The sequence below is a fragment of the Lepisosteus platostomus genome, chromosome 5 (assembly GCF_059453375.1).
Source record: "Lepisosteus platostomus isolate fLepPlt1 chromosome 5, fLepPlt1.hap1, whole genome shotgun sequence".
Taxonomy (NCBI): Eukaryota; Metazoa; Chordata; class Actinopteri; order Semionotiformes; family Lepisosteidae; genus Lepisosteus; species Lepisosteus platostomus.
This window is the reverse complement of record NC_142615.1, coordinates 19727487-19789208: the sequence shown is the minus strand read 5'-3', so window position 1 is coordinate 19789208 and position 61722 is coordinate 19727487. Positions and strand designations below refer to the sequence as shown.

The window sequence follows — 61722 nt, the reverse complement described above, 5'->3', positions numbered from 1 at the left end:
CCCTGTCGCAGTACATGGATATAATCATACCGTTATTAAATTCTTGAGATACGCGATTCCATATTATATTCCCTTTTAATCAAATTCTAAAAGTATGCTTGTTGACTCTGGTATCACGTTAGTTAAAGACTTCGAAGTTTACAATGTTTAGGGAGAAATGGAATACTGGTGTGTATTTTTTTCTTTAAAGTACCAAGACCAGCTATATACTGTATGTTTATGTTCCAAAATTAATATCGTTTATGGCCTTCACACGTGTTACAGTATGCTCCTATTCTTTTTATGCTCAGCTACTAAGATTTCCCTTCAGTGGTAAAATTCAATATCTACAACGGGCACAGTAAAGACGTTTACAGTAAGTCTTTCTACGACAGACCAACGGACCACGAGTGCCCCTGTCGGTCAACCAATCACGCACCGCGGTATTTTGCGTCATCGCGCGTCACGATGCACGACGCCGTAGCCAATTACCTCCGGTACGTGTCTGTACCGCGCACTTTGAATGGCTGCATCTGTAAGGAGATTGGAAAATATAAGAGCGTCTGAAACGTATAAGTACAGTACAGGTGGACGTAAAAGTAGTTAGATAAACAGTTTTTGTATTTTTATACAATTAGTTGCAATAGTGGAAACAATTTGGATTTTTTCGAATGTCTCGAAACCAGACATGCTGAAACGCTGTAGGTTTAGAATCGAGACTGGGGAGAATAACATCTTGTGAGAAGATCTGTTTACCTAACGATTAGATCCTGTAAATCCCTTGTAGCCTCCCTAAGTCTGTCCCAGTCCAGTGGATAAAAATGTATTGTTAATGGAGTGTTGGTTTCTCTGTTAGGGGATACTGGAGCACTACTGTCATGCTTGTTTCACTCCTCTGTTCAACAGTGTGCTATAGAGTAATGTATATGGGGAGACGGCAGGAAGCCACAGGAGTATTGGGGCAGCAAGTTTTACTTGCCGAGTACCAGATTTTAATGGGTGGTTTTATCCCAGATCTATTGGGTTGGAATATTATGCATTACAAAGAATGACTATCCAGAACAGGGTATCACGTGGCTTCAACTGACTGTGATCACTCAGTATGTTGATGGTATTCTGAGTGCTTCCCCTGACGAGGAAACCCACAAGTCTGAGTTGCTTCAGCTTTAGAGTGTCTAATATTAAGCAGTTATAATAAGGCCCTTTTGTGTCGAGCATTGTGGAATTTTAACAGGGCCAGGGTGCAATGTTTTTACGGGGTGAGCACAACTTTTAACAGATCTGCTTAAGGGGGGAGTGCAGTACAAGGACAAGATTGCCTTGGTTCCAGCAGCAAAAGCTGCCTGTAATAATTTGAAACAAGCTCTCTTACAGGTGCTGAGACTGGGGTTTCCTCAGATGGATCAACCATTCCTTTATATGTAAGTGTGGACAAAGGGTTACTGTATATGTATATAATGTATGTATTTGTTGCATGTAGGCCACTATTCTGGATGGCTATGGAGAAATAGGATTCTCTCACAACGGCAGGGACTCCAGTTAAGAATACTGGGCTTGTCTCTGAACTGATTTGTAGTTTTACAGCTGCCGACAGAAGCAGCTTGAGTAAGGTGTAAATAACACAATGAATAAAGAATTCCAGTAACTCAAGGTAACAACCATGCAGATGCAGATGCCAGACGAGCGGCACTGGGAGAGCGGGAGTCTGAGACCCCTGTGAAACCTCTATTGGGGAAAGGGGAGAATTCAGGTTGAGGGCTTTAATAGATGTTTAATAGTGGTTAGAACAAATGTGTAAAAATGTGGGGTTGTATAATGATGGGATGTGGGCTGGCACATACCCAAGTGTATGACAAAGATGATCCCGTGGTACGGACTGCCCTTCCCCTTGGATACTGATCTAGGGGCATACTACACTGGGAAGGTGTGCCAGGCTGTAATTGCCTCACTAGGGGTAAGTTAGAAGTCACATTGCCCCCATCACCCACAGTCTGAAAGACCAACTAAGGAAATATCAACTGAAGGAACACCGTGGGTAGATGCTCTACCTGCAGTCCTGTGCGGTTTGTGGGCTGGAGCAAACAGAACTGTGAGACTGAGCCCATTTGAGATCATCACGGGCAGCCAAAGAAACTTCCTGGAGGCCAAGTTTGGCTAACGCACTGATGAATTAACTAACTCTCTATTAAAGTATTTTAGGTTTGTTAACTGAAGCAGTGCACAGGGCTCGTGAACAGGTGCCGGACGCTTGGGGACCTCCAGTAGAGGGGAGACACGACCGGATACCTGGCGAGTGGGTGTAGGTGAACAAGAGATACCCTGCCAGATACCCTGCAATCCTGCTGGGAGGGACCATATCAAGTGCCACCAACTACTGACTGTGCCATCTGAGTGACAGGATGAGATCGCTGGATCCGCGTATCGCACTTTCACCGACCCACGGCACCAGAGACTGAGTGAACAGAAAGGAGGATGTTGTTACCGTTTCTGTGTCTGATGTTTCCCCGCATGGGCGAATGTGAAGAAGATCCTTAGTAAGTCATTGAAGAAAACCGAGAAGAGGTCGGAGTGGCCTCTGTCGTTCATGAACGATCAGTCAGGCAGTACTCCTCTGTAAAGCGCCGTTCGTTCACATCGATTGGCTTTTTTTTGCCTTCATTCGTGCGAGTAGTAAAAGCAGACGCCCCTAATCTGCCGTGACCCGGATTCGAACCGGGGTTGTTGCGGCCACAATGCAAAGTACTGACCACTATACGATCACACCGAGTTACCAAGACACACGCGGCAGGGTGGAAAGGGCTGTGCTCTCTTCGTGTGACATAATTCGGAAAAGTCCTGACGTTGCATTTCAACTGAGCCCCAGTATACATCGACCCTTCGACACTCTGAGTGACAACTCTCTTGCGTGTTTTCTCATATTTATGTAGTTTGCTTGCATGATGCCGGGAACAGCATGGTTGTTCGCTGCCATATAGTCTAGCGGTTAGGGTTCCTGGTTTTCACCCAGGCGGTTCGACTCGGTTTTGCCTCCTGCTTTCCAAAAGATCAGCACCGTGTACGAAAGAGCCGCATTAAAACTACTCGAACGTGCAAAACGTGCGAGAAGAGGGGGCGCTTGTTTCCAACCGAAACTTCTCGCGTGTGAGACGAGCTGATCATCGCTGTGGGAGGGTTACTCTGGTAGACAGGGCTGACCTTCGGCAATAGGATTTATAGTCTCCAAGATGATATTTGCACTTTCTGGAGAGGCGATTCTCTCCACTTCAGTAGCCCGATTTCGTCGATTGCGTGGAGAGGGCTGTAGAATGTGGCGCCGCCTTTCCTGCTCTGTCCATGACAGACGTGCTGGTCTCTGGAGAGAGAGCACGGTCCATCAGCGCACTCCAATAAAGGCACTGGAAGCAGCTGAATCGCATTGGCGAAGCTCAGCGCTGGGCCGCTGGGCACATCTTGCCACCGTTTCCGTAGTGTAGTGGTTATCACGTTCGCCTCACACGCGAAAGGTCCCCGGTTCAAAACTGGGTGGACGCAGACATCTTTTGTTGCCAGGCACAAAAGGGGATTGGGGATTCGTCTAGCGCTGTGATCGAACAGACCCACTCACCTCTTAGTGTGGCGGGATCTGCACAGTGCATGTCACAGCGCATCCTGCTTTCACTTCAATGCACGTCCTGATGTACCCCAGTCTCCCGCGTGACAGGTGGGGACAGGTGACAGGTCCTATACTAACGAGGAAGACATCGCTCTCTCCGACCCCTGGCATCGTGTCCCGACCCACCGTGCTGGAAGCCGACGCGTGCTGTGATTCCTTTACGGAGCAGAAATGACAACCGAGGAGCCGAGAGATCATTTCAGCATTTCGCGTCTGAACGGAAAACACAAACGACCAACTCGGAATGACTTGCCTTTGACGCTTCTCAAAGCGTTCTTTGTGCATCGAACAGACCCACTCACCTCTTAGTGTGGCGGGATCTGCACAGTGCATGTCGCAGCACTTCCTGCTTTCACTTCAATGTGCTTCCTGATGTCGAGTCGTGTGCCATGCGGAGGCTCTGAAAGCGAGAGCAATGAAAAGGTGCACGACGCTGTGAAAGAAAACAGAGAAGTGAAAGGCAGTCATTTCTCTAAGGAGGTGAAAGAAAAGCTACTCCCCGTCGGGGAATTGAACCCCGGTCTCCCGCGTGACAGGCAGGGATACTTGCCACTATACTAACGAGGAAGACATCGCTTTCTCCAACCTCCGGCATCGTGTCCCGACCCAGCATGCTGGAAGCCGACGCGTGTTGTGATCCCTTTACGGAGCAGAAATGACAACCGAGGAGCCGAGAGATCATTTCAGCATTTCGCGTCTGAACGGAAAACACAAACGACCAACTCGGAATGACTTGCCTTTGACGCTTTTCAAAGCGTTCTTTGTGCACGACGACTGCGCCGCCTAGCAGATACAAATGGGTTGTACAACTTTGAACTAGCAAATGGAAGAGGGCTAAGCCCCCTCTCTTTTAGCCCAGGTTCGATCTGTCTCCCAGAATCACCAGGGCGCACACACACACACACGTGCCGTTGAAGTGCTCTGCTTCATTTCTAAGGGCAACTCAACATTCACTCCTACCCCGAGTGCAGAAAAGACAGCATCCACAGCAACAACAGCTCAGGTCTCTGCACAGGAGCTAAGCTGCCCTCATCTCCTCTGCTCTGCGGCTCCTGCGGAGTGGAGTCCTGCCTGGAGCCGTGTTTGCAGGCGGCGGCTCCCCGCGCCCTGTCTGGGCGTCGTGACCAAGAGCTCCTGGGAGGAAGAGAGAGCCCTCCCACTCGGGGGCTTTTCCACGGTCTGTGTGAGGAGGGGCGGGTGTGTCCAGTAGCTTATCGAGCGGAAGCCTGGGGCGGCGGAGAGCTGTGATCGTGCAGACCTTGAGGTGTCACCTCTTTGTCTGCTTTCCCGCCCCCCCTCCGCCCAAGCTCTGCTCCAAAGTAGCCCGGCAACCCCTGACACCTGCACGTGTCACAACCTAAGGTGCAGTCATGAGACACCCATGGGGTGTCGTTCTGTTCTTGCTAATTGTTTCCTGCCCGTCGCAGGCAGGAGTCCATGCGAGAAAGATGCGCTGGACAGAGCTCAGAGGGCGCAGCTGGGTGGCTTTCCTTCTGAGTGACGTTCCTGCAACACTCTCCCGCTACTCTTGGTGCGCTCATGCCGCAACACAGGAAGGCTGGAGCAGGTGGCTGTGGGCTCTGCACACTGCCGAAATAGCTCAGTTGGGAGAGTGTTAGACTGAAGATCTAAAGGTCCCTGGTTCAATCCTGGTTTTCAGCATTTTGTTTCTTCGCGCCCTTTGTTCCTCTCTCCAGCGCCCCCTTCCTAAAGTGACGCGTCCCTTTCTCAGTCCCTGCAGGTTTCCGTAGTGTAGCGGTTATCACGTTCGCCTAACACGCGAAAGGTCCCCGGTTCGAGACTGGGTGGAAACAGCCCAGCCTCTTTTTGCACGCTCCTGTACTTCACAGAGGTATTGAGCGACCGGTCATTTGCTCCCAATGTATTTCCGGTACCTTTGTGTACTCTTGTACCAAACGCACGTTCCTTCTGTACGTGGAGCCGATCATTTGCAATTGGGCTGTGCCGACAGACCAGGACGAGCTCTGTCGGCTCAAAAGCAGTGCAGGACCTGCAAGAACAACAGAAAGATTAGCATCCAGCGGGGGCCTCTTAGTGAGCCCAAGATCTCATCAAGAATCGGCTGCAGCAACAGGGCTGGGCGCATTGTTCCATTCTCCGCCCACTCTCGGTGTAAACAAGTCCCTCCCGGTCTCTGCTTGAAATGCATTTTCCTGCGTTTGCTTTGGTGTAACTGGCTTCCCCTGCATGGGCGAATGTGAAGAAGATTCTTAGTAAGTCATTGAAGAAAACTGAGAAGAGGTCGGAGTGGCCTCTGTCGTTCATCAACGATCCAGTCAGGCAGTACTCCTCTGTAAAGCGCCGTTCGTTCACATCGATTGGCTTTTTTTTGCCTTCATTCGTGCAAGTAGTAAAAGCAGTCGCCCCTTTAGGGAGCCTGTCAGCACCCGGAGTTTTCCCCTTCCGTAAGCTCTCCATAGCCTGTCTCAGCTCTTCTACTGTCAAATTCCTCTCAAGTACTTCCCTACCTTCTTCACTCAAAACATTTTCTAGCTTTGAGGTACAAAAATGAATTTCTTCATCCTTTACCTCTGTAGAGCTGTACAGTCTTGAGTAGAAGGCCTCGGTGCAGGAGAGGATAGCACTCGGCTCTGTTGTCTCTCGTCCCTCCTCATCAACTACACTTTCCATGACAGACTTGGAGCCTACCACTTTCCTGAAAAAGAAGCGAGTACACTTCTCATTTTCTTCCAAGAACTGCACTCAGCTTCTTAACAGCACTCCTCGACTACTTTCTTCCGCTATGCTCCGGACGTCCTTTTTTAAAAGGGTGATATCCTCAAGCACATCGAAGCCACTGTCTTGTGTAGAGACGCTGCAACTGCCTCTGTTTCCTGGCTAGCACTCCTCTCCGTCTGGCAGCAGCCTTCCTTCCCTCAGGAATGAAAAAGGCCTTTGTCCTCACCTTCACCTCCTCCCACCACTCTCCTACTGACCTGTACAGACACTACAAGGATAGCCACTTTGATAGTTTCTCCTTGTAGCGGGATAGTACCCCCTCGTTCTCTAGCAGCTTTGTGTTGAGTTTCCAGAGGCCTGGGCCAAACACAGTCCCACCCTGGAGTTCCACTCTACACCCTAAAGCCTGATGATCTGAGAAGAAGACAGGCTGAAGAGTGACCCCAAAAACTTTCACTCTCTCTCTGAGACAAAGCAGTAGTCAATTCTGGAGCTGCTATTCCTCCCTGACCATGTATATCCTGCTGTTGTGGGATATATACATCTATATGTGTCTGAGAGTTTAAAGTCTTGAACTAAGTTTTGCAGGGCCAGTGAGCTGGAATCCAATTTTATTGGAGAGCTAGACTGCCTGTCTGTGTGCTCTAAGATAAAATTAAAATCCCCTCCCACTATCACATCTGTGCTACATAACAATAGGGGTGAGAGTGCTTTGAGTAGCTCCACCCTTCCTCCCACGTCAGTAGGACAATACACATTGATTAGACGCAGGTTAACGGTCCCCCATAACCCTCTGAATACTTTTCAATTTGAATGCCCATCCTTTGAAAGGAATGGCCACGCCAGAGGCTCTGTTGTTATTGTCCCCTGACCAAACAGAAGGCCCTTTATCCCACCTATCTTCAAAGCTTTTATACCTCTCTTGATAGGCTAAAGCACACTCCTGCAACATCAACACATCTCCCTCTCTCTGCTGGAGGTAATCAAAGACAGACTGGCATTTAACTCTGTCATTGATACCTCTGGTGTTAAGAGAAATTATGTTTAGAGCCATATTACATAAGAAAGTGGAACCAGTCTTTACAAAACACATTTCTCTTCTGTCTCACCTGTTACCTTCTTCTTTTTCTTTTTCTTCTTACCAATTTCCTGCCAGCCATCCTCTGAATGAGCCTTCATCAGGGTGGCAGCAGTAAAAGCTTTCACTGAGTCCATCTCAAGGAAGGGGGTAGAGGGAGGGGTGGATGGGCTCCAGCTGTCCCCATCGCCATGCTCTCCTTCCTCCTCGCTCGGGGAGAAAACAGAGTCATTTTTCCTTTTCCTCAAGTCCAGCTCCTGGGAGAACTGAGGGTAATAGGGTGCAGCCGATGCACCAGTCTCCTCTTCCCCCTCACCCACCAGCTGCTGCAGATCCTCCGTGATGGACTGGATGGAGGAGAGGAGGGCATCTGTAGCACTTGCAGGTTCTGAGAAAAGCAGCTCCGCTGAATCCTGGGTATCATCGCTGGGCCAGTTCCACTGGGGGACCCCACACTGGCCCTCACTGTTCTCGGGGGTTTTCAAACCCTCGTGCTTGTCTGGTGCAGTCTGCGTTGTGGGGTCGCAGTGGATTTCTCGTTCTGAGGAGCAGGAGTGGGGGAGGGGTCACTGTTCTCCTCGCTGTTCTCCTCCTTCTTGATCAAGGTATCTCCCCTGCCAGGTAAGTATGAGTTGTACAAGCCCCTGCAAGCGGCCCGCCTCCTGATGTGCCCACTCTTCCGCCACACTAACACTCAAAAGTGTGAGCAAAACGAGAAAACGAGCGCGCCGTTTCCTACACATCTGCAGTCACCATTTTGCATTCGCAGCATGCAATTCGGCATCATTTGCATAACACCAGACCGGCAGATCGCTACGCAAGCTAGCGACATGCGCCTGCCACACACCAAACAAACACTGGAGCCTTTTCAGCAATTTCCAAAAAACGAGCCTGGTTGCAGGTTGAGATTTAGTACTCATGCAAGAGACCGGGGGCAAAGCGCGAACACAGCCCCCCGCCCCCCTCAAAGTGTGCACTCCAGGTTCTCTCTTGGGGCTCTGCAAAACAGCATCCTTGTAGTATAGTGAGTAGACATCGCAAGGCAACAGAAAGAGAGAGTAGAAGGCGGGAATATATGGTATAAGGGCGTGATTTGTGTAGTTAATAAAATAGTCAAAATGATATAAGAACGGCTCTTTATTTACATTTATAGCGACAAGAGATGAGTGCTTGACGAACTCAATGCGAGCAGAATCCTGCTGACTTTAGTTCTCTTGCTGGTAGAAAAGAACATTTGATTTTTCGGACTGTTCGTTTAACTTGGGCCATGGAAGATATGGCCGCTGCGCCGAGAAGCTTTGCTTATGCCCAGCTTTCTCCACCGCTTCCACTGAATCTCGGAGCTCCGGATTTGTATACGGAATACAAGATATGGATGGAGTCGTACAGATTTTTTTAAATAGCCAGTGGATCTATAGACGCTCAAAATGCCGTGAGACGTGCTACATTACTGCACTGTATCAGGGCTCCCGTGCAGCGGATTGTCGTCAACCTCCCTGGAGAAAAAGGTACACATGAACAGATTTTAGCTGCCTTAGACGCTTACTTTACACCGCGGAGAAAAGTGGTTTTGGAACGGCATAAATTTAGGCAGAGAACTTAGTCTCAGGATGAATCTGTTGATGCTTTTGTGAATGCACTAAGAGAACTGGCTAAACTTGTGACTTTGGAGTATTGGAAACTGACATGTTAAGAGATCAACTTGTGGAAAAATGTCCACATAAGAGACTGCTTGATAAATTGTTGCAGGAGGAAGGGCTGACTTTAGAAAGAGCTCTTACAGTCGCTAGAATTCATGAAGCAGCTCAAGCAGAATCAAGAATGCTTTCTGACCACAGTGACAAAGTGACACTGAACGGGGCGCTCGCTCAAAATTTACAAACAAAAGCCGAGCAGCAGGACGCAGTCATGCAAGAGATATAGAACAGGGGAGGGCTGACATTACATGTTACAGGTGCGGACTAACAACGCACAAAGAGATGAATGCGGAGCGCGAACAGCAAAATGTCTACACTGTAAGAAAACAGGACATTATGCACTAGTGTGTAGAAAGAAAGACGGTTCCCATCATGAAAAGAAACTTAATACAAATAAGAAAGGGACAAAACTACGAACAATTCAAGAACCTTCTTCAGACTCAGATGAATTTGTTAATTCCATTGACCCTGAAGGTAAAGAAACTGTTCGAATAAATGGCCAAGAGATAAAAATGGTGATAGATACAGGAAGTCAAAGAAACTTCATTGGAGTAGAACTTTTCAAGAAAGTGTTTGCACACAGAACAGAACTTCAGCAGACTAAGAAGAAATTTTATGCCTATGCACAAATTAGTCCACTTAAGTGTGTTGGCTACTTTGAGGCACAGCTGAAATGGCAGAAAAATGTAATAAAGGACAAAGCCTATGGAATTGAAGGAAATGTAGAAGCATTGTTGGGAAGAAAAGCTTGTTTTGATCTGAAGATTCTGAATGTAGGAGACACTGTCAATGCAGTTGACCAGTCTTCAGAGAGGTTTAAGCGCTTAGCACAGGAATATGAGTCACTCTTTAAAGGTTTAGGACAGATCAAGGGTTACAGTCACAAGGTTACAGTAGATGAGAAAGTTTCGCCAGTAGCTCAAAGTCTGAGACGAGTACCCTATCCAATGATAGAAGCTGTTAATCAGGAGTTAGATAAAATGTTGGATGATGGAATTATTGAAGACGTGAATGAAGATGCAGAATGGATCTCAAATATTCTGATAATGCCTAAAAAAGACACCAAGGAAGTGAGACTGTGTGTGGATCTGCGAGAAGTGAATAAAGCAGTTATCAGAGAGAGATATCCAGTGCCAACGGCTGACAGCATATTGCAAGCAGTGCAAGGAGCCAAAGTTTTTGCAATGTTAGATGCTTGAAAAGGGTTCTGGCAAGTTGAGTTGGCCCCAGAATCAAGACACCTGACTACCTTCATCACACACAGGGGTTGTTACCTTTTCAGAAAAGTTCCTTTTGGCTTGTCTAGTGCCCCAGAGGCTAGTCAGAAGGCTATGGACTCAATGTTGTGTGCAATACCAGGTGTTGTATGGTATATGGATGATGTTGTAGTACATGCGGAAAATGAAGAACAACTAGAACAGAGGCTCAGGCAAGTATTCCAAAGATTCCAAGACAGAGGCTTAACTTTAAATAAAGATAAGTGTATATTTGGCCTGAAAGAGATCGAGATACTGGGACATTTGGTCACTGCAGAAGGAATAAAACCAGACCCAAAAAAGGTGACAGCTCTTTGCAGTGCACCGAGACCTGAGAATGTTGCACTTTTGCGCTCGTTCTTAGGCACTTGTGGATTTTTGATGAAATTCATTCCTAATTATGAGGATATATCAGAACCCCTTAGAAAACTAACGAGGAAAGGACAGAAGTGGGAATGGACAACGGAAACTGAGAAAGCCTTTGCCGAGTTGAAAAGAGCACTTGTAACTGAACAGTGTCTGGCATACTTCAAACTAGATGCGCCAACAGTAGTGATCAGTGACGCGAGTCCTGTAGGACTTGGAGCAGTATTGCTACAAAGACCAGAAGAAGCCAGTGGCATATGCAAGTCGCTCACTTACCCCAACAGAGAGGCATTACTCGCAAATAGAGCATGAAGCCTTGGGTTGTGTTTGGACAGTGGAACATTTTAGGACATATTTATGGGGAGGCAAGTTTACACTTCAAACAAATCATAAACCCCTCATTTACATGTTCAATCCCAAAAAGGCAACATTGTTACCACCCAGGATACAAAGACGTGGATTGAGATTACGGCCATATGATTACAAAATTGAACACATAGTAGGGAAAACCAGTGTCGCAGACTCATTAACACGTCTTCCTTTACCAGACACAGAAGACACTGGTTATGTAGACACCTATGTTGATAGAGTGCTTTCAATCAGCACTTATGAACTGCATGCACTGACATTTGAGGAACTTAAGCAAGCCACAAACGAAGATGACACATTGAAATTGTTGATGTCCATATTGGAAAAAGGACAATGGCCTAATCCAATTCCAGACGAACTGCAGCCATACCACAGGTGTAGGTTGGAGTTATCTATATATGATGGACTGCTTTTAAGAGGACAGAGGATTGTGTTACAGAAAACAAAAATCAGACAAGCATTGAAATTAGCACATGAGACACATCAGGGTGTGGTTCGTACAAAACAGTACCTGAGAAGCAAATTTTACTGGCCCAACATGGACAGTGATGTTGAAAGACTAGTCAGGAATTGTTCCACTTGTGTGTTGAATCAGCCATTGTAGGAGGATCAACTTCTCCAACCACTTGAATTACCACCAAGGCCTTGGACAAAATTGGGCATTGATCTGGTAGGTCCCATTCAGAATGAATACATATTGACTCTCATAGACTATTATACCTCTTACCCTGAGGTGGTTGTTGTATCAGACATATCTTCAGCCACAGTTATTAGAGAGCTGATGAACATCTTTGCATGATTTGGTTATCCACTAGAGGTAGTACCAGATAATGGCAGGCAATTCAGTTGTTTGAATAATTTCTGACTAACTGTGGAATTAAACACATCCGTGCATCACCTTACTATCCGAGCAGTAATGGCAAAATTTAAAGATTTCACAGATACCTGAAAAAGGCCTTGAGAGCAGCTGCGACAGAAGGAAAAAAATGGAGAGAGGAACTCCCTAAGATTCCGCTGGCTTATTCATCAACACCACACAGGGCATCTGGAGAAACCCCAGCTAATCGTATCTTTGGACGTGATATCCGGACTAAACTACCAAACGTGGAAAAGAAAGAAGAAAAGCCAAGGGACATTCAAAAGACAAAAGATTTCCCTAGACATCATGAGGAGTACGCACACAAAATGAAATTATATGCAGACGAGACACATCGATCAAAGGGATCACAACTTCAAGGTCGGTGATGTAGTGTTTGTGGCTGGCCTAGACAACGGTAAATTGGATGCCAAGTTCAAAGACACTCGCTATGTGTTATTGAGAAACAGCTCTTGTAAGTCTTTTGAGTTAGTGAATGTGGAAGATGGCTCAAAAATAATGAGAAATGTAAAACATCTTCGACACGCTCCTCCATTGGATCTTGATTTTGAATCTGCAGAAACAGAAAATGCTGAGAATACTGGACTTTCTGACGTGCAGGAAGTGCCAAGTTCTCAGACAGTGGAGAGTACATCCATAGGAGAGCAAGTAACTTTGCCCAGAAGTGAAGTAACAACCAGAAGTGGCAGGGTTATCAGGAAACCGGCTCGTTATAGAGACATTTAAAAATATAAGACTTGCATAGCTCTCCAAATGTTAAATTGCCCTTTTTTGTTTGTGTTATCTATGTACAGTAGATGTTGCTTAGACTGCTAGAAATGAGGTGATATTTAGAAGTGACTTAAGTAGAAATTGAACTAAAATTTGAGTTGGTACGCATAGAAATAGTTGAAAAAAAAGTTGTAGGTGTTGAATAGAAATGGAAGGTTTTACATACATTTTGTTGTAATAGTTAATAACCGTTTACTGCTTGTTGATATAGAATTGTTACAATTGTATGGTAAAGTTATGACTTTAAAAATAACAAAGGAAGGGATGTAGTTTAGTGAGTAGACATTGCGAGACAACAGAACGAGAGAGTAGAAGGCAGGAATATATGGTGTAAGGGCGTGATCTGTGTAGTTAATAAAATAGTTAAAATAATATAAGAACGGCTCTTTATTAAGATACACAACAGAGATATTTCAAAGTTGATGGGAAATTTATTTTTTGACATAGAATCAGATTGAAATAACACAGACGACCGGGATATGTAATATGACTTTAATCTCTGAAAGTCAAAATCAGCTTGACACAAAGTACATAAGGAGTCCTCTCTGCACTAGAGTTCAAAGACCAGTCGGGCAGGCTCATAGTTCCTATTAGCTGTAGACCTGAGAAGAGCTAACCTGCACTAATTAAGACTGTAGACCTGAGGAGTTACTCTGCACCAGTGAGTAAGAAAAATGTTTAAGGGCTTTTTCTGGTTTTGAGTCTCTGTAAGAGGCGAAGCAGACTTGGCTCTTGAGTGCGGGAGAGAAATCCAGAGGATTCCTACCCACCCCCCCATGCAGGAAGGCCAATGTACAGGGTGTGAATCCAGCTCTGTAGGGGAATGTTGGGCTCTGTGGACACTGTGGACAGAGAGTCAGCACCAGGAATGGCTACTGGTGGATATTTCCTCATTACTGAAAACTCTGCCAGATGCTGTAGCACCCCCTGGCGTTCACCCATCTGCACAGTGCACAGTGGTTCCCTTGTCTGCACTGGTGCACCCTGTAGCTGTGGCCATAGTCAAGACAGGACACCTGAAGATAAAGAGTGCAGTGCCTCTCTCACCAGCCATGGCTCAGTGTTTGAGAGGATAGGTATCACTGTTATGGCCTGTTCCTCTTGATCCGCTCGTAGACGGCTGACGCTGCTCTACCCACCCATACACTGGCCGTAGTGCCGACTATAGTTCCTGTGGCAATCCCAGCCTGCACAGTTATAGCGCCCCCGACCAAGAAGGCCCCAGCCACGCCTCCAGCCACACCCCCAGCCACGGTCAGCACAGGTATGGTCACCACACAGCCCACAGTCAGGCCAAACTTGATCTGATAGATCTGCAGGAACTTCTCACTCTTAGTGGCTGTGTACTCGCAGAGCTCCTCAAACTCCCGCTGGCTGACTTTGTCCTTTACATAGTCCAGCAGTTCTGTCTTCTTTACCTCCAACATCTCTCTCATCTTCTTTGGACGTTTCAGCATGTTATTGCTCTACAAAACATTGAAGGGTAAGTACAGTAAGTAAAGGATAGCTCCATATATATTTTGAACATTCCAGTACACCCCAGAAACAAGCAGAAGACTACTCCAGAACACCCTGGACACAAGAGCCTATGCTCTGGTGGCTCTGGGTGTCCTAACAGAATGCAAATGTACACAAAGAAACAAGGAGTGTCCATCAGGACACCCCAGAATGAAGCACGAGGTACCCCAATTAAGCCTGTGAACTCCCACACAGATCTATAAACTCAAAATATTCCCACACAATCATATATTTACCTGCTTATGCAGAAAGCCATCAAATTCCTGCTGCGCCTGCAGGAGAATGCAAATGTACACAAAGAAACAAGGAGTGTCCATCAGGACACCCCAGAATGAAGCACGAGGTACCCCAATTAAGCCTGTGAACTCCCACACACATCTATAAACTCAAAATATTCCCACACAATCATATATTTACCTGCTTATGCAGAAAGCCATCAAATTCCTGCTGCGCCTGCAGGAGAATGAATTCCTTCAGAAACCTCTGACGCTGAGAGCCCAGGATCTCTGAGAGCTCCTGGAAGTCCTGCTGACTGACTTCACCCTGCACATGGGACAGCAGCTCTACCTCCTTCTGTTCTACAGTCCTCCTCATCCCCTGTGTGGAGTCGGGCATGATACTTCTCTGAGGAAACAGAGTGCAAGGTCATTTTAGAGCAGAGGGAATCACACTATGGAGTGGATATTTGAAACCTGACACTGAAATCGGTAGCTGTCGCTTTAAGACATGCACGTATGAGTGACGTCAGTGCGCCAGTAATTGTGGAAGTGTACATCGTAAAGTTGAGCTTGGTGTGTGGTTCCGTGTGATGTGAATGCAGAGGTTAATGTTCAGAATTTAGTTGATGGTGTAGCTATCAAAAATGAAATGTATATTGTTGATATATGAGAGGAGGGTGATATATTAGTTAGACAAAATTGGTGGATGTTTAGGGATGAAGTGATCCCGACTCCCATGAGGTTCCAGTGCTGTGTGAGTGGGTTAGTGGGAATAATGTCCGTAACGGTAAATGGTCTTACATTTTTGTTAGTTTGCATTTCTTTAACCATCGTTTGTGGAGGAAATGATTTGTTTTGTTCTTTGAGTATGACCTTATTCTGTTTAAATTGTTCAGAGCGTGTTAAAAGAAGACTGTGATATTCTGTGCGTCTTGGATTAGACGAGATAAAAGGGTGAGTAGTCAAGTTTTTTTTTATATTTCTGTGATGTAATGGGACCAATGAAGAATGTGGCATTCAGACTAATGTGGAGTATTTCTTTCCTTAGGGAAATTGCCACTACCGTATTTTTTTCTTTTGTCTTTGTTATTTTAGTAGCACTTTGTGCATCCTGCTGTGTGTATATCTCCATGTATATCTATGTAAAGCTTTCGAGTTAAAGGTTATACTATATCCAATCTAAGTTCTGTAACAGAAAATAATACAACCACTAGTTTTTATGATTTCATGCAGATCCAGAATAAAAAGAATCCCCATTTAAGTTTATTGTAGTACGGTGTGTTCTTTCCCGGGCTACATACACACACTCTCTCACTTCCTCTCAGTTTCTCACTCTCACACTCTCTTTCATACACACGCACTCTCACATACACCCTCACCTGCTCATGCAGAAAGTTTGTGAATTCCTGCATCGCCCTCTTGATGATGAGGAGAGTGTATTCCTTCAGGAATGTCTCACGCTGAGAGTCCAGGATCTCTGAGAGCTCCTGGAAATCCTGCTGACTGACTTCATCCTGCACATGGGACAGCAGCTCGAACTCCTTCTGTTCTACAGTCCTCCTCATCCCCTGTGTGGGGTCGGGCATGAACCTTCTCTGAGGAAACAGAGTGCAAAGTCACTTTAGAGTGGAGGGCATCACACTACACCCTCTGCACTGCTCAGGACTCCCCAGAAACAAAATGGAGCCCACCCAAAAATACCCCAGAAACAAGCAGAAGACATCCCAGTGGCATCCAGTAAAATACACAGACAATGTGACTTACAAACACTCTCTCATACCCTCCTTGTTTGTCACACTTTCACAGCCTCCATGTTTCACACACTAACACACCCTCCTTGTTTCTCTTACACAAACACTCTCACACCCTCAATCACACAAACTAACTCCTCATTTCACACATACACCCTTCTTGTTTCTCTCACCCTCACATACCCTTCTTGTTTCTTTCACACTCTCACTCTCACACACCCTCCTTGTTTCACACACTCACACCCTCCTCATTTCTCATACACACTCCTTGTTTCACACTCATACCCTTCTTTATCACTCTCTCACCCTCCTTGTTTCTCACACTCTCACACCCTCCATGTTTCTCCCTCTTACACACCCTCAATGTTTCTCACTCTAACACACTCACACACCCTCCTTGCAAGACTTTAACATATCAAAGGATCCTCAGTTCCTCGCAATATTGTCTGCAAGGTGAACCATTGTAGGGATGTCCGAGAACATTTTTGGATAATGTTTCTTTCTTGAGGTTTGGGAGCGAGCCATAAACTCTACTGGAGCTTTCAGAGGAGTAAATGGTTTTCTGGAAGTCAGGTTGTCTCAGTATCTAAGACACATAGAGCGCAGAGACTAAGATCTGAGAGAAGTCAGAGAGTAAGATCTGACTTCAAGCAGAACCTTTTCAAATCTTAGGTCCTTTTAAAACCCTGTGTGGTTTTACGGATGGTACAGTACACGACACACATTATCCCACAAGTTACATGTGTTGTGCATCCACTTTCCTGTCAGTTAGCTAGCTCATGAGGGTGCATCCTCGTGGCTTGGCTGGCAGTTTCCCATTTCATACACGCAAAACATTACCAGAATTTATTTTAAAATCGGTTTCCTGTTATCTGTAGTAAATCAGACACAAACACAAACTCTGAAGGGCTAACATTATATTTTCTGTTTATTTGTACTTAGCTGTGTGAGAGAGCTGATAGGGCCTAAGTGTGTTGGGACTCCTGGTTTGTAATTATCAGAGGAAGGGTTTATTATTTTTTGTGTATATTTGTTTCATTTCTTTACTTTTCCACTATATATAATTGTTTGTTGGTTTGTGGGGAGCACTGTCCTAATAAATCATCACTTTTGCACCTAAGTGCTATTGTGGCCGAGCCATTGTTCTGTTTTAAAATAACTAACTTGGGCACCCCTCCTGCCTTCCCTGTGACACCCTGCTCCCTGATATTGTGACAGACAAGAAGTAGGATTGCTTTGTAGTAACAATAATGGAAAATAAAGAAATTCTTACTGATCATAACTGATAATTCTGTTGCTGTATGCTGTAGGTCAGAACCAGAAGGTTCTTGAAATACCTCTAGCAGTCACAGGACTTGAACTGTAATGAAAACATTAGGGGAAAGAGAAACACAGAGAGGACATTGCTGCACAACAGCTTGAAAGCAGGAGTGTGAAAATATCAAATCTTCAGAAAGATGAGGGGACCCATGGTTAGTATCGCTGTCTCGCGCCGCTGGTGCCTTCATATCAGTTCTGGTCCTGGGGCTCTATCTGGGTGGAGTTTGCATGTTCATGTGGGTTTTCTCTAGGTGCTCCTGTTTCCTCCCAAACTCCAAAGACATGCTGGTAGATAAACTGGCTTCCCATGCTGGGAGTACCCTGTCTTCTGCCTGCAATCTAAAAATGCTCTTGGAAAACTAGTTTACACAAATCTTGTTGCATGGAACCTAATTATTTTCTGTGACCCCTAATGTAACGTTTATAATGTGCTGGCTGTCTTTGCTGTTTAGTTAATACATTTGATGTTGTTTTGTAATATTTTGCAGAGTCTATATGTATTTGCCCTTCATTGTAGTATTTCGTCTCCGAATAATATACTTCAAAAAAAGAAAACAGAAGGATTATAAGTAGAACACACACACACTTCTTGTTTCATACTCACACCCTTCTTCATCAGTCCCACACCCTCCTTGTTTCTCTCGCACACAGCCTCTCAACCCTCCTTGTTTCACACACTCACATGCTCTCCTTGTTTCTCTCACATACTCTCGCACCTTCCTTGTTTCACACTCACACGCTCTCCTTGTTTCACACACTCACACGCTCTCCTTGTTTCTCTTACATAGTCTCACACCCTCCTTGTTTCACACACTCACATGCTCTCCTTGTTTCTCTCATACACTCTCACACCCCCCTTGTTTCTCTCACACACAATTCAATTAAATTCAAGGTGCTTTATTAGCATGACTGATGGGTACAATCAGTGTTGCCAAAGCAAATAAAAATAATAAAATTAACATAGAACAAAACAAAAAATAGAAGTAAAATAAAATCTACAGACATGTTACAGACATTTACAACAAAGACATATTATATAATATTGACATATACTGTAGGCGGCTGGAGCATTATTGGGAGACGGACTCACTGTTCCTCAGGCTCTCTCACACAACTCACACGCTCTCCTTGTTTCTCTCACACACTCTCACACCCTCCTTGTTTCTCTCACACACTTTCATGCCCTCCTTGTTTCTCTCACACACTCTCACACCCTCCTTGTTTCTTTCTCACACACTCTCACGCCCTCCTTGTTTCCTAATTTCTCACTCTCATACCCTTCTTCTTCATCACTCACAGACCCTCCATGTTTCTCACTCTCACACACAAACCTTCCTTGTTTCTCATTCACAAACCCTCAAAGAAAAAAACTCAGTCTTCACTCAGCTTTCCAGACAAGATTGTCAGAAGATTGTCAAACAGAGATCTTTAATTCAATAAGCCGAAGGGGAGCATATCACAGAGAATGGGTTTCTCCTAGCACTCAGTAAGATATGCTCACTTAACTGAAGTTACACTTTCCTTATTATACATTAAAAGTAGGCTAGACTTTAACATATCAAAAAAATATACAGGGAAAAGACTGTGTCAGAAGTCTTTCAAGCATAAACAAAACAGGACAGAAAGATGCCATTTATCTCTAGTTGAATACAGGCTTTAGTTGCAGAAAGACAGCGGTCTTAGGTGCAAACAGAAAACCTTTCCTGCGCATCGTCACTGTCTAAACCGATGTCACTCAGTCTTCCACACCCTCCTTGTTTCTCACCCTCCCCCCTCCAGTTTCTTACATGCACACACACAGTCTCACACCCCCCCAGTTTCTTACACGCACACACACACACTCTCACACACACACTCACCTGCTCATTCAGAAAGTTGGCGAATTCCCGCTTCTCCCTCGTGATGATGAGGAGAGTATATTCTTTCAGGAATGTCTCACGCTCAGAGCCCAGGATCTCCAAGAGTTTCTGGAAATCCTGCTGACTGACTTCACCCTGCACACGGGCCTTCAGCTCAGCCTCTTTCAGCTCCACAGTCCTCCTCATCCCCTGTGTGGTGTTGTGCATGATCATTCTCTGAAGAAAGGGGGAGCAAGGTCAACAAGCCCAGGAGTTCAAACACACACACACTCTCTGACACCTTTATACTAACATTGTCACACACTTTCACACACTGTTACCTGCTCATTCAGAAAGATGGTGAACTCCTGCTTCACATGCCGGAGAGTGAGCTTGTTGAGGGCATGGATTAGCTGGAGGAGGAAGCAAAGGAGTTACCGATTTAACTGACATTGATAGAGATGTTCTGGAATGAAACACACATTTCAAGTAATGATCTATCCTGACAGGCTGAAGGAACTGAGTCTCTGTATTCTGAAGGAACTGAAGACAGGAACAGAGAACAGTTGAAAAGGTTTTCTGGGTCAGCAGGGAAGAGAGGGACACACCTCTGCAGGAGAGGAAATTCTGTATGTGCTTGTGAGAATCACATGTGCCACTTCCTGTGAAGACAAGAACAAGTTCAGTGTGGTTTCATTGTGTAGTGTGGGGTCACAGCTTCACAGTTTCCATCACAGGCTATGCAGGTGCTAGTTAGCCCCAGTTCTGTCAAATTGGGACTGACACCTACACAGCTTCTTCCCCCAGGCCATAACTCTTACAAACAAGGACACTTCTCTCATCCCTCCTCTGTGATCAGCTGTATATCTTCATTTGTAGTGCAAAAACAAAATCTACAGATAAAAAGTGATATGTACAATTTAACGATACACACAGTTAAGTAATAAAATGTAAAATTAATACTGTGTTTATTTACAGAAAATATCAGTAGAATGTGCCATTAAATATATATATATAGATATTCCTTTTGTGTTATTGGAATTTATGTCAATACCTGCACCAAGAGAAATTTATTGTACTTTTTGTAATAAATGAATAAGGTTTCTGAATTCATTCTCAATAATTGACAGACAACACATCAAAACAACTAACAGTTCATATCACACTGTATCCACTGTATGGCTTGTAGTCCATAGGGCTTTACTGCACTGTACTGGTTTTTAACTTTTTAACATGATCTTTGATGTGTTTTACCCTAGTGGTGTATTGATGGCTGTTGATTGGTTCAATGAATAATGTCTTACCTTGAAAATCTTTGCCAGTGTCTTTCCTGTCACAGTTGACTGTATTGTCTGCAGGACCTGGACAATGTGGTTGATGTACTCTTTCAAGCAGTGCTGAAACTGTTCATTCATTTCTTAGAAAAACACGAGAAAACAAATGAGTAATAGAAGCTAGTCTTGAATTTAGACTAGACTACTAATTTTTGCTATTCACAATCCTCACAAACTCTGACACATGCAACCCAGTGGATTTCCTCAAAATGAACACTAAACCACAAACCAGACACAAATGGAAACAAGTGCATTAAAACTGAGAGCAGAAGGCGCATCTTTACACAAAGAGCAGTAAGAGTGTGGCACAAGCTATCCAGCTGGATGAGATTCTCAGATCAATGATCTGCTATCTACTACAGAAGCTGGATGTCCTCCTCTTGTTTGTAACCTGTGTGGTGCCATGGGGGTAGTTAACACCACATTGGGCATGATCAGGCTCTCATTCTCCCTGTCACACTCCTTTATAAGCTCTTTGGGGTTTCTTTTCTTTATCATACACACACTTTCCACTGAGGGTGGCAATCACACTAACCACATCATTGAGGTAGCAGGATACATAAATCCATAATCCATTACATCTGGGCCCTTTGACTTCAGAGTCTCCAGTTCATCCGTTTCTCCTCACTGCTAGGAACCTCCTGCTTCCAGACCCCAACACAGAGCCTCATGCTTCTACTCCATTAGGTCACTGTTTCACACTCAACAGGTGCCTCAGATTCCCAGGTCCACCTCCAGCCATGATGTCCTCCCCTGACGCCACCAGGTTGAGTTACAACCCGGTGGCTCACACAAGCTCACACTACCTACATCACAGAGTCTATTCGGCACTACACACTGTGCCGAGACCCAACACACTGTCCCTCTCTAACACACACTCACAACCTCTCTGGTTTCTCACTCTCACACCTTTAGGTAATGAACTCACAGCTGCCAGCGCACCACTGTGTTACACCTACGTAGCTGCCAGCTCACTTCATTGTGCCCAGCCACCACCGCATTATCTCCCAGAGGGTGCAACTAGATAGACCCCACTCGCTTCCCCGATAACAATGTATTGCCAGGGGGAGGGTCCCTCTACCACACAACCCTCTCTGATCCACACACACTTACTCACAACTCACACATACAGTGGACACGACAGCCCTGCTCTCACACACTAGCAGGATGCTGTCCCTTTAAATCTTTTCTATGATCTCATAAAGCTCAGTTTCTTCTGTCAGTCTCCTCACAGACTGACGTTTTCACTCTTTTCCCCGCAGGCTATTCCTCTCATAATCCCCGCTGGAATTGTCATTCGTCTCCACCCCCTCACAAGGTTAATTCATCAGCGAATCATTCTTTATTCACTCATACTAGACATGGCGGCACACTCTTCTAACATCGTCCCGACTAGTAGCGGCTCACAGCAGCTCACAGCCGCTACTGTCAAGCTTCAGCCCGGCTCTCCCACAGCAGAGCCTCCACATTTGTCCTTTCACTACTGCAGCCACAGCCACACTATGTTCTTGCTGGATGTTCCCCCCCTTTTAAACCACTTCTACAGCTGCAGTTCATTCACCTATTCAAGTCTGGTTTGGTTTCCATGGCAACGTGTCTTCCTTAATCTGGGTTTCCACCCTCCACACCAAACACTCCCTGCATTGTACCACACATGCTTCCAGGCCATTAACAAACTCACAGCATTGCAGAACTTTACCACCCGGAGCTACCTGTAGCTGGTTTGCTACTCAACAGTACCTCCCTGTGGTTGACCAGAACACCTGTCTACAAGATTAGGGCAGCTGCTCTGGGAGTGGAGCTGTCCGGTTTTTACCTTGCATGGTTCCCTGTTGACTCCAAAGCAGTCGGTCCCCAGGAAAGGGCATGAGGTGGCAGCATGGGCTCTTCTCCCTGAGGATCCTCAGAACCTGTTTGTTTGTCCCTGACTCCTCCAAGCGCTGAAAGCACAGACAGACATGTCGACAGGAAAGGGGTAGGATCCCATCCCTCTGTGTCTAAAATAATGCAGCTCTGAGCCTGAAGGAACAGGCTCTGGAGGGGGTTTCTTTAGTCTTGAGTCCCAAAATGACAGTCTGAAGGAACTGAGTCTCTTTAGTCTGAAGGGTGTGTCCCACACTGCCAAGCTGGAGGAACAGAGTCTTTTTTAATCCAAAAGGAGTGTCCCACACTGACAGACTGAAGGAACTGCTTCTCCTTAGTCTGTGGCCTGTAGTTGTCTGTATGAGGCACTGTTGTAGCTCCTGACCGGTCTAGAGTATCAGTATCTCTCTGACTTTCACAGCACGGGTCAGGGTTATATATACAGATGCAGCCATTCAAAATGCGCGGGCGATACCACATTATTTTCCGGTATGCTGTACGCAGTCTACCGCAAGCTACCGGTAAATACCGCGAGTTACCGGTAAATACCGCTAGTTACCGTAAATTCTCCTATAATACGACAAGCAAAATAATAGTATCCGGAATTTCTGCAAGGTGGAGCTAATAAAGCTCAACCTCTCATGTTTGAGCTGTGGCCATCAGTCTTTAACGAAGATATTACTAATAGTATTAGTAATGAATGACCTTGGACAAGCTGTAAGTGTAAACTCAAAGTATTGCCCTGGTCAACATTCTTTTTTTCATTGACCGTCTTTGTAAAAGTAACACCACAGCATTTCGCAATCACGCATTTGTTTCCAATCATGCAAAGTACAGTGATTCACCATGCCTTTCACATGCTCATAAAAGAGATTGATTTAGGAACATAAACATATTACCGTATGCAAACTGTACTGTATACAGTATGTATATGTATATTTAATGTCTTAACTGTGCTCGTTTAAGTATTGAATATTCATATCTAATGTTTATATTGTAACGCATACTGTTCAGCCTCCATTTCTCTATAAAAATTTACTCTGTTGCACACACACACAATAGAAGCAGGAACCGCTGTCAGAAAGGAAGAAAGTGACTATTCATTGTTATCAAAAATGACTTAGAATCGATCATGTTGTGATATTTTGAAATATAAAAGTCAATTGATTGTCCATAATATCGCTATTCTATTTTTTCGAAGAAATGTTTGTTAAAAGAAAAGTCCAGCACCAGCTGGATTGGAACACACAACCTGTACATTGTTAGTCACACACCTAGACCAGTAGGCTACAGGGGAACTCACATGAACAGGGAGGCGAAACAGCCTTACACAGCCATGTTGCAGTACATGAATATAATCATACCGTTATTAAATTCTTGAGATACGCGATTCCATATTATATCCCCTTTTAATCAAATTCTAAAAGTATGCTTGTTGACTCCGGTATCACGTTAGTTAAAGACTTCGAAGCTTAAAATGTTTAGGGAGAAATGGAATACTGGTGTGTATTTTTTTCTTTAAAGTACCAAGACCAGCTATATACTGTATGTTTATTTTCCAAAATTAATATCGTTTATGGCCTTCACACGCGTTGCAGTATGCTCCTATTCTTTTTATGCTCAGCTACTAAGATTTCCCTTCAGTGGTAAAACTCAATATCTACAACGGGCACAGTAAAGACATTTACAGTAAGTCTTTCTACAACAGACCAACGGAGCACGAGTGCCCCTGTCGGTCAACCAATCACGTACCGCGTCATGATACGCGATACCGTAGCCAATTACCCGCGGTACGTGTCTGTACCGCGCACTTTGAATGGCTGCGTCTGTATATAAGGTCCATAGTATTTCTCCTACCTGGATGATTCTCTCCAGATGTCGGAATCCTCCAGACTGTCCAAATTCCCGAGTTTGTGTCCAGTCCCGCACCAGGAAATCAAACCCCTTTATCAGAGATTGAGAAAGATCTCATATCAGCTCACCTCACAAAGTCATGAAATCCTAACGATTTCTATAGATTGAAGAGCCTCACTTGCTGTTCTACAGTACAGCTCAAGTAATAATGTGCATGAGAATGATTGAAATAGATGAAATAGCCAAACCAATATTATGACAACTGTTATGATGCCTGCAAACCTGCTTTCTCTCAATTGGACACTGCATGCCTTAGTAAATTGGTACTGCTAAAAACAATGTGTTTATGGCTGCTTTCGACACTGTTAACCATGATACCTTCCTTTCTCATGTTTGCAGAGACTGTGGCTGTGTTTGCAGTTTCTGACACTGCTTCCAATGGTTCAGGTCTTATCTGATGCTGGGGCCTATACTATTCAGAATTTGCCTGTATCTATGTGGTCAATTATAAAGATCACATGGTCTGATCTATCATTTCTATGCTGATGATACTTAAATCTACATCCATACTAAGCCTGACACTGAAGTGGCTGTCTCTGCACTAACTGCATTTCTAATATAAAACCCTAGGTGACTCTAAATTTCCTTAACTTAAACTACAACAAGACTGAAGTCATGGTGCACCTGTGTAACACTAAGGTAAAGCCAGTGTAGTAGCCCTATCTGTGGACAGCAGTGTGCTGGAATTTCAATCAAAATTGAGGAATTTAGGAGTGATCCTAGCTTGACTTCCTAACCAGGTGCACGTGATCACATTACCCCTGTCCTGGAGTCCTTGCACTGGCTTCCTGTCAGGTTTCTTGTTGGTGTCAAAATCCTTTTGCTCACCTATAAGGTTCTGCATGGCCTGGCACCTCAGTAACTGTCTGAACTATTATCACCCTACTCCCCACCTCGCAATCAGTTAAAACAGGCCTTGGTCTGCAGGTGATAAAAGAGATCTGATCTTTTTTTGTGTTCACTGCACTCAAGAGTAAATTTCATACCTGAAAATGCTTCAGGTTAAAGGCTCCTTCACCCTTTTGTGCCACAAGATACAGCAGCTGCAAACAGAGTAAACACAAGCCAGCTGTGTGTCAGAGACAGAGAGAGAGAAAGTCATACTGTAGGTTCTCTCTGTTAAAACTGTCTGTAATTGCAGAGTTAATTGTTTCTGTTTTGGCAACAGTGTAGTTTACCACTCATGCCAATAATCCTGAGAAGAATTTGAATCTGTCAGACAGTCTGACAGAGACACAGGCACTCATAAAAAATAAACATGGATACACATATAAAACAAATATACAAATACAATCACATACACAGACAGACACACATGGGGAAAGATAGGACTGGCCTATTTATATAGCCCTGTGAGGAAAACCAGGCAGCACAGAGCATCACACACAATAGCACCTCGAGTCATGCAGTGCTGTGCTCATGCCACACGTCACCAGCAGGGGGCAAACTCATACCCCGGTCAGAGAGACCCAGCACTGCAATTGCTCCACAGTCCCAGTTGAAGGACCTGTGACACTGAGAGGTTCCCGGTTTTAGCCCCCCACTGCACCACAGCTCCCTTGTGCAGGTGCTGTGTGGCACATCAGGGGATAAGACCGTGGCTGGGTGCTGTACCTCCAGGTATTCCAGGTCTGTTTTCTTCACATCAGCATGAACGTTGAAGATCTGGGAGAGAGGACAGGGGAGACGTCACCTCTCCAGAGCACAGCAAGGGGTACAGAGTCATCAAGGAAGGTGGGACAGGGGCACGCAATTCTCACCATATGTGAGCTGAGAAAGACGCTCAGGGCAGACAGCTTCACGCTCAGCTCCGTCTCCCGCAACAAATCCACGGATCCCTCAGTGTCCACCAGGAAGACAGCCAACTGGACAGAGGGGACAAAAACGGAATGTTCTGATCAGAGATGCAGTGGTCATCTGTCTCCTCTTCCCTTCCGGTACCAACACAGAGCTGACAGAGCTTTACACAAAGGGTGGTGAGAGTGTGGAACAAGCTGCCCAGCCAATGGCTCAATGGCCTACTAACTACTGTACCAATCAGACTGGATGGGAATGACCTCCTCTTATTTGTCTGGTGATTTGATGCACCAAAACCTTCCCATTCCTGAGCAGAGAATGCCACACAGATGCCCTGAGTGTGGACAAGTGGGTAACAGGGGCTGGTTAGGGTCAGTAGAGCTCTCATTCCTGCTTATTCAGGATGCCTGCAGGGTCTGTGAAAGACTCTCTGACTTAGTTCAACCTGCACCTGTCTGAGTCATACAGTTGCGCCCCCTACAACAGATGAATTCCCAGCTTGCCCAGCCCTTGCCTTGCCCTCCTGTGTCTCCAGAAACAGAGGCTGGCTCCAGATGAACACACCCTTCGTCATGGTCTCAGTTCCAGGCTGCCACTCGAACCCTCGCAGAGGCTCATCGTCACTCATCCAGATGTCCTGTGTTCACAGGTAAAGGAGCATTCACAACCATGGTCATAAGACGGGACTTTACACAGAGAGTGGTGGGGGTGGGATGTCAGGGCTGTATGACACTGCTTTATACAGAGAGCGGAGGGGGTGGGGTGCTCTCACCATTTTAGACAGTTTGCGCAGGAGGTAGTTGAGGAGGAAAGACTTGCCCTTCCTCCTCTCCCCGACAATGGCCACCACACAGAGTGGAGTCTCCCTTACATCTGAGCGCAGGAAACACTGCCGAAGCACATTCTCTTTCAACAGGAGGGAGCCATCAGGACTGACATGGACCAGCTGAATGGGCTTGCCAGAGCCCTGGAGGTGGGAGACAACATTTAGAACTGAGACCAGGAGGCATTTAACTTTACACAGAGGGTAGTGGAAGTGTGGAGCAGAGTGCTGATGCCCACTGGACGGGCATCTCTCTCTGACATCCCCCAGGTCAGAGTGTTTGCTGTTGCACCAGGAGCACAGGGCATCTAAAGTCTACCCATCTCACAGTGTACACTGTGCACCTGCCACACCAGGATTCTCCAGCAAGTGTATCTGGGTTTCAAAATGTTCCCCGTAGCCTGACTGTCAGGAAAGCTTCTAATGGAAAAAGAGACGCAGCCTCTGTGTCACCCTGCAGCCCTCGCAGAAAACAATACTACAACTCACCTCCTCTCTCTTGACTGTGCTCGCACGCTCACACACCTTGTGGCATTGGGGACAGGTGACCACGAGGTCGACCCAGAAGGACTCGATGCAGTCTTGGCAGAACTCGTGGCCACACTGGATAATCACTGGCTTGGAGAAACTGCCCAAGCAAATGGAGCACTGAGGCTCAGACAACACGGAGCTTCCTATGTCCTCCTGCTCGAGATCGGGAAACAGAGAGCTCTCTACTGCCTCCTGCTGCTGCTCGGACATCAGGCAGGCCGAAGACATGCTGGAGCAGTGGGAAGAGAGAGACCGAGACACAGTCAGCAGCCAATCCACAGCCAAAGACAGAAAAGGACTTGAATGGCAGGACCAGCTGTCCTGGAACTGAGTTGTCTTCTAAACACATTATTATGATTTTAAGTTTAAATCATAATAATACCTTTTTTCTGATGGGCACTGAGAATTCCCCATTGACTGTCCCAAGTCACAATAATCCTGTTTAGACAAAGATAAAAACAAGAACGAGGACCAATTCAAGTACGATAGCATTTATAAATACACACACTGACAGATCAGAGCAGTGTAACACACAGTATCGATGACACACTGACAGATCAGAGCAGTGTAACTCACAGTATCAATCACTGACAGCCCACAGCAGTGTAACTCACAGTATTACATACTGACAGATGAGAGCAATGTAACACACAGTATCGATCACACACTGACAGATCAGAGCAGTGTAACTCACAGTATCGATGACACACTGACAGATCAGAGCAGTGTAACTCACAGTATCAATCACTGACAGCCCACAGCAGTGTAACTCACAGTATTACATACTGACAGATGAGAGCAATGTAACACACAGTATCGATCACACACTGACAGATCAGAGCAGTGTAACTCACAGTATCAATCACTGACAGCCCACAGCAGTGTAACTCACAGTATCAATTACATACTGACAGATGAGAGCAATGTAACAATCAGACACCGACATTTACTTAGCAGTGTAGCAGACAGCAGTGATCACACACTGAAAATCAGCAATATTTAACACTGATCACATTACAAAGTATTTATGTTTCAGATACAGGTCCAGTATTTTCACAGTGTTAAATAGATTTTAAATTTCTCTGAAGCCATAATAGGCTCTTGAACCAAGAAGAAGTATAGTAAGACAGTTATAATAAGAGGAACAGCCACACAGAACTCAACACCACACAGTCCGTCCTATAATAATAATATTTGCTTACACTTAATATAGCGCTTTTCTGGACACTCCACTCAAAGTGCTTTACAAGTAATGGGGAATCCCACTCCGCCACCAGTGTGCAGCCCCACCTGGATGAAGATAATAACTTCAGCTCTGCTAGTCTCACACATCTGTACGATTTGCTCTAATTTCACTGGGCTGTACTGAAATACCACAGCTGTCTGGGCTCTCCTGATCCCTGTCTGTGTGGATGAGAAGATTTAATTTGTATTACTCACCAAAAGCAGCAGCTCCTTTTTCAGCAGAGTTGAAGTGAAAGTGAAAGATGTTCCATTTAAGGAAATTAGAACTATCAATTATGAGCTGCTCACTCAGAAGGGTTCACAGAAATTGTTATGAAAGACTCTACTGCTAGAACACTTTCGGCCCGACAGTCTTCTTTTAAATTCTGATCTCACTGGACTTTGTTGCATTGGACCTGTTTTATACCCCAATTACACTGGGCTTCATTGCACTGGACTGTGTTTTTACCCTGGTCTCATAGGTTCTACTTCATTGCACTGCATTTTTACTCTGATCTCATAGGTTCTACTGCACTGTGCTTTTGTCATAATTTCACTGGGTTTACTCCACAGACTGGGTTTTTACCTGAAATCACTTGGTTTATTGCATTACACTGTGAGTTTATCCTGATCTCTTTGGGCTTTACTGTACTGTACTGTGAGGATGTGGCCTGTTTGACTGGAGAGCAAACATAAATCATACTGACAGATCAGAGCAGTGTAACACACAATATCAATCGCACACTGAAAGCCCAGAGCAGCGTAACACAGTATTGGTCACACACTGACAGATCAGAGCAATGTAACACTCAGAATCGATCATGTTATGTATTTTTACACTGTTAACTGGATTTTATATTTCTCTGTAGGAATAGCAATAACAGCCTCTTGAACCAAGAAAAAGTCTACAGTAAGACCGCAGTAATAAGAGGAAAAGCCACACAGGTACCATTTGTACTATAGTAACTTCACCACTGTTTGTCTAACACATATCTGTGTGCTTTGCTCTAATCTCACTGGCCTGAAATCACACAGCTGACTGGGCTCCCCTGAACACCGCTGACAATGGGCCGCAGTTTGTGTCTGGAGAGTTTGAGTCTTTTTTGACTGATCAAGGCATTTGACACATTCGCATTGTTTTCTACAACCTGAAGGCAAACGGGTGTGTGGAACGCGTGATCCAGACTCTCAAAAATGGCACGCACCCACAGCAGGGTGGCCGAACGCCAGCGCCACATGAAAGGTGGAATGACATGTCGCACAGGGTGAATGAAGCCGCTTGGGATCGCTGTCCAGGTGGAGCCGAAGGCCCAATTGGGAGCACAAGCTGCAGTCTTTTTGTCTTCTCCTTTACAGGTCACAGAGTAGCTGGGTCCCTCCACCTTCTGCCTCTCTTTTGATGGCACGCCAGCTGCCTCCGCAGAGTGACAGCGCCCACACACTCTGACGTGGAGGCCGAGCCTGCCCCTTCTGGACTCCCAGGCGAAAGGTCAAAGTCCCGGTGGAGCCGTCTGTTCCTGTGACGGAGCAACCCATAGCTCCTTCTCCATGGCCAGCCAGAGTCAGGTCCAGACCAGCCTGGCTTAATGTGTTTATTACTGATTTTTTATAGCTTTTATTGTGCTGGCCAGCCCTACTTCCAGCAGGGCTTTTCACTGTCTGGAAGAACTGTGTTTGTTTCATCTTCTGAAGGGGTGGATGGGGGATGTCATACACAGCGTCCATTTGGGGTTTATGATGCTGTGGCACTTTGGGTTTTGGGGATTACCACTTTGCGGCACTTGGGTGCCTTGGCGGGTTTTTGCTGTTCTGTGTCTGTTATGAGTTATGCACAATAAAGAGCAGACGTCTGTGAAATCTGTCCGCCTCGTTCCCCACTCTTACATGGTGTAACGCCTATGTATTTCATTTAACTGGATAGAATTTATAATCTCTTCTGCTTGTGTCTATGTTGTGCTATGTTGTGTTAAAGCAGCTTACGTGCTTTGTGTATTGTTTAAACACATTGAAATTTGGAAAGATAGCCTTGCCCTCTGAGTACAATATGTTGCAAGATATGAAATGTAATAATGTTTATGTACATTATTTTGTGAAGTTGTATACTAATAACGAATACATTTAGATACTGGTATAATGATTGACTTGGGTGAGTAAAAAGCAAGGTTTTTTTTTCTCAGCTTCATGATCATTAAGGGAAGGGGAATGGAGGGTGGGAGCTTGAGACAGCATTTTGGAGTCATCACTTTGGTGGTTGGGATATACAACATTGTAACATACTCTCTCACTCTTACACTGTATTTGTTTATGTTTAATGGATAATTCTCAACATTGTGACATGGAATAATAAAGGTGTCAATAGTATAACCAAACGCTCTAAGATATTGAATAGATTGAAGAGGTTAAAAACACAAGTAGTATTCCTGCAAGAAACTCATTTGAAAACTGAGGATGTGCATCACATCTGTAGAAATTGTGATGGACAAGCTTATGGATCTGGAGTTTCATCCAAAAAGGGTGCTGTTGACATTCTTATTCATAAACTTGCTCCCTTTTCACTCAAAAGTAAAATAGAGTGTCATGATGGTAGATTTATTTGTTTGACTGGTAAATGAAACTCCAAGTTAGTGACTTTTGTTAATGTATATGGTCCTAATTTAGATGACCCAATATTTATTACAACGATAGAAGCTGAATTGATAAGGTTTGCAAACACTTATATTTACACTTATACTTATATAGTTAGCATTAAGCAGAGCACAACATAGCTTCTGTGAAGAAGGGGAAAAAGCAGGGAAAATGCTTGCAGTTTGGTTAAAAAAGCGCTGTATGTGCAATACTATTAGCAACATCAAGAAAATGGATGGGACAATAACCAAAGAACAGAAAGAAAGAAATTCAACCTTTGTTAGTTTCTTTGAAAAATATATATTCATCTGAAGCCTTTAGCACACTGGAAGATATGCAGATACAGAGCTCCCAAAACTTAGTACAGAAGATAGAAACTTGAGTCATCTCTCACTCTATCAGAAGTCAAAGAAGCAATAGCAATTCCTTTTCTCACAATAAATCACCTGGACCCGATGGATATACAGCTGAGTTCTACCAGACATTTCAGTCCGTACTTAGTCCAATCTTACTGCAAACATGTAATAATATGTGGTTAACAGACATGACTTCACTGTCATTTAGAGAGTCTCTAATAACCCTTATATATAAAAAGAGTAAAGATCCATCATTGTGCAGTAGCTACCGCCCAATAAGCTTAATGAACTTGGACAATAAGATTCTAGCCAAAGTATTTGCTAATCGGTGCTACCAAAAACCATACATCCAGATCAAACAGGAGTTATGAAAAATAGATATTCTTTAAATAATACAAGAAAAATGTTTAATTTGATTTATCATGCTAAACTCAGTAAATCAACATCAGCTATATGCACACTGGATGCTGAGAAGGCCTTTGACAGAGTTTAATGGAAGTACTTATTTAATGTGCTAAAAGTGTTTTGTATATGGGTAGGAATCTTATATCGCAGTCCACAGGCATCCATAGTGACTAACAGCTGTGTATCCAAACCTTTTGTTTATATAGAGGCACCAAACAAGGGTGTCTTATTTCATCTTTACTATTTAATTTAGCACTCGAACCTTTAGCCTGCAAAATAATAGAATCAGTCAAGATTAAAGGTTTAGGTGTTCATAAAAATGTTTATAAGATTGCTCTATAAGATGATGATGTTATACTGTTTTTAACAGATGTGCACAAATCAATCTCAGCAGCTGAAAGTTGTCATTGAAAGTTTTGGTAAGATGTCAGGTTATAAGGTCAACTGGAGCAAAAACGGAGCTTATGTATCTCAATTCATTATCATTGAATCATAAGATTGCTCACCCAGTACGAGTTACAACAGAGATAGGGTATCTGGGGCTGAGAATAAAGTCTAGCTTGAAAGCTACCAGAGATGTTAATTTAAGAGACTTGTTAAATAAAATAAATGGGGATATACTCAGATGGAGATGCTTATCTATTTCCATGTGGGGTAGAACTAATAAAGTCAAGATGTCAATACTACCTAAAGTAAATTATACACTGAAAATGCTACCTGTGGAGATTGACAAGAAATGGTTTGAGGCACTGCATAAAACGATTACATCTTTGGCCTGGAAAGGGAAAAAAGCTATTTGTTCTTTTGAAATACTTACTGTAGCATAAATTAAGGTGGGTTAGACCTTTTTTACAATTATTACTTGGCATTTGGCTCAGTTCAAGCAAAGGAGTGGTTTAAATCAGAAAAGAAAAGGATTGGGTACAAATTGAGCATGATACAGCATCATAGCTAGGTATCTCCTTAGAAAGTTTGTATTATAGCAGAGCATGCCCTAAATCTTTACTTGAAACACCAATTGGTTCTTCTTTTAAAAAGAAGTTCTTATTTGGTTGATAATAATAAGAAGTATATAATAAGATGATAATAAGAAGAAGTTGGTTCTTATTAAAAAGCTGCAAAAAAATATTATTTTATGATGCTTCACTATCTGTACATCAACCATTATTTAGATCACCAAGAATAACTATACTGTCAAAACAAATTAATTGGTCAGTATGGATTCAAGTAGCTGTTAGTAAATTGGGTCATGTGATTAGAGATAAATTGTTGTCCTTTTCTGAATTATCTCATCAAACATCTCTTCCAGCGAATTTGTTTTTAAATTACTCAAAACTTAAAAGTGTACTGTCTAAACCCTTTCTGCTAAGTAAATTAAAACAAGAACTGGATAATTACAGCAATAAACTATTGCAGACTACCATACAAGTGAAGGCTTGGACATTTTACAACCTTCTCAATGTAAGGTCAGAGAAGTCTTTTGATATGTGTGCATCTCAGTGGACAGCTGATCTCTGTGTAGGGTCAGAGGACATAGACTGTGATATTGTGTTGCATAATGTTAGTTATCCATTTAGAACTATACATAACAAACTGCTTGAGTACAAAATTTTAAACAGACTCTATTATACCCCAGAAAAATTGGCATAAGTGGCATAATACAGGAATGTGTTCCAAATGTAACACACATAAAGGATCACTATCGCACTTTGGTATTGCACTTGGCACTATGGTATTGTCAGCACATACAGTCATTCTGGACCTCCACAGTGGGAAAAGCTCTCAGGCACCTAAATATCTCAATTCCACTTACTCCCATTACATGTATCCTTGGTGATTTATCAAAGGTTAAAGCAGCAATTCAACATAAAACTACTTTTTTGACTCTCTGTATTATTGCTAAAAAATAATATTGTGAGAATGGATGGACAGTACAGGACCATCTTACAAAGAATGGATTAAAGAGGCTGTATCACAAGTTACATTTGAAAAGATTTCATATAATTAACAGGGGAAACTTAATGAATTTTTGATGCCCATTAGAGACATACTTGAATGGCACTGGATGTTAAGAATATTAGTAGGACGTTTTTGGATTATTTTTTTTGTGAATGTACGTTTTTCTTTTTGTTATTGTCTAATAAAGAACAAAAATGAGTGAGTGAAAACAAAAATAAAAATAACAAAGTCATCCAAAGTTGTGGGGTGGAGGTGGGTTAAAAAAGACATTGAAAAATTATTGAAAATAAAAAAATATTTTCTTTATCTTTAAGTTTTAAACTCACTTTGCAACCTTTCGTAGCAAGCCATGTATTTTTCCAAGACATACAAAGCTGGAAAAACAGATCTACATAGTTGTTTCTTCAAGACTTTCTAAGTTAAAACAGTTATTTTCTTACATTCTTAAATAGATCAATAATGGATTCAATTTCCATCTGTTACCTTCATTCTTACCCTCCTTTTCCATCTCTCTCTCTCACAACAAATTTCCTGATCCTTGCACACAATCTATGGAAGTCTAAAATAGAGTGGGAATATGTAAAAAAAAACTATTTTTAATTTATGGGTGGTTTTGTGACCAGCATCATGGCTTTGTTTCAGCCACCTTGTTAAGCCCAATTAAGATGTCAACCATTTTTAGCAACATTTGGAAGTGTAAAGATTCTCCACCAGTAAGGAATCAAAGGTATTTTCTCAGATGTCTGAAGGATAGGGACATAGACACAGCAGTTAGTGTATTAGTCTTGAGGGGAGAACCACAGTTAACTCTTTCTGTTGTTATATCTAGTCACTTCCTAGGATGCACTATCCGAAAGATGACCTGCTCCAGGGTTGTGGCAGGGATGAACACAGTCAGCTCGCCTCAACATATTTTCCACAACTAGGAGTTATGGTTCTTTCTGATTCTTTTATTCATTTTTTTTCATTTTTTTTATCACTTATATATAATTCATTAGATAAATGAAACTTATCATCATGTTTGTAACACAATACAACTGATTCTAAATAATTCTCAAGAACTTGTGTTGGAGACCCTTGTTTTAAAGTTAACTGTGATAAAGTATTTGACAGATCAGGTAGTTTTTTGTTTTCTTAAACATTATTTAGGGACTTTGACAGTATGCCCAGGCGATGCATTACATACCTGTTACATCGCCCTGCTAATGGAGATATGTGTGTCCTCCATTTAGGAGAAGGGATTTGCAGTTTAGGTAGTGCAGACGAAATTGGGGAAATAGTAAACGTCAAGACAAGGTGATTGCTTGTAACTATTCATAACACTATTAATAAAATGTTAAGGTATAGTTTACAAACAATTGCTATTATTACTACTGCTGCACTGGTTTCACAGAGGACAATGCATTCCATAATCATTACAGGGACTATGGCATTGCAAAACTGCATAAACAGACTTGCCACAATCAGCTGATACTACCCTTATCTGTAAGTGACATTCTTGAAAACCAGCCTTTTGTTTTCTGCTTACCTGCACTTCCTCATACTCCTGAAACCTCAAAAAGCAGTTCTCATTATCTTTGACTTCTTCAAGGGGGTAAAAATGCTAGTCATCTAAAAGCTACAGTAGAAGTAAAACTGAACAGAATAATGCCAGTGGTGGAAATTATGTAAGAATTACATACCAACTGTGCCAACTACTTTGTTACAGCTCATAGCATTTCATGAATGTTGAATCCAAATAATCATCAAAGCTAGGTATCACATCCAAAACATTACATCTATATATTAGGCTAAGTATGATATATAACCCTGGAAGTGTTACATAGAATTTCAAAACACAAAAAGCATGCTGCCTTGTGCTTTCTTGGAAATCAGGTGATTCACAAGTTAAAATCATGTGAGGCCACAGCCAACAAATTTTAGTTACATGAGATGGAAGCCAAATGTGTTGATTGGTGGCTAATATTTCAGGTTACATCAGTATATTAATTCCCTGATCTGTCAGTATGATTTATGTTTGCTCTCCAGTCAAACAGGCCACATCCTCACAGTACAGTACAGTAAAGCCCAAAGAGATCAGGATAAAATCACAGTGTAATGCAATAAAACCAAGTGATTTCAGGTAAAAACCCAGTCTGTGTAGTAAACCCAGTGAAATTATGACAAAAGCACAGTGCAGTAGAACCTATGAGATCAGAGTAAAAATGCAGTGCAATGAAGTAGAACCTATGAGACCAGGGTAAAAACACAGTCCAGTGCAATGAAGCCCAGTGTAATTGGGGTATAAAACAGGTCCAATGCAACAAAGTCCAGTGAGATCAGAATTTAAAAGAAGACTGTCGGGCCGAAAGTGTTCTACCAGTAGAGTCTTTCATAACAATTTCTGTGAACCCTTCTGAGTACTCTTGTACTGGAACTCTCAGGGGATGAGGGAGTTCGTCTTGGGGTGAAAAACACTTTCTTATACTATGTATATCTTCAGGGTTGTCAGGATTATCTCCTGCCCTTCTCCTTTTCCATCTCTCTCTCTCAGAACAAATTTCCTGATCCTTGCACACAATCTATGGAAGTCTAAAATAGAGTGGGAATATGTAAAAAAAAACTATTTTTAATTTATGGGTGGTTTTGTGACCAGCATCATGGCTTTGTTTCAGCCACCTTGTTAAGCCCAATTAAGATGTCAACCATTTTTAGCAACATTTGGAAGTGTAAAGATTCTCCACCAGTAAGGAATCAAAGGTATTTTCTCAGATGTCTGAAGGATAGGGACATAGACACAGCAGTTAGTGTATTAGTCTTGAGGGGAGAACCACAGTTAACTCTTTCTGTTGTTATATCTAGTCACTTCCTAGGATGCACTATCCGAAAGATGACCTGCTCCAGGGTTGTGGCAGGGATGAACACAGTCAGCTCGCCTCAACATATTTTCCACAACTAGGAGTTATGGTTCTTTCTGATTCTTTTATTCATTTTTTTTCATTTTTTTTATCACTTATATATAATTCATTAGATAAATGAAACTTATCATCATGTTTGTAACACAATACAACTGATTCTAAATAATTCTCAAGAACTTGTGTTGGAGACCCTTGTTTTAAAGTTAACTGTGATAAAGTATTTGACAGATCAGGTAGTTTGTTGTTTTCTTAAACATTATTTAGGGACTTTGACAGTATGCCCAGGCAATGCATTACATACCTGTTACATCGCCCTGCTAATGGAGATAAGTGTGTCCTCCATTTAGGAGAAGGGATTTGCAGTTTAGGTAGTGCAGACGAAATTGGGGAAATAGTAAACGTCAAGACAAGGTGATTGCTTGTAACTATTCATAACACTATTAATAAAATGTTAAGGTATAGTTTACAAACAATTGCTATTATTACTACTGCTGCACTGGTTTCACAGAGGACAATGCATTCCATAATCATTACAGGGACAATGGCATTGCAAAACTGCATAAACAGACTTGCCACAATCAGCTGATACTACCCTTATCTGTAAGTGACATTCTTGAAAACCAGCCTTTTGTTTTCTGCTTACCTGCACTTCCTCATACTCCTGAAACCTCAAAAAGCAGTTCTCATTATCTTTGACTTCTTCAAGGGGGTAAAAATGCTAGTCATCTAAAAGCTACAGTAGAAGTAAAACTGAACAGAATAATGCCAGTGGTGGAAATTATGTAAGAATTACATACCAACTGTGCCAACTACTTTGTTACAGCTCATAGCATTTCATGAATGTTGAATCCAAATAATCATCAAAGCTAGGTATCACATCCAAAACATTACATCTATATATTAGGCTAAGTATGATATATAACCCTGGAAGTGTTACATAGAATTTCAATACACAAAAAGCATGCTGCCTTGTGCTTTCTTGGAAGTCAAGTGATTCACAAGTTAAAATCGTGTGAGGCCACAGCCAACAAATTTTAGTTACATGAGATGGAAGCCAAATGTGTTGATTGGTGGCTAATATTTCAGGTTACATCAGTATATTAATTCCCTGATCTGTCAGTATGATTTATGTTTGCTCTCCAGTCAAACAGGCGACATCCTCACAGTACAGTACAGTAAAGCCCAAAGAGATCAGGATAAAATCACAGTGTAATGCAATAAAACCAAGTGATTTCAGGTAAAAACCCAGTCTGTGTAGTAAACCCAGTGAAATTATGACAAAAGCACAGTGCAGTAGAACCTATGAGATCAGAGTAAAAATGCAGTGCAATGAAGTAGAACCTATGAGACCAGGGTAAAAACACAGTCCAGTGCAATGAAGCCCAGTGTAATTGGGGTATAAAACAGGTCCAATGCAACAAAGTCCAGTGAGATCAGAATTTAAAAGAAGACTGTCGGGCCGAAAGTGTTCTAGCAGTAGAGTCTTTCATAACAATTTCTGTGAACCCTTCAGAGTGATCAGCTCACAATTGATAGTTCTAATTTCCTTAAATGGAACATCTTTCACTTTCACTTCAACTCTGCTGAAAAAGGAGCTGCTGCTTTTGGTGAGTAATACAAATTAAATCTTCTCATCCACACAGACAGGGATCAGGAGAGCCCAGACAGCTGTGGTATTTCAGTACAGCCCAGTGAAATTAGAGCAAATCGTACAGATGTGTTAGACTAGCAGAGCTGAAGTTATTATCATCATCCAGGTGGGGCTGCACACTGGTGGCGGAGTGGGATTCCCCATTACTTGTAAAGCACTTTGAGTGGAGTGTCCAGAAAAGCGCTATATTAAGTGTAAGCAAATATTATTATTATAGGACGGACTGTGTGGTGTTGAGTTCTGTGTGGCTGTTCCTCTTATTATTACTGTCTTACTATACTTCTTCTTGGTTCAAGAGCCTATTATGGCTCCAGAGAAATTTAAAATCTATTTAACACTGTGAAAATACTGGACCTGTATCTGAAACATAAATACTTAGTAATGTGATCAGTGTTAAATATTGCTGATTTTCAGTGTGTGATCACTGCTGTCTGCTACACTGCTAAGTAAATGTCGGTGTCTGATTGTTTACATTGCTCTCATCTGTCAGTATGTAATTGATACTGTGAGTTACACTGCTGTGGGCTGTCAGTGATTGATACCGTGAGTTACACTGCTGTGATCTGTCAGTGTGTGATCGATACTGTGTGTTACATTGCTCTCATCTGTCAGTATGTAATTAATACTGTGAGTTACACTGCTGTGGGCTGTCAGTGATTGATACTGTGAGTTACACTGCTCTGATCTGTCAGTGTGTCATCGATACTGTATGTTACACTGCTCTGATCTGTCAGTGTGTGTATTTATAAATGCTATCGTACTTGAATTGGTCCTTGTTCTTGTTTTAATCTTTGTCTAAACAGGATTATTGTGACTTGGGAGAGTCAATGGGGAATTCTCAGTGCCCATCAGAAAAAAGGTATTATTATGATTTAAACTTAAACTCATAATAATGTGTTTAGAAGACAACTCAGTTCCAGGACAGCTGGTCCTGCCATCCAAGTCCTTTTCTGTCTTTGGCTGTGGATTGGCTGCTGACTGTGTCTCGGTCTCTCTCTTCCCTCTGCTCCAGCATGTCTTCGGCCTGCCTGATGTCCGATCAGCAGCAGGAGGCAGTAGAGAGCTCTCTGTTTCCTGATCTCGAGCAGGAGGACATAGGAAGCACCGTGTTGTCTGAGCCTCAGTGCTCCATTTGCTTGGGCAGTTTCTCCAAGCCAGTGATTATCCAGTGTGGCCACGAGTTCTGCCAAGACTGCATCGAGTCCTTCTGGGTCGACCTCGTGGTCACCTGTCCCCAATGCCACAAGGTGTGTGAGCGTGCGAGCACAGTCAAGAGAGAGGAGGTGAGTTGTAGTATTGTTTTCTGCGAGGGCTGCAGGGTGACACAGAGGCTGCGTCTCTTTTTCCATTAGAAGCTTTCCTGACAGTCAGGCTACGGGGAACATTTTGAAACCCAGATACACTTGCTGGAGAATCCTGGTGTGGCAGGTGCACAGTGTACACTGTGAGATGGGTAGACTTAAGATGCCCTGTGCTCCTGGTGCAACAGCAAGCACTCTGACCTGGGGGATGTCAGAGAGAGATGCCCGTCCAGTGGGCATCAGCACTCTGCACCACACTTCCACTACCCTCTGTGTAAAGTTAAATGCCTCCTGGTCTCAGTTCTAAATGTTGTCTCCCACCTCCAGGGCTCTGGCAAGCCCATTCAGCTGGTCCATGTCAGTCCTGATGGCTCCCTCCTGTTGAAAGAGAATGTGCTTCGGCAGTGTTTCCTGCGCTCAGATGTAAGGAAGACTCCACTCTGTGTGGTGGCCATTGTCGGGGAGAGGAGGAAGGGCAAGTCTTTCCTCCTCAACTACCTCCTGCGCAAACTGTCTAAAATGGTGAGAGCACCCCACCCCCTCCGCTCTCTGTATAAAGCAGTGTCATACAGCCCTGACATCCCACCCCCACCACTCTCTGTGTAAAGTCCCATCTTATGACCATGGTTGTGAATGCTCCTTTACCTGTGAACACAGGACATCTGGATGAGTGACGATGAGCCTCTGCGAGGGTTCGAGTGGCACCCTGGAACTGAGACCATGACGAAGGGTGTGTTCATCTGGAGCCGGCCTCTGTTTCTGGAGACACAGGAGGGCAAGGCAAGGGCTGGGCAAGCTGGGAATTCATCTGTTGTAGGGGGCGCAACTGTATGACTCAGACAGGTGCAGGTTGAACTAAGTCAGAGAGTCTTTCACAGACCCTGCAGGCATCCTGAATAAGCAGGAATGAGAGCTCTACTGACCCTCACCAGCCCCTGTTACCCACTTGTCCACACTCAGGGCATCTGTGTGGCATTCTCTGCTAAGGAATGGGAAGGTTTTGGTGCATCAAATCACCAGACAAATAAGAGGAGGTCATTCCCATCCAGTCTGATTGGTACAGTAGTTAGTAGGCCATTGAGCCATTGGCTGGGCAGCTTGTTCCACACTCTCACCACCCTTTGTGTAAAGCTCTGTCAGCTCTGTGTTGGTACCGGAAGGGAAGAGGAGACAGATGACCACTGCATCTCTGATCAGAACATTCCGTTTTTGTCCCCTCTGTCCAGTTGGCTGTCTTCCTGGTGGACACTGAGGGATCCGTGGATTTGTTGCGGGAGACGGAGCTGAGCGTGAAGCTGTCTGCCCTGAGCGTCTTTCTCAGCTCACATATGGTGAGAATTGCGTGGCCCTGTCCCACCTTCCTTGATGACTCTGTACCCCTTGCTGTGCTCTGGAGAGGTGACGTCTCCCCTGTCCTCTCTCCCAGATCTTCAACGTTCATGCTGATGTGAAGAAAACAGACCTGGAATACCTGGAGGTACAGCACCCGGCCACGGTCTTATCCCCTGATGTGCCACACAGCACCTGCACAAGGGAGCTGTGGTGCAGTGGGGGGCTAAAACCGGGAACCTCTCAGTGTCACAGGTCCTTCAACTGGGACTGTGGAGCAATTGCAGTGCTGGGTCTCTCTGACCGGGGTATGAGTTTGCCCCCTGCTGGTGACGTGTGGCATGAGCACAGCACTGCAGGACTCGAGGTGCTATTGTGTGTGATGCTCTGTACTGCCTGGTTTTCGTCACAGGGCTATATAAATAGGCCAGTCCTATCTTTCCCCATGTGTGTCTGCCTGTGTATGTGATTGTATTTGTATATTTGTTTTATATGTGTATCCATGTTTATTTTTTATGAGTGCCTGTGTCTCTGTCAGACTGTCTGACAGATTCAAATTCTTCTCAGGATTATTGGCATGAGTGGTAAACTACATTGTTGCCAAAACAGAAACAATTAACTCTGCAATTACAGACAGTTTTAACAGAGAGAACCTACAGTATGACTTTCTCTTTCTCTGTCTCTGACACACAGCTGGCTTGTGTTTACTCTGTTTGCAGCTGCTGTATCTTGTGGCACAAAAGGGTGAAGGAGCCTTTAACCTGAAGCATTTTCAGGTATGAAATTTACTCTTGAGTGCAGTGAACACAAAAAAAGATCAGATCTCTTTTATCACCTGCAGACCAGGGCTTGTTTTAACTGGTTGCGAGGTGGGGAGTAGGGTGTAGTGATTCATAGCCGTTTCAGGGACGCCAAATATGTAATCATAGTGGCTCTCTGAAGGCACCAGTTCTGTAGGGTTTGGGCATTTACTGAGACAATTATTAATTGTAGCAGTAAATCACAAAGTTGATTCTTTTGGTGGCTTTAGAATCCAACCATGCGATATAACTCAAACAACGCACACCCACAGGTACTAATACACGAGGATACATTTATTAATACATAGAATATGCATATAAACCTAACAGATCTTATCGAGAGGGTTATCAGAATACAAAAGGTATATTCGGTCAGTTACAAAGAGTTACACATCAAGAGGACATACGTTCAGTATATCATTCATTAAGACCGTTTCGTAAAGTGAACTTGGTTACAACTTCTACATTAGATACTCAAACAAGTACATAACTCTTAGGAATTAAATTGATATCAACTGGTTGGGATAACAATTGAATTCTCGAGCTGTAATGCATTGAAGTTGAATACTCATCCAATCTTTGGGGATTCAGATCTCCTGCGGGCACAAAGAAACAGTTGCAGGCTGTTGCTGTCCAATCCGCGCTCTCTGGCTTGGTGCCAGGCTGTGCTGTGCGGCTTGCGACGGTGCGCTGCTGATGCTCACTGTTGGCTTTAACTAGCAAAGTTTGTGCACAGGAGTAAAGATGACTGTGGGTCCCAGCAAGTCAGGAAGAGGACCAGTTCGTTATGATGAAGAGCTAGTTCTGAATAGTGATTCAGCTGTCCACAGATCCGACCTGTTCACGAGGCCTGCTGCTGGTTACTCTCTGGCAACCTCCACTCTAGACTCTTAGAACAAAGGAAAGTTCTGGCACTCGGACACACTGGCCGTTCCGTGGTTGTCCGGGCTGAGTCTCAGGATGGTCAGGAGGCGCGCTGCGAGAATGTCCTGCCCTTGGGATTCTCCTTTGAATTCCTTCTGAATCTTGTCTGAATCTTGTTGAATCTCTCAGGCTCTCTGTGTTGCCTGTTTTTACCTGGAGGAACTTCAGCTCATTGATTGGCTGAAAGTTCCATGGGCATCAGAGTCCCACGTGGGTTACTCGGCCCTACCGGTCCCTGATTGGTTGATCAAGGTGAGATATGAGTCACTTAGTCCTGACACTTAGGAATGCAATCCAGATGTCCAACTCGCACTCCCTAGACAGATAGGCGCCAATGGGTGACCATTGATCATGATAGCCAGGCTTAGCTAAGTGCATCCCCCTTTGGGAGCTGTCCTTGGACCTTAAATCACCTTGCATGAATGGTTTCTCTGTGGCTGCACCACAGAGATGAACAGAGAAATGAGGCCTAATTTGGGAAAGCTCAGAAACACTTAATTCTGCATTATTATTAAGCCTCACCGCTACATATCCCCCCTTTTTGAAGGCCACGAGGTCCCGAGGCATTGTTGCCTTCAAAACAAAACAGAGTTAAGTGATGTCTCTTGCCATTAGAACATTAACCTTAAATGTCTACATTACTCCTCGAGAATTCATACCGGAACCAGCATTGGATACAAACAGGATGAATAACATCTGGAGTATGTATAAACACGGTAGGAGACATTATCTCAGTCTAGGAATTACACATCAGGAAGTTCACTGTCAATATCTGATACCTCTGTGGTAGATATTTGGGGAGAAGTCACTTCCTTTCTTTTGACATGCTACCTTTGACTCATTCGTGCTACCCAGAGTACATCTTGATGTGAGAGTACAGCATTCAGAGTACACTGTCAGTCATGATCCAGCTTCCCGGCAGTAGTGTTACAATAACAACAGTTCCTGTTCCCAGCCCCCCGATAAACCACAACACCTGTGTTGGGTATCTGCTAGGGTGATTTGGAGGTTTGTTCCATTAAAGCAAACTAACTACCTGTACCTCTTCAGGGCTTACTGTTTCTTGGATTTCTATCCAATTCCTTAGTGTGGCACCTGAAGGCATCCATGACCTCAAGTTTGGTCTTATATTGTCTGGTTCCAGACCGTACAGTGTTAAGTTACCATGCTGTACTATGGCCTCCTCGGGAACTTACAGGAAAACTGTTTGATTAGGTAGCTGCATTGTGGTAGCTGTATCTTGCCCGTCACAAGTCATAGTGTCAGTTAAATGTGGTGTGCTGACCAGCCATTTACTTCCCACCTGCTCTTCATGGGGTTCATTAACCTCCCTCTGCCCATTTGTAGCTTTACACCCTTCATTGGTGAATTGTTTAGACACAGCCAATGGATAGCTCTGGTAGCCATACCCATCTCAAGATTTGGAACCAAATTCAATCTTGGATTGCCTTCTGGGTGAGCTATGAACGATGAGGTTAAAGTCACATGCTCCTCTACTGAGAAGAGTGGAATCAAGTGGGTTGGAATTTGTGCCGTGGTTAGACTGGCTACAGTGGCACTAAACTCCCTTAACAGGTCTTGTGTCAACATTCTGGCCTGTTGCACACAAGCATAAACCCACTGTATAACACCAACAATCATGTCCACTGGTTGGGGAATAAGATTTAACCCTGTTGCATAGGAAATTGCCTGTAGGGTTTTCCCTAAGCTTTCCAACTTTTGCTGCTGTCGATACAGTCTGTCACTACCCTCTGGCATCTCTGACCCCTGCCTTCTTGGGGCAGTCAGGGTGAGAGTGCCAGTAGCACACAAACCTACCAGAAATAGCAAATGCACAACAGTGGTGGCAGCAATCAGTCCTCCCAAAAGTCTTTTCGGGTGGCTGATCCCAGTCATCTCCTTCTGAGTGACTGTTGCCTTTCTAAGCTGGCGCAGCGTGTACATGGTGTCTTTCTCAGTATGCCCTGTGGCATCTTGGGCACCAACATCCTGAAAATCTGGGGAGATCTGACGCAGCGGCTGATGCTGCTCCTCCGTTTCCAGGGCATCTGCTTTTTCGATTTGTTCATGCCTGTGCTCTAGGAACCCTGCAGGGAGTGGTGCAGCGGTGGAGCATGCCTGACCCTCGGCTGAGTGGTCATCTGGAGCACCTGAGTGATCTGGGATTGGTACCCCATTCTCACTGTTCAGTTCCACCCTGCACACTTCCTGATTGAGGAATCCCTCTATCGGCATGTTTACAATCGTTCGCTGGGGGTAGGTGTAGGACACCTGCTCGCTCCCCCCTTCCCTCGCTAGGGCTTCAGGGAGCTGCCCCAGCAGTGAGATAGCTAGTTCACTGTCTTTGAACTTACTATCACTCACCAGGCCCATGTCAGTGCAGGCGGGGATTCTGACACCTCTCTTTGCGATGTCCTGCACTGGCAGGCGGGTGACTTGACCATCCAGCTCCAGTCTGGCTGAACCACTGTTGGTCAGACTCAGACTGACAGACTGAGCTGGTGGCTGTAAGAAAACCGGCTCGGCTTTCATTCCCTGTCCCTTCTGGGGGACTGGGTGTGTTGGAAACCCTGCCGTTGAGGCAGGAACAATCAGGTCAGTCTCACTCACTACCTGGTAGTCGTGAGAAATAATGTTACCTGACTGCAGGTTCCCTGGGTCAAAGCAGAGGGAATCGGCATCTGGGATCAGGTGTGTCCACAGCGCAGTAGTCTCAGCGTCCAGCTGGACCTCCTGTCTAACCTGTGAATGTTGCACTAGGGGCACCTGGCGGTGGCCCTGTGACAGCTGCTCAAGCAGATCCTCACTAATAGAGGACCTGTCAGGGCTAAGGGTGAGGGCTACATCACCAACCTGCTCTCCTGCCATCTGGATCCCTTCCACCACTGCAGGGTGGTGGTCCTGACCCCTCTTGGGTGCCAGGGTGTACAGGGAAAGCTCCTTTTCATCGCCAGGTGGGGAGATCTGCTCCTCTTTAGGGATGTAAAAGGTGTGTGCTTTACCTGGTGGATCAGGCGGCTGCTCGGAGCAGCGCTCCTGTGGCAGGGAGGCTGTTGGGACCTCAGCCGGGACAGGACTTCCCTGTATATCTGGGGAACAAGGAAATATTTTTATTTCTTGTCCAGAGGGAACAGAAGGAATCTCCGCATAGGCTTCTGTGTTCGGTGGGCACTGTGTGAGCACAGTCTGCCTCTTGGCCCCCCTTTCCTTCTGTACAGAAGGCTTAGGAGCCTTGACCTGTTTCCACACCTTGCCTTTCTGGTGATTCACCAAAGGTTCCTCTCTGAGTCGCATGCCCTTTTCTTTTTCTACCCGTTTGAGCTTGCCGTGTGACTTCAAACACCTTTCAACCTCAGTGTCAATCAGTGTCTCACTGGGTAAGACATCTCCCATGGCAGCCTTGAAGTAAAAGCTTCTTGCTTTTCCTCTGCGTTTTACTGCCTGCTCTGTGACTTCAGGGGTGGAGTCAGCACTCACTTGGGAGTGGCTGACCTTATCCTGGCAGGAACCCTTCCGCTCAATCAGATAGACTGAGGGAGGGAGAGGGGGCGGGTCTCCGCCTCCTCCAGTGGAGAGTATCAGCTCATTCACGCTTCCGGCAGCCTTGGGGAGCGGTTGTCCCTGTCCTAATAAAGCTTGTTCCAGCCTGGCCAGGCGGGCGGCTACTGAATCCTTTTGTTCAGCCTTTTCTAGCCCTTTCCCTCCCCCGGTGTTCTCATGGCACTTAGGACGCTGGGTGCGGTCCTGTGTGAGTGCTTTGGAACGGGGCTTAGCCAGCTCAGGAGCCTGTGCTCCTTCGAGCAGGGGGGAATTAACCCTGCTGGCTCTGACGGCGAACGCAGTCGCTTTAGCAACTTTTTGCTCAGAGCGACTTTGGACATCATACTCCCAGGCTTTCTGCACGAATCTCTTAATATCAGTCATTTTCATGGTCTGTGCATCTGTATGCATTAAGATCATCTTTCTGACTGACGGGTGGAGATTCGCAATGAATAAACCCTTGAAATGTGTGTTCTCTTCGCAACCCTCATCATTTCGCCCTGCAAAATAAGTTCGTCTAAGTCTCTCGTAATATTCGCGAGGGGACTCTGCTCTCTCGTGCTTAATGTTAAGAGCGGCGGCTATCGCAGCAGTCGGGTCAATAAACGCACTGTATTCTTCGATAAGTGCTTGACATAGCTGCTCAAAGTCATTGCAGACTTCTTTCATCTGCCTAGCCATCCACTCATGTACAGCTCTGCTGGTAGTTTTCCTGACCAGAAACACTTTCTCCTGTTCTGTGGCGTTTGGCAGGTACTGCAGGGTATACCTGAGGTCTTGAATATAACTCTCGATATTATTCTCTGACACTGCGGGGTCAAATCTCTCTATGTCCTTCGCTAGCTCTCTCAGAGAATGGAGATTTATCCTTCTAGCTTCTCCGCTGACGGAGATATGGAAGAGATCGTGGTCAGACCTGTCGCTGCTAGAGAGAGTGCTTAATAGCGACTCGAATTCAGACCTTTTAGCAACCATCGTTAAACTTAAAGAGTATTACTTTTAAGTACGAAATTACAGTTTTACCACAGAAAACCACAAGATCAAGTATGCAATCAACCCGGTAGATCGCAAAAGATCACAAAACAATCAAGCACTGCTTAAAGAGCAAGGGGAACTTTTTTTCCTTTCGGCTTTCAGCACACTGTATTGTCGTGTATGAAACCCGCGGCGTTTTATATGAATTATTCGCTTGGTTGACTCATTTCAGTCTTGCCACGCCCGTGCCAGGGACGCCAAATAAATGTAGTGATTCATAGCCGTTTCAGGGACGCCAAATATGTAATCATAGTGGCTCTCTGAAGGCACCAGTTCTGTAGGGTTTGGGCATTTACTGAGACAATTATTAATTGTAGCAGTAAATCACAAAGTTGATTCTTTTGGTGGCTTTAGAATCCAACCATGCGATATAACTCAAACAACGCACACCCACAGGTACTAATACACGAGGATACATTTATTAATACATAGAATATGCATATAAACCTAACAGATCTTATCGAGAGGGTTATCAGAATACAAAAGGTATATTCGGTCAGTTACAAAGAGTTACACATCAAGAGGACATACGTTCAGTATATCATTCATTAAGACCGTTTCGTAAAGTGAACTTGGTTACAACTTCTACATTAGATACTCAAACAAGTACATAACTCTTAGGAATTAAATTGATATCAACTGGTTGGGATAACAATTGAATTCTCGAGCTGTAATGCATTGAAGTTGAATACTCATCCAATCTTTGGGGATTCAGATCTCCTGCGGGCACAAAGAAACAGTTGCAGGCTGTTGCTGTCCAATCCGCGCTCTCTGGCTTGGTGCCAGGCTGTGCTGTGCGGCTTGCGACGGTGCGCTGCTGATGCTCACTGTTGGCTTTAACTAGCAAAGTTTGTGCACAGGAGTAAAGATGACTGTGGGTCCCAGCAAGTCAGGAAGAGGACCAGTTCGTTATGATGAAGAGCTAGTTCTGAATAGTGATTCAGCTGTCCACAGATCCGACCTGTTCACGAGGCCTGCTGCTGGTTACTCTCTGGCAACCTCCACTCTAGACTCTTAGAACAAAGGAAAGTTCTGGCACTCGGACACACTGGCCGTTCCGTGGTTGTCCGGGCTGAGTCTCAGGATGGTCAGGAGGCGCGCTGCGAGAATGTCCTGCCCTTGGGATTCTCCTTTGAATTCCTTCTGAATCTTGTCTGAATCTTGTTGAATCTCTCAGGCTCTCTGTGTTGCCTGTTTTTACCTGGAGGAACTTCAGCTCATTGATTGGCTGAAAGTTCCATGGGCATCAGAGTCCCACGTGGGTTACTCGGCCCTACCGGTCCCTGATTGGTTGATCAAGGTGAGATATGAGTCACTTAGTCCTGACACTTAGGAATGCAATCCAGATGTCCAACTCGCACTCCCTAGACAGATAGGCGCCAATGGGTGACCATTGATCATGATAGCCAGGCTTAGCTAAGTGCATCCCCCTTTGGGAGCTGTCCTTGGACCTTAAATCACCTTGCATGAATGGTTTCTCTGTGGCTGCACCACAGAGATGAACAGAGAAATGAGGCCTAATTTGGGAAAGCTCAGAAACACTTAATTCTGCATTATTATTAAGCCTCACCGCTACAAGGGTGATAATAGATCAGACAGTTACTGCGGTGCCAGGCCATGCAGAACCTTATAGGTGAGCAAAAGGATTTTGACATCAACAAGAAACCTGACAGGAAGCCAGTGCAAGGACTCCAGGACAGGGGTAATATGATCACGTGCACCTGGTTAGGAAGTCAAGCTAGGATCACTACTAAATTCCTCAATTTTGATTGAAATTCCAGCACACTGCTATCCACAGATAGGGCTACTACACTGGCTTTACCTTAGTGTTACACAGGTGCAACATGACTTCAGGCTTGTTGTAGTTTAAGTTAAGGAAATTTAGAGTCACCCAGGGTTTTATATTAGAAATGCAGTTAGTGCAGAGACAGCTACTTCAGTGTCAGGCTTAGTATGGATGTAGATTTAAGTATCATCAGCATAGAAATGATAGATCAGACCATGTGATCTTTATAATTGACCACATAGATACAGGCAAATTCTGAATAGTATAGGCCCCAGCATCAGATAAGACCCGAACCATTGGAAGCAGTGTCAGAAACTGCAAACACAGCCACAGTCTCTGCAAACATGAGAAAGGAAGGTATCATGGTTAACAGTGTCGAAAGCAGCCATAAACACATTGTTTTCAGCAGTACCAATTTACTAAGGCATGCAGTGTCCAATTGAGAGAAAGCAGATTTGCAGGCATCATAACAGTTGTCATAATATTGGTTTGGCCATTTAATCTATTTCAATCATTCTCATGCACATTATTACTTGAGCTGTACTGTAGGACAGCAAGTGAGGCTCTTCAATCTATAGAAATCGTTAGGATTTCATGACTTTGTGAGGTGAGCTGATATGAGATCTTTCTCAATCTCTGATAAAGGGGTTTGATTTCCTGGTGCGGGACTGGACACAAACTCGGGAATTTGGACAGTCTGGAGGATTCCGACATCTGGAGAGAATCATCCAGGTAGGAGAAATACTATGGACCTTATATACAGATGCAGCCATTCAAAGTGTGCGGTACAGACACGTACCGCAGGTAATTGGCTGCGGTATCGCGTATCATGACGCGGTACGTAGTCGGTTGACCGACAGGGGCACTCGTGGTCCGTTGGTCTGTCATAGAAAGACTTACTGTAAACGTCTTTACTGTGCCCGTTGTAGATATTGAATTTTACCACTGAAGGGAAATCTGAGTAGCTGAGCATAAAAAGAATAGGAGCATACTGCAACGCGTGTGAAGGCCATAAACGATATTAATTTTGGAAAATAAACATACAGTATATAGCTGGTCTTGGTACTTTAAAGAAAAAAATACACACCAGTATTCCATTTCTCCCTAAACATTTTAAGCTTCGAAGTCTTTAACTAACGTGATACCGGAGTCAACAAGCATACTTTTAGAATTTGATTAAATGGGAATATAATATGGAATCGCGTATCTCAAGAATTTAATAACGGTATGATTATATTCGTGTACTGCGACAGGGCTGTGTAAGGCTGTTTCGCCTCCCTGTTCATGCAAGTTCCCCCGTACAGAGCCTACTGGTCTAGGTGTGTGACTAACAAAGCACAGGTTGTGTGTTCAAATCCAGCTGGTGCTGGACTTTTCTTTTAACAAACATTTCTTCGAAAAAATAGAATAGCGATATTATGGACAATCAATTGACTTTTATATTTCAAAATATCACAACATGATCGATTCTAAGTCATTTTTGATAACAATGAATAGTCACTTTCTTCCTTTCTGACAGCGGTTCCTGCTTCTATTGTGTGTGTGTGTGCAACAGAGTGAATTTTTATAGAGAAATGGAGGCTGGACAGTATGCGTTACAATATAAACATTTATATTGATTTAAATCGTGTTCTGATTTAAATCGCAAACGCGTGTTTAATTATGTGTTTTTTAATCATAATCAGGCTAATGCATTTCTACATTTTCTGTATTTTCTGTACTTTTACAAAGACGGTCAATGAAAAAAAGAATGTTGACCAGGGCAATACTTTGAGTTTACACTTACAGCTTGTCCAAGGTCATTCATTACTAATACTATTAGTAATATCTTCGTTAAAGACTGATGGCCACAGCTCAAACATGAGAGGTTGAGCTTTATTAGCTCCACCTTGCGGAAATTCCGGATACTATTATTTTGCTTGTCGTATTATAGGAGAATTTACGGTAACTAGCGGTATTTACCGGTAGCTTGCGGTAGACTGCGTACAGCATACCAGAAAATAATGCGGTATCGCCCGCGCATTTTGAATGGCTGCATCTGTATATATAACCCTGACCCGTGCTGAGAAAGGCAGAGAGATACTGATACTCTAGACCGGTCAGGAGCTACAACACTGCCTCATACAGACAACTACAGGCCACAGACTAAAGAGAAGCAGTTCCTTCAGTCTGTCAGTGTGGGACACTCCTTTTGGATTAAAAAAGACTCTGTTCCTCCAGCTTGGCAGTGTGGGACACACCCTACAGACTAAAGAGACTCCGTTCCTTCAGACTGTCATTTTGGGACTCAAGACTAAAGAAACCCCCTCCAGAGCCTGTTCCTTCAGGCTCAGAGCTGCATTATTTTAGACACAGAGGGATGGGATCCTACCCCTTTCCTGTCGACATGTCTGTCTGTGCTTTCAGCGCTTGGAGGAGTCAGGGACAAACAAACAGGTTCTGAGGATCCTCAGGGAGAAGAGCCCATGCTGCCACCTCATGCCCTTTCCTGGGGACCGACTGCTTTGGAGTCAACAGGGAACCATGCAAGGTAAAAACCGGACAGCTCCACTCCCAGAGCAGCTGCCCTAATCTTGTAGACAGGTGTTCTGGTCAACCACAGGGAGGTACTGTTGAGTAGCAAACCAGCTACAGGTAGCTCCGGGTGGTAAAGTTCTGCAATGCTGTGAGTTTGTTAATGGCCTGGAAGCATGTGTGGTACAATGCAGGGAGTGTTTGGTGTGGAGGGTGGAAACTCGGATTAAGGAAGACACGTTGCCATGGAAACCACACCTGACTTGAATAGGTGAATGAACTGCAGCTGTAGAAGTGGTTTAAAAGGGGGGGGACATCCAGCAAGAACATAGTGTGGCTGTGGCTGCAGTAGTGAAAGGACAAATGTGGAGGCTCTGCTGTGGGAGAGCCGGGCTGAAGCTTGACAGTAGCGGCTGTGAGCTGCTGTGAGCCGCTACTAGTCGGGACGATGTTAGAAGAGTGTGCCGCCATGTCTAGTATGAGTGAATAAAGAATGATTCGCTGATGAATTAACCTTGTGAGGGGGTGGAGACGAATGACAATTCCAGCGGGGATTATGAGAGGAATAGCCTGCGGGGAAAAGAGTGAAAACGTCAGTCTGTGAGGAGACTGACAGAAGAAACTGAGCTTTATGAGATCATAGAAAGATTTAAAGGGACAGCATCCTGCTAGTGTGTGAGAGAAGGGCTGTCGTGTCCACTGTATGTGTGAGTTGTGAGTTAGTGTGTGTGGATCAGAGAGGGTTGTGTGGTAGAGGGACCCTCCCCCTGGCAATACATTGTTATCGGGGAAGCGAGTGGGGTCTATCTAGTTGCACCCTCTGGGAGATAGTGCGGTGGTGGCTGGGCACAATGAAGTGAGCTGGCAGCTACGTAGGTGTAACACAGTGGTGCGCTGGCAGCTGTGAGTTCATTACCTAAAGGTGTGAGAGTGAGAAACCAGAGAGGTTGTGAGTGTGTGTTAGAGAGGGACAGTGTGTTGGGTCTCGGCACAGTGTGTAGTGCCGAATAGACTCTGTGATGTAGGTAGTGTGAGCTTGTGTGAGCCACCAGGTTGTAACTCAACCTGGTGGCGTCAGGGGAGGACATCATGGCTGGAGGTGGACCTGGGAATCTGAGGCACCTGTTGAGTCTGAAACAGTGACCTAATGGAGTAGAAGCATGAGGCTCTGTGTTGGGGTCTGGAAGCAGGAGGTTCCTAGCAGTGAGGAGAAACGGATGAACTGGAGACTCTGAAGTCAAAGGGCCCAGATGTAATGGATTATGGATTTATGTATCCTGCTACCTCAATGATGTGGTTAGTGTGATTGCCACCCTCAGTGGAAAGTGTGTGTATGATAAAGAAAAGAAACCCCAAAGAGCTTATAAAGGAGTGTGACAGGGAGAATGAGAGCCTGATCATGCCCAATGTGGTGTTAACTACCCCAATGGCACCACACAGGTTACAAACAAGAGGAGGACATCCAGCTTCTGTAGTAGATAGCAGATCATTGATCTGAGAATCTCATCCAGCTGGATAGCTTGTGCCACACTCTCACTGCTCTTTGTGTAAAGATGCGCCTTCTGCTCTCAGTTTTAATGCACTTGTTTCCATTTGTGTCTGGTTGGTGGTTTAGTGTTCATTTTGAGGAAATCCACTGGGTTGCATGTGTCAGAGTTTGTGAGGATTGTGAATAGCAAAAATTAGTAGTCTAGTCTAAATTCAAGACTAGCTTCTATTACTCATTTGTTTTCTCGTGTTTTTCTAAGAAATGAATGAACAGTTTCAGCACTGCTTGAAAGAGTACATCAACCACATTGTCCAGGTCCTGCAGACAATACAGTCAACTGTGACAGGAAAGACACTGGCAGAGATTTTCAAGGTAAGACATTATTCATTGAACCAATCAACAGCCATCAATACACCACTAGGGTAAAACACATCAAAGATCATGTTAAAAAGTTAAAAACCAGTACAGTGCAGTAAAGCCCTATGGACTACAAGCCATACAGTGGATACAGTGTGATATGAACTGTTAGTTGTTTTGATGTGTTGTCTGTCAATTATTGAGAATGAATTCAGAAACCTTATTCATTTATTACAAAAAGTACAATAAATTTCTCTTGGTGCAGGTATTGACATAAATTCCAATAACACAAAAGGAATATCTATATATATATATTTAATGGCACATTCTACTGATATTTTCTGTAAATAAACACAGTATTAATTTTACATTTTATTACTTAACTGTGTGTGTCGTTAAATTGTACATATCACTTTTTATCTGTAGATTTTGTTTTTGCACTACAAATGAAGATATACAGCTGATCACAGAGGAGGGATGAGAGAAGTGTCCTTGTTTGTAAGAGTTATGGCCTGGGGGAAGAAGCTGTGTAGGTGTCAGTCCCAATTTGACAGAACTGGGGCTAACTAGCACCTGCATAGCCTGTGATGGAAACTGTGAAGCTGTGACCCCACACTACACAATGAAACCACACTGAACTTGTTCTTGTCTTCACAGGAAGTGGCACATGTGATTCTCACAAGCACATACAGAATTTCCTCTCCTGCAGAGGTGTGTCCCTCTCTTCCCTGCTGACCCAGAAAACCTTTTCAACTGTTCTCTGTTCCTGTCTTCAGTTCCTTCAGAATACAGAGACTCAGTTCCTTCAGCCTGTCAGGATAGATCATTACTTGAAATGTGTGTTTCATTCCAGAACATCTCTATCAATGTCAGTTAAATCGGTAACTCCTTTGCTTCCTCCTCCAGCTAATCCATGCCCTCAACAAGCTCACTCTCCGGCATGTGAAGCAGGAGTTCACCATCTTTCTGAATGAGCAGGTAACAGTGTGTGAAAGTGTGTGACAATGTTAGTATAAAGGTGTCAGAGAGTGTGTGTGTGTTTGAACTCCTGGGCTTGTTGACCTTGCTCCCCCTTTCTTCAGAGAATGATCATGCACAACACCACACAGGGGATGAGGAGGACTGTGGAGCTGAAAGAGGCTGAGCTGAAGGCCCGTGTGCAGGGTGAAGTCAGTCAGCAGGATTTCCAGAAACTCTTGGAGATCCTGGGCTCTGAGCGTGAGACATTCCTGAAAGAATATACTCTCCTCATCATCACGAGGGAGAAGCGGGAATTCGCCAACTTTCTGAATGAGCAGGTGAGTGTGTGTGTGAGAGTGTGTGTGTGTGCGTGTAAGAAACTGGGGGGGTGTGAGACTGTGTGTGTGCATGTAAGAAACTGGAGGGGGGAGGGTGAGAAACAAGGAGGGTGTGGAAGTCTGAGTGACATGGGTTTAGACAGTGACGATGCGCAGGAAAGGTTTTCTGTTTGCACCTAAGACCGCTGTCTTTCTGCAACTAAAGCCTGTATTCAACTAGAGATAAATGGCATCTTCCTGTCCTGTTTTGTTTATGCTTGAAAGACTTCTGACACTGTCTTTTCCCTGTATATTTTTTTGATATGTTAAAGTCTAGCCTACTTTTAATGTATAATAAAGAAAGTGTAACTTCAGTTAAGTGAGCATATCTTACTGAGTGCTAGGAGAAACCCATTCTCTGTGATATGCTCCCCTTCGGCTTATTGAATTAAAGATCTCTGTTTGACAATCTTCTGACAATCTTGTCTGGAAAGCTGAGTGAAGACTGAGTTTTTTTCTTCGAGGGTTTGTGAATGAGAAACAAGGAAGGTTTGTGTGTGAGAGTGAGAAACATGGAGGGTCTGTGAGTGATGAAGAAGAAGGGTATGAGAGTGAGAAACGAGGAAACAAGGAGGGCGTGAGAGTGTGTGAGAAAGAAACAAGGAGGGTGTGAGAGTGTGTGAGAGAAACAAGGAGGGCATGAAAGTGTGTGAGAGAAACAAGGAGGGTGTGAGAGTGTGTGAGAGAAACAAGGAGAGCGTGTGAGTTGTGTGAGAGAGCCTGAGGAACAGTGAGTCCGTCTCCCAATAATGCTCCAGCCGCCTACAGTATATGTCAATATTATATAATATGTCTTTGTTGTAAATGTCTGTAACATGTCTGTAGATTTTATTTTACTTCTATTTTTTGTTTTGTTCTATGTTAATTTTATTATTTTTATTTGCTTTGGCAACACTGATTGTACCCATCGGTCATGCTAATATAGCACCTTGAATTTTATTGAATTGTGTGTGAGAGAAACAAGGGGGGTGTGAGAGTGTATGAGAGAAACAAGGAGAGCATATGAGTGTGTGAAACAAGGAGGGTGTGAGACTATGTAAGACAAACAAGGAGAGCGTGTGAGTGTGTGAAACAAGGAGAGCATGTGAGTGTGAAACAAGGAAGGTGTGAGAGTATGTGAGAGAAACAAGGAGAGCATGTGAGTGTGTGAAACAAGGAGGGTTGAGAGGCTGTGTGCGAGAGAAACAAGGAGGGTGTGGGACTGATGAAGAAGGGTGTGAGTATGAAACAAGAAGTGTGTGTGTGTTCTACTTATAATCCTTCTGTTTTCTTTTTTTGAAGTATATTATTCGGAGACGAAATACTACAATGAAGGGCAAATACATATAGACTCTGCAAAATATTACAAAACAACATCAAATGTATTAACTAAACAGCAAAGACAGCCAGCACATTATAAACGTTACATTAGGGGTCACAGAAAATAATTAGGTTCCATGCAACAAGATTTGTGTAAACTAGTTTTCCAAGAGCATTTTTAGATTGCAGGCAGAAGACAGGGTACTCCCAGCATGGGAAGCCAGTTTATCTACCAGCATGTCTTTGGAGTTTGGGAGGAAACAGGAGCACCTAGAGAAAACCCACATGAACATGCAAACTCCACCCAGATAGAGCCCCAGGACCAGAACTGATATGAAGGCACCAGCGGCGCGAGACAGCGATACTAACCATGGGTCCCCTCATCTTTCTGAAGATTTGATATTTTCACACGCCTGCTTTCAAGCTGTTGTGCAGCAATGTCCTCTCTGTGTTTCTCTTTCCCCTAATGTTTTCATTACAGTTCAAGTCCTGTGACTGCTAGAGGTATTTCAAGAACCTTCTGGTTCTGACCTACAGCATACAGCAACAGAATTATCAGTTATGATCAGTAAGAATTTCTTTATTTTCCATTATTGTTACTACAAAGCAATCCTACTTCTTGTCTGTCACAATATCAGGGAGCAGGGTGTCACAGGGAAGGCAGGAGGGGTGCCCAAGTTAGTTATTTTAAAACAGAACAATGGCTCGGCCACAATAGCACTTAGGTGAAAAAGTGATGATTTATTAGGACAGTGCTCCCCACAAACCAACAAACAATTATATATAGTGGAAAAGTAAAGAAATGAAACAAATATACACAAAAAATAATAAACCCTTCCTCTGATAATTACAAACCAGGAGTCCCAACACACTTAGGCCCTATCAGCTCTCTCACACAGCTAAGTACAAATAAACAGAAAATATAATGTTAGCCCTTCAGAGTTTGTGTTTGTGTCTGATTTACTACAGATAACAGGAAACCGATTTTAAAATAAATTCTGGTAATGTTTTGCGTGTATGAAATGGGAAACTGCCAGCCAAGCCACGAGGGTGCACCCTCATGAGCTAGCTAACTGACAGGAAAGTGGATGCACAACACATGTAACTTGTGGGATAATGTGTGTCGTGTACTGTACCATCCGTAAAACCACACAGGGTTTTAAAAGGACCTAAGATTTGAAAAGGTTCTGCTTGAAGTCAGATCTTACTCTCTGACTTCTCTCAGATCTTAGTCTCTGCGCTCTATGTGTCTTAGATACTGAGACAACCTGACTTCCAGAAAACCATTTACTCCTCTGAAAGCTCCAGTAGAGTTTATGGCTCGCTCCCAAACCTCAAGAAAGAAACATTATCCAAAAATGTTCTCGGACATCCCTACAATGGTTCACCTTGCAGACAATATTGCGAGGAACTGAGGATCCTTTGATATGTTAAAGTCTTGCAAGGAGGGTGTGTGAGTGTGTTAGTGTGAGAAACATTGAGGGTGTGTAAGAGGGAGAAACATGGAGGGTGTGAGAGTGTGAGAAACAAGGAGGGTGAGAGAGTGATAAAGAAGGGTATGAGTGTGAAACAAGGAGTGTGTATGAGAAATGAGGAGGGTGTGAGTGTGTGAAACAAGGAGGGTGTGTGAGAGTGAGAGTGTGAGAGAAACAAGAAGGGTGTATGTGTGAAATGAGGAGTTAGTTTGTGTGATTGAGGGTGTGAGAGTGTTTGTGTAAGAGAAACAAGGAGGGTGTGTTAGTGTGTGAAACATGGAGGCTGTGAAAGTGTGACAAACAAGGAGGGTATGAGAGAGTGTTTGTAAGTCACATTGTCTGTGTATTTTACTGGATGCCACTGGGATGTCTTCTGCTTGTTTCTGGGGTATTTTTGGGTGGGCTCCATTTTGTTTCTGGGGAGTCCTGAGCAGTGCAGAGGGTGTAGTGTGATGCCCTCCACTCTAAAGTGACTTTGCACTCTGTTTCCTCAGAGAAGGTTCATGCCCGACCCCACACAGGGGATGAGGAGGACTGTAGAACAGAAGGAGTTCGAGCTGCTGTCCCATGTGCAGGATGAAGTCAGTCAGCAGGATTTCCAGGAGCTCTCAGAAATCCTGGACTCTCAGCGTGAGACATTCCTGAAGGAATACACTCTCCTCATCATCAAGAGGGCGATGCAGGAATTCACAAACTTTCTGCATGAGCAGGTGAGGGTGTATGTGAGAGTGCGTGTGTATGAAAGAGAGTGTGAGAGTGAGAAACTGAGAGGAAGTGAGAGAGTGTGTGTATGTAGCCCGGGAAAGAACACACCGTACTACAATAAACTTAAATGGGGATTCTTTTTATTCTGGATCTGCATGAAATCATAAAAACTAGTGGTTGTATTATTTTCTGTTACAGAACTTAGATTGGATATAGTATAACCTTTAACTCGAAAGCTTTACATAGATATACATGGAGATATACACACAGCAGGATGCACAAAGTGCTACTAAAATAACAAAGACAAAAGAAAAAAATACGGTAGTGGCAATTTCCCTAAGGAAAGAAATACTCCACATTAGTCTGAATGCCACATTCTTCATTGGTCCCATTACATCACAGAAATATAAAAAAACTAGACTACTCACCCTTTTATCTCGTCTAATCCAAGACGCACAGAATATCACAGTCTTCTTTTAACACGCTCTGAACAATTTAAACAGAATAAGGTCATACTCAAAGAACAAAACAAATCATTTCCTCTACAAACGATGGTTAAAGAAATGCAAACTAACAAAAATGTAAGACCATTTACCGTTACGGACATTATTCCCGCTAACCCACTCACACAGCACTGGAACCTCATGGGAGTCGGGATCACTTCATCCCTAAACATCCACCAATTTTGTCTAACTAATATATCACCCTCCTCTCATATATCAACAATATACATTTCATTTTTGATAGCTACACCATCAACTAAATTCTGAACATTAACCTCTGCATTCACATCACACGGAACCACACACCAAGCTCAACTTTACGATGTACACTTCCACAATTACTGGCGCACTGACGTCACTCATACGTGCATGTCTTAAAGCGACAGCTACCGATTTCAGTGTCAGGTTTCAAATATCCACTCCATAGTGTGATTCCCTCTGCTCTAAAATGACCTTGCACTCTGTTTCCTCAGAGAAGTATCATGCCCGACCCCACACAGGGGATGAGGAGGACTGTAGAACAGAAGGAGGTAGAGCTGCTGTCCCATGTGCAGGGTGAAGTCAGTCAGCAGGACTTCCAGGAGCTCTCAGAGATCCTGGGCTCTCAGCGTCAGAGATTTCTGAAGGAATTCATTCTCCTGCAGGCGCAGCAGGAATTTGATGGCTTTCTGCATAAGCAGGTAAATATATGATTGTGTGGGAATATTTTGAGTTTATAGATGTGTGTGGGAGTTCACAGGCTTAATTGGGGTACCTCGTGCTTCATTCTGGGGTGTCCTGATGGACACTCCTTGTTTCTTTGTGTACATTTGCATTCTCCTGCAGGCGCAGCAGGAATTTGATGGCTTTCTGCATAAGCAGGTAAATATATGATTGTGTGGGAATATTTTGAGTTTATAGATCTGTGTGGGAGTTCACAGGCTTAATTGGGGTACCTCGTGCTTCATTCTGGGGTGTCCTGATGGACACTCCTTGTTTCTTTGTGTACATTTGCATTCTGTTAGGACACCCAGAGCCACCAGAGCATAGGCTCTTGTGTCCAGGGTGTTCTGGAGTAGTCTTCTGCTTGTTTCTGGGGTGTACTGGAATGTTCAAAATATATATGGAGCTATCCTTTACTTACTGTACTTACCCTTCAATGTTTTGTAGAGCAATAACATGCTGAAACGTCCAAAGAAGATGAGAGAGATGTTGGAGGTAAAGAAGACAGAACTGCTGGACTATGTAAAGGACAAAGTCAGCCAGCGGGAGTTTGAGGAGCTCTGCGAGTACACAGCCACTAAGAGTGAGAAGTTCCTGCAGATCTATCAGATCAAGTTTGGCCTGACTGTGGGCTGTGTGGTGACCATACCTGTGCTGACCGTGGCTGGGGGTGTGGCTGGAGGCGTGGCTGGGGCCTTCTTGGTCGGGGGCGCTATAACTGTGCAGGCTGGGATCGCCACAGGAACTATAGTCGGCACTACGGCCAGTGTATGGGTGGGTAGAGCAGCGTCAGCCGTCTACGAGCGGATCAAGAGGAACAGGCCATAACAGTGATACCTATCCTCTCAAACACTGAGCCACGGCTGGTGAGAGAGGCACTGCACTCTTTATCTTCAGGTGTCCTGTCTTGACTATGGCCACAGCTACAGGGTGCACCAGTGCAGACAAGGAAACCACTGTGCACTGTGCAGATGGGTGAACGCCAGGGGGTGCTACAGCATCTGGCAGAGTTTTCAGTAATGAGGAAATATCCACCAGTAGCCATTCCTGGTGCTGACTCTCTGTCCACAGTGTCCACAGAGCCCAACATTCCCCTACAGAGCTGGATTCACACCCTGTACATTGGCCTTCCTGCATGGGGGGGTGGGTAGGAATCCTCTGGATTTCTCTCCCGCATTCAAGAGCCAAGTCTGCTTCGCCTCTTACAGAGACACAAAACCAGAAAAAGCCCTTAAACATTTTTCTTACTCACTGGTGCAGAGTAACTCCTCAGGTCTACAGTCTTAATTAGTGCAGGTTAGCTCTTCTCAGGTCTACAGCTAATAGGAACTATGAGCCTGCCCGACTGGTCTTTGAACTCTAGTGCAGAGAGGACTCCTTATGTACTTTGTGTCAAGCTGATTTTGACTTTCAGAGATTAAAGTCATATTACATATCCCGGTCGTCTGTGTTATTTCAATCTGATTCTATGTCAAAAAATAAATTTCCCATCAACTTTGAAATATCTCTGTTGTGTATCTTAATAAAGAGCCGTTCTTATATTATTTTAACTATTTTATTAACTACACAGATCACGCCCTTACACCATATATTCCCACCTTCTACTCTCTCGTTCTGTTGTCTCGCAATGTCTACTCACTAAACTACATCCCTTCCTTTGTTATTTTTAAAGTCATAACTTTACCATACAATTGTAACAATTCTATATCAACAAGCAGTAAACGGTTATTAACTATTACAACAAAATGTATGTAAAACCTTCCATTTCTATTCAACACCTACAACTTTTTTTTCAACTATTTCTATGCGTACCAACTCAAATTTTAGTTCAATTTCTACTTAAGTCACTTCTAAATA

General features: G+C 44.1%; 2 protein-coding genes across 4 annotated transcripts; one reads left to right on the top strand and one right to left on the bottom strand.

Annotated features, from left to right (window-relative positions):
* Positions 1-13223: 13223 nt before the first annotated feature.
* LOC148664580 (RING finger protein 112-like) lies at positions 13224-29115 on the bottom strand. Its single transcript, XM_088631555.1, has 17 exons — positions 29093-29115; positions 28035-28090; positions 27611-27881; positions 27071-27265; positions 26813-26935; positions 26262-26366; positions 26116-26166; positions 25488-25544; positions 24445-24531; positions 22541-22664; positions 20695-20807; positions 19999-20052; positions 19732-19803; positions 19412-19627; positions 15861-16076; positions 14681-14887; positions 13224-14211 (listed from the first exon to the last, which is right to left on the bottom strand). The coding sequence occupies exons 2-17, from the start codon at positions 28064-28066 to the stop codon at positions 13831-13833; spliced, it is 2304 nt and encodes a 767-aa protein (XP_088487681.1). The 5' UTR covers positions 28067-28090; positions 29093-29115; the 3' UTR covers positions 13224-13830.
* A 9587-nt stretch (positions 29116-38702) lies between these two features.
* LOC148664579 (RING finger protein 112-like) lies at positions 38703-61300 on the top strand. 3 transcript variants are annotated; one of them, XM_088631518.1, is made up of 17 exons: positions 38703-38725; positions 39573-39628; positions 39782-40052; positions 40398-40592; positions 40728-40850; positions 41297-41401; positions 41497-41547; positions 42119-42175; positions 50130-50216; positions 51891-52014; positions 53747-53859; positions 54502-54555; positions 54751-54822; positions 54927-55142; positions 58450-58665; positions 59637-59843; positions 60313-61300. In XM_088631518.1, the coding sequence occupies exons 2-17, from the start codon at positions 39597-39599 to the stop codon at positions 60691-60693; spliced, it is 2304 nt and encodes a 767-aa protein (XP_088487644.1). In that variant the 5' UTR covers positions 38703-38725; positions 39573-39596; the 3' UTR covers positions 60694-61300. The 3 variants fall into 3 exon arrangements, with proteins under 3 accessions (XP_088487644.1, XP_088487643.1, XP_088487645.1); XM_088631517.1 differs by lacking the exon at positions 38703-38725 and adding an exon at positions 38768-38963; XM_088631519.1 differs by lacking the exons at positions 38703-38725; positions 59637-59843 and adding an exon at positions 38768-38963.
* Positions 61301-61722: the final 422 nt, after the last annotated feature.

Bases quoted from the DNA above. Each gene is read 5' to 3' on its own strand.
- LOC148664580 (XM_088631555.1), bottom strand. From the start codon at position 28,066: ATGGGGAATTCTCAGTGCCCATCAGAAAAAAG. The intron at 27,266-27,610 runs GTGAGTTGTAGT...TCCCACCTCCAG, and splicing joins GCACAGTCAAGAGAGAGGAG to GGCTCTGGCAAGCCCATTCA. The intron at 14,212-14,680 runs GTAAATATATGA...AATGTTTTGTAG, and splicing joins ATGGCTTTCTGCATAAGCAG to AGCAATAACATGCTGAAACG.
- LOC148664579 (XM_088631518.1), top strand. From the start codon at position 39,597: ATGGGGAATTCTCAGTGCCCATCAGAAAAAAG. The intron at 39,629-39,781 runs GTATTATTATGA...CCTCTGCTCCAG, and splicing joins CAGTGCCCATCAGAAAAAAG to CATGTCTTCGGCCTGCCTGA. The intron at 54,556-54,750 runs GTGTGTCCCTCT...TTCCTCCTCCAG, and splicing joins GAATTTCCTCTCCTGCAGAG to CTAATCCATGCCCTCAACAA.